The sequence below is a fragment of the Oncorhynchus tshawytscha genome, linkage group LG30 (genome assembly GCF_018296145.1).
Source record: "Oncorhynchus tshawytscha isolate Ot180627B linkage group LG30, Otsh_v2.0, whole genome shotgun sequence".
Classification (NCBI taxonomy): domain Eukaryota; kingdom Metazoa; phylum Chordata; class Actinopteri; order Salmoniformes; family Salmonidae; genus Oncorhynchus; species Oncorhynchus tshawytscha.
In genome coordinates, this window is record NC_056458.1 from 14,860,600 (window position 1) to 14,932,688 (window position 72,089).

General features: G+C 41.1%; 1 protein-coding gene across 2 annotated transcripts; it reads right to left on the minus strand.

Moving 5' to 3' along the window:
* Positions 1-316: 316 nt before the first annotated feature.
* On the minus strand, positions 317-46,700 carry LOC112250247 (androgen receptor-like). Of its 2 annotated transcripts, XM_024420225.2 has the most exons (9): positions 46,611-46,700; positions 44,285-46,480; positions 33,829-33,980; positions 29,153-29,269; positions 11,625-11,903; positions 11,296-11,440; positions 6,253-6,383; positions 5,839-5,990; positions 317-4,578 (listed from the first exon to the last, which is right to left on the minus strand). In XM_024420225.2, the coding sequence occupies exons 2-9, from the start codon at positions 45,712-45,714 to the stop codon at positions 4,420-4,422; spliced, it is 2,565 nt and encodes an 854-aa protein (XP_024275993.1). In that variant the 5' UTR covers positions 45,715-46,480; positions 46,611-46,700; the 3' UTR covers positions 317-4,419. The 2 variants fall into 2 exon arrangements, with proteins under 2 accessions (XP_024275993.1, XP_024275994.1); XM_024420226.2 differs by lacking the exon at positions 46,611-46,700 and having other exon boundaries at positions 46,091-46,480.
* Between the last annotated feature and the right edge of the window lie 25,389 nt (positions 46,701-72,089).

The following is a 72,089-nucleotide window of genomic DNA, read 5'->3' on the forward strand; positions in this document are numbered from 1 at the left end:
TCGATATTTGCTTAATCTGAGATAGGGGAACAAAAATCTTCTGGTGAAGAGCAGCATCACTAATTATTTTGACGAATCAAGTTAGTGCTTGAAGTGGAGGCGGGATTTTAACCAGAATTTTAATAGTGGTTCTGTAGTGGGGACGGTCTGAATCAGCTGTTTCCATTAGCTCATATTTTCATCCCCCAAAATAAACTGAGTAGATCACTAGCTGGTGCACACAAGATTTGCTTCTGGCTTCAGAGATTTTAGAAAAATATTAGGAAAGTTAACATAAAATAACTTCAGTATGTAAATAAAGTTCACACACACAATACATTTTTGATTGTTTTTAATAATATGCAAAGGAACACAAACAAACTAAACCCGATTTACACTAAGACTTATCTGACACAATTCATATCAATAGCTGAAAGTGAACAATCAATTTACAGATTATGGGTGGGGGGGGGCATTCTTAAATAATGACACATTCACTAGTAGTCACTTCACATGATAAATTGTAGAAATACTACAAACTTTCAAATATTAGGTAACACCATTTTGATGGTCAGGATTGCCTCAAATATCTTTAAAAAGTTATGCAAGTTTGCAGTTTTAAAAAAAATCTCACAAAACACATAGAGTACATCGTCAATACTACAGAAGGTAGTTAAAAAGCATTAACAATTGATTTCCCAATCTTTTTTTTAATCAGTTACATGTACACAAAGTCATTGTACCATTTACACAAATCCAGGCTAATATGGTTTATAAATACATACAGCTGTGTCCATTTTGACATTTTAATATACTTGTGATGTAATTTACTCATATATAACATTTACATACCAGCATTACCACTAATAACAACAGTATGAAAACATCAATTCTAGGAACTGGATTTTTTTTAAATAGATTTTGTCATTATGATTCAATGTTGGTCTACCATGGTACATTTAAAGTAAAGTTTATTATGGCAAATTGTTTATTGCTTGGCAGTGCAATCCTGTTCTCCAAGTCAATCTAAAAAGCATGTGAAAAATGTTTTATATGATAAACAAAGCAGTCATAGCATGACTACTGGGTGTATAAAGAGATAAATAGCTTAATCTTTGTGATAATTTCCTTAAATCAGAAACGATTTTACCAACTAATTTACCTCGTCATTTACCTCAGAATTCAAGCTAAGTAATGTGGCCTCATTATGGTAGACACAACTGCTGATCATTTTACTTTACAGACAATTGAATAATTTACGCTGAATCTAAAATAATATATGGTACAAAATCTCTATGCTTGTTAAGGCAAATCTATGGCTTTAATATTGAATTACTACTCATAGAAATATTTTTTTCTGATTTAAGGTGTCTGATTTGGTGTTCTTTTGAGGAAAACCCTGTAACGAGTATATTTTATTATCAAGATGATTAACAAAGGAATACGACAATACCAATGTCAAGTATGTGCCCATGGCTTTTACAAATTGTCATCTGATGCATTAAAACATTTTCTTATCAATATTCAAATTAATTGTTTTATTGCTTTTATGTAGGCATAGCCAATGTCTCTACGACGAGAAAAGATCAGATGTTTTCAGATGGGCAATTGTAACCTAGGCCCGTATTCAATTAAATCTGCCATAGCAATATTGATGCAGTATCCTTGTTTACACAACTGCTGTCATGCACACGTGTCTGAAAACTGAAAGCACTACCTGCTGTTTCTACCAAAACCATTTTGCCATTTTGTTTATAACGGAAAAGGTATGTTTAGATTTGTGCTGCTGCTTGAATATTGCAATGTGGTTTCATTGAATTGAGATCCATATTATTGCAGTACATTTATGAGAATTATGGTGGTCAACAAGTAAAGTTCCTCACAACACAAGAACAACAACAACTTGAACTTACATTTGTACAAATGCATTTGATTATGGTCTCAATTGACTAATGGTAATATGCGTTAAAGGATTTAAGTCACAATGTATACAGTTGATTTTGATTTTTATGCACAAGCTATTGAAGAAATATATAACAGCACTATAATTGACTGGTTTTCTGCATGCCCAAGGTAGACTGAAGTTCTAATGCTTCCATTTTTGCATGCGTCACATGCATGTGTCTGAGAATGAGTGCAATTGTTGTGAAGGATGCATGTTATTGCCATTTATGGTGATAAAACAACAACAAAAACTACTGCTGTCAAATTATCTTTTGATTCATCCCTGGACATTTTTATGGTGTCAGGCAAAGATAGGTGCAATCAATCACTGCTTAAAATCTGAGAAGCATGTGTATTGTAACACTAATTGATTACAGTAAGTGCTACCTGTTGTAGGTTTGATGTGGTCTATTTAGGGACAAATATTAACAGTCACTTTTCTTCTATAAAGCACTTTCAACTTGGCCTAGGTTTCAGTCTGGAGTCATATATTCTAATTAAGCAGCTATGGTGTTGTTATAAATGGGTAAACACCTGCAAGTAATTGCATAGTGCTTGTGGCTGTCAAACGTAAAGTGTATTCTGACAACCCATTCTTTCCAGAGCCTACAGTATTTAGAGCGTCAAGATGCTTCCCAGCAAACTCCATTTAACATTACTGGTTCAGCCAATGTTGAACCACCATTTGTTCAATCAGATGTCGAGGCCATGAACATGTGATCTTTCTGGAGTTTGCTGTTTTCCAGATATTTGCATGAAGATTTCAGCATTTTAAAAGGCATTTAAATGACATTCTAAATATGATAATGCATTTCACCTAGTCTAAAATATGAAACGGTTTGATTTGATGTAGTAATTTAAGATACATTTGGCATATAAAAGCAAAGTCAGGGACTATCCCGTGCTATCATTGAATCCCATAGTTTAGCACCTGTTGCCATTTTTGTTGAGGTATCTGAACAAAAAGACCACACTCGCCTAGTTTAAACATTGTTTGCATGTTATGGATCTTATAACAGAGCTTTTCTTGATTGTTTTTTGTTGTTTTTCACTACTTTCTGAAACAAGCAAAAGTACAGATTATTGTATAAAAAGACTTGTTTTGGTATAATAATGGTGTTATGTCAGAATGTTTTGCTAGTGCAGAGAAGAAAATGTCCCTGTTTGGCACTTAACTGCAAAACCAGAATGAATCATCAAGAAAAGCCGATGTCTTAATAAGAAATCATGTGAAAAAAGCGGTAATATTTGACTTGACTCAATCTAAACTAATGAAATGTCAACCTGCTTTTACAGGTAGAATGGCAGATTGGAGATTACTCTGAACACAATAACTATCATAGCTGCACTGAACTTGCAAAATGTACACCTGGCATGCATTGTTTTCAATAAAGATTGAAGCATTCTAACATCTACAAACACATGGAGCATGAACCTCCATACATCCTGATGTTGAACTAAATAATGCAAATATTCAGGCCATGTTAAACCTTATAAGAGCATTTTCAGCATTGAGAGATTATGGGTATGCTCCGTTTGACAAAATAATTAGGCCACCTGAAACTACATGAAGAGACTAAATGTGCAGCCAAGTTGTAGCAGGTTTCATACTATATCTTTATAGTAAACTTTTAAAGATCCACTGCCACTAAATATATCTGAAAAGTTATTATTTGCAATTGTCTCACTCTGTGTGTCTATAATTAGTAAGTCACTTTTGGGTGAATTATTACAACATTTCCCATAATCAGATGAAATTATGACGGTACCATTGGAATATATTGTTTGTTCACTGACTAAATAACAAGCAAGAAAGTTGTAAGTACTGTACAGTAGTGATGTATGCATTGTATATATATATATATATATATATATATATATATATATATATATATATATATATATATGCAATTTAGCTAGTAAATACAGATAGACTATTGTGTATGTATGTGAGTATGCTGTAAACGACTAATTCCACATTCCCTTTGGTAGTTGTTTTTTAAATGAACATAGCACAATCTCATGAAAGTTCCAAAAGTAAAGATATGCATAGATATGTTTAACAACTTCTGCATTTGTTAGTTTTATTATTTAGTTTTATTAGTTTTATTTTCATTCAGTCAATGAATGGTATTCTTCTGTTTCTTACATTTGATGTAACCCCACTGGTCTTGTGTGATATTTGTTCTTGAAATACAGGACAGATAGGGCCGTCAACAAGGTGACACCTTGCAACTCTTGAGATAAATGCTAAAACCTTGCTGCCTATTTGAGAAAATGATCTCAATTATGTCTGATAAGCAGCAAAACTACCGTAATGATGTAATGATTTAAAAATGGTACGTTGAGCTATTCGATAAAAAAGAAAAGGATCTGAGAGAGAGAAAACAATGGCAGGGAAAACCTACAGAGCCAAGAGCCTTGGCTCTGTAGGGTTATAGAGTCAACTTGGATCGGATCAGATATTCTCAGGATGATGGCAAATCCTGCTACTTGCTACTTGTGGAAAAGGATTGGTTTGGCCAAGCCTGCCAGGATCTTTGGCACATGCACTGAGATTATCTCGGCAATCATCTCTGGAAAGCTGACCTTGGTGGGCAGAGACTGGGCCTGGATAAACAGATCAAATGTAAACTGCTGGAGTTTCCTCACGATCTGGTTGTTGGAGAGATGGACAGAGACAATACACAGTTACAATTCTGTCACTTCAAATTAACATTTGGAAACGGCGCCAATCCAAAATGTTTAAGACGTCACCTCATTTCACCTTTATAATTTTGTCCGGGCAGGCTAATGTATTTCGGCAGTTGCGCCTTCATCAGAGCATCAAGAGATGTGCCAAAGCCATCGTTTTTATGCAAATGCATAAGTGATAATTACAATTGCCTGTTTGAGGGTGGTACATAGTGGTATTCAAGCAATTGTTACTATATATACAAATACATATACAAATACACAGATCAGCACAATAAACTCGACAAATAGCATTTAGGTATTCATGATGACGTAGGAAATTTGAGATATGTTGGCGCAATTAGTTACTTCCTAATGCACAATAAAGCTTACAAAAATAGATGCATTGGGGTATGGAAAATAAACATCTGGATAGAAAGATTGTGATTGAACAAGTTTGGGAAACCCTAGTCTAAACAATGAGTTCTCATTCAGATTATTCTTGTAGACTATGGCCAAGCTGTCATTTGTATGCTCATGTATATTCTCCTACATTCAGTCGCAATATTTCTATCCAGACGTTCATTTTTTATACCCCAAAGCATCTATTATTGTGCACTAGGAAGTAATTAATTGCAAGAAAATATCTCAAATTTCCTACATCATCATGAATACCTAAATGCTATTTGTTGAGTTTATTGTGCTGATCTGTGTATTTGTGCTGTATATTTGTATATGTATTTCTATATATGTTGTAACAATTGTTTGTTGACTAATGTTTTGAATACCACTATGCACTGCCCTCACACAGGTACGGGCATTTGCAATTATCACTTAGGCACTTGCGTAAAGAACGATGGCTTCGGCACATCTTTTGATGCTCTGATGAAGGCATAACTGCCCAAAACGTGAAATGAGGTGACGTCTCAAAAAAGAGGAATGCCGTCGTTTCCCAATGTTCTTGAACTTGGGATTTCATTTGAAGTCATTGTCGTATATGGCAGAGCACTCAGCGAATAAGGTGAGATAGCACACCTGTTACCCACTCCATTACAATTCTGTCACATTCTCAGTTTTTGTTTAGTTAAACATGACAAAGTTAGACTTTTATCACTTAGATAAAATATGTAATTAAATCTTGGTACTGTAATTTAAGATTGTCATTAAGGCTCTTAGCTTGATACATTCTAAGATAACAGAATATGTCAAATAAAGTTATTGAGGATGCACATTGTCTCTCACCGGTTGGAGGGAATCCATGAGGCGGGTGAGCTGATAGAACCTCTGAGAGCAGTTGGACTTCCTTCCATAGTTAATGACACGATCAAGTTCATTGATGTAGGTCAGCCGCAATTCATCAAAGTACTTCTGACTCTTAAGACCATCAACTGGAACTGCGAAGGAGACAAGCAATGTTATTGTTGTTTTGTCCACAATATTGCATTTCTGTTGCTCAACTATTGATAATACACTGTTTGGTTTTATAAATCAAAGCTTTCTCTGATTGTACTGGATCATTTCGACAGTATTATGAAAATGGCTTAGACTAGGACATCGCTTGCAAATCAATTTCATGAAAAAAGGAAATACACCATGTGAGGCTCTCTACATTATTTTCATGGACCTGTCAACATTGGGCTGGGCAGCAACACTCACTGATGCTGAAGAGGAGCAGGGCCTTCATGCAGAGGAACTCTTCCTGAGTAACTTGCAGCAGGACAAACTGCTGGGAGAGGTGTCTCATCCGTATACAGTGCTCGAACATGCTGGAGATGTGCATCCGATGGCTGGGGACGAGAGAGAATCATATCAAATCAAATTGTATTTGTCACATGTGCCGAAAACAACAGGTGTACCGTGAAATGCTTACTTACAAGCCCTTAACCAACAATGCAGTTCAAGAAATAGTTATGAAAAGATTTACTAAATAAACTAAAGTTAAAAAAAAAAAATTAAAATCTAAAAGTAACACAAGAAAATTACATAACGAGGCTATATACAGAGGGTACCGGTATGTGCGGGTGTACAGGTTAGTCGCGGTAATTTGTAAAGTGACTATGCAAAGACAATAAACGGGGGGGTGTCAATGTAAATAGTCCGGCTGGCCATTTGATTAATTGTTCAGCAGTCTAATGGCTTGGGGGTAGAAGCTGTTAAGGAGCCTTTTCGTCCTAGACTTGGCACTCTGGTACTGCTTACCATGCGGAAGCAGAGAGAACAGTCTATGACTTGGGTGACTGGAGTCTTTGACAATTTGTTGGGCCTTCCTCTGACACCGCCTAGTATATAGGTCCTGGATGTCAGGAAGCTTGGCCCAAGTGATGTACTGGACCATATGCACTACCCTCTGTAGCGCCTTACGGTCAGATGCCGAGCAGTTGCCATACCAGGCGTTGTTGCAACCGGTCAGGATGCTCTCGATGGTGCAGCTGTAGAACCTTTTGTGGATCTGGGGAGCCATACCAAATCTTTTCAGTCTCCTGAGGGGGGAAAGGTGTTGTCGTTCCCTGTTCACAACTGTCTTGGTGTGTTTGGACAATGATAGTTTGTTGGTGATGTAGACACTAAGGAACTTGAAACTCTCGATCCGCACCACTTCAGTCCCTTTGATGTTAATGGGGGTGTGTGTGGCCCTCCTTTTCCTATAGTCCATGATCAGATCCTTTGTCTTGCCCTTTGTCTTGAGGGAGAGGTTGTTGTCCTGGCACCACACTGCCAGGTTTCTGACCTCCTCCCTATAGGCTGTCTCATCGTTGTCAGTGATCAGGCCTAACACTGTTGTGTCGTCAGAAAACTTAATGATGGTGTTGGAGTCATGCTTGGCCACGCAGTCATGGGTGAACAGGGAGTACAGGAGGAGACTAAGCATGCACCCCTGAGGGGCCCCAGTGTTGAGGATCAGCGTGGCAAATGTGTTGTTGCCTACCCTTACCACCTGGGGGTGGCCCGTCAGGAAATCCAGGATCCAGTTGCAGTGGGAGGTGTTTAGTCCCAGGGTCCTTAGCTTAGTGATGAGCTTTGTGGGCACTATGGTGTTGAACGCTGAGCTGTAGTCGATGAACAGCATTCTCACATAGGTGTTCCTTTTGTCCAGGTGGGAAAGGGCATGATGGTGTTGATGTGAGCCATGACCAGCCTTTCAAAGCACTTTGTGGCTACCAACGTGAGTGCTACGGGGCGGTAATCATTTAAGCAGGTTACCTTCGCTTTCTTGGTCACAGGGACTATGTTGTTCTGTTTGAAACATGTAGGTATTATAGACTCGGTCAGGGAGAGGTTGAAAATGTCAGTGAAGACACTTGCCAGTTGGTCCGCGCCTGCTTTGAGTACACATCCTGGTAATCCGTCTAGCCTCGCTGCTTTGTGAATGTTGACCTGTTTAAAGGTCTTTCTCACATCGGCTACGGAGAGCATGATCACACAGTCGTCCGGAACAGCTGGTGCTCTCATGCATGCTTCAGTGTTGCTTGCCTCGAAGCTAGCATAAAAGGCATTTAGCTCGTCTGGTAGGCTTGCGTCACTGGGCAGCTCGCAGCTGGGTTTCCCTTTGTAGTCTGTAATTGTTTTTTAAGCCCTGCCACATCCGATGAGCATCAGAGCCAGTGTAGTAGGATTAAATATTAGTCCTGTGTTGACGCTTTGCCTGTTTGATGGTTTGTCTGAGGGCATAGCGGGATGCCATATAAGCATCTGGATTAGTGTCCCGCTCCTTGAAACGGCAGCTATAGTCCTGTAGCGTAGCATCCGTGTCATCTAACCACTTCCGGGTCATCTAACCACTTCTAAATTGAGCGAGTCACTGATACTTCCTGCTTTAGTTTTAGCTTGTAAGCAGGAATCAGTAGAATAGACTTATGGTCAGATTTGCCAAATGGAGGGCGGGGAGAGCTTTGTATGCATCTCCATGTGTGGAGTAAAGGTGGTCTAGAGTTTTTTTTTCTTCTTATGGTTGCACATGTGACATGCTGGCAGAAATTATGTAAAACAGATTTAAGTTTGCCTGCATTAAAGTCCCCGGCCACTAGGAGCGTTGTTTCTGGATGAGCATTTTCTGGTTTGCTTATGATCTTAATACAGCTCATTGAATGCGGTCTTAGTGCCAGCATCGGTTTGTGGTGGTAAATAGACGGCTACGAATAACATAGATAAGAACTCTCTCGGTAGATAGTGTGGTCTACAGCTTATCATGAGGTATTCTACCTCAGGCGAGCAATACCTCGAGACTTCTTTAATACTAGACATCACGCACCAGTAGTTATTGACAAATAGACACACACCCTCACCACTTGTCTTACCAGACATAGCTGCTCTGTACTGACGATGCAAGGAGCAGCCAGCCAGCTCTATATTTTCCGTGTCATCGTTCAGCCGCGTCTCGGTGAAACATAAGATATTACAGTTTTTAATGTCCCGTTGGTAGGATAGTCTTAATCGTAGATAATCCAGTTTGTTTTCCAATGATTGCACGTTGGCAAATAATACGTAGGGTAGAGGTGGTTTAACTACTCGTCTGCAAATTCTTACAAGGCACGACAAAGCAGTATATCCTTTGCGTTCGGACTGAATAAAGAAAAATCTTCGTCCAGATCGAGGTGAGTAATCACTGTTCTGATGTCCAGAAACTCTTTTCGGTCATAAGAGACGGTAGCAGCAACATCATGTACAAAATGAATTATTAACAATGTGAGAAAAAAAAAGAAAAAAATAGCACAGTTAGTTAGGAGCCCGTAAAACCATCCCATCCGGCACCATTATTGGAAGAGAGGAGGGAGTGGGGCAGTGAGGGTCAGGGTGAGATACAGTATAAAGAGAATGAGCCAATGAAAAATCAGAGTGGGGTTGGGGAGTTTATCGGGAATATATTAAGAGAGGGATAATCTGTGAGCGTGTTGTTGTGAGAGATATAGAGGGGGCAAATAGATGAGAGGGTAAGAGAGTGAGACCTTTATGTGAAACTGTTGCAATGATTACAATTGTAATCCTCCCTCTTTATGTCCATAGTTATATGCTCATATGTCACCTTTGACCTACTGCCCAGCGGGCAAAGCTGGATGAAATCTGTTTGTAATGATGTCATTTCAACTAGTTTTGCCTGCTGGGTTGAGTGTGGTCTGATAATACAGGATCACAGTGATTGGTACTGAATGCTGCCCAGGATTATTTTCAAACAAACTGAAAATGTGACCTGATTACATGATTTTCTATGATGACATTGTACATCTAATGTACAAATAATTTACAGACATAGTTCACAGGAATAGACTCTAATATAATTAATATATAATATATGCTACATGGATCACTAACCAGGTTTCTATCCAACCTTTTATTGTGAGTAAAGTACATATTGGATAAAAAATATCATGACAGGCCTGATGGAAACAGAACATTCTTTGGTAAACTTTCCAAATGTCAACAAAACTCAATACGCTAGACAAGGTGGGATCTTTTTGTGTCGGTAAAATTAATTATGCGATAAATGTCGGTGGAAATGCTTTAATGCGCAAATATTGATATAATAACATCATATCAAAGTAAACTTGGGAGTCATGACCATCAACGCTTGGCTGCCATTTGACAAATATTTTGTCCATAATAATCTCATGTAAGATATTGATTAGAGTGCACGTGCCAATAACATAATGGGCACACGCTATATAATACAAACATTTTTGTGAGAAAACCATGAATAGAGTTGAAAATGTGTTGGTATTTTTTATTTGGTACATGGGATTTAACCGCAAAACGCATTTTTATGTGCACTACGTCATCACGCACAGACTTTTATCTGCAACAAGTCAATCTGATGGAAACACATCTCTGCTGGGAAAATGCGCATATTGATTTTATGTGGATTTTAGAATATTTGAATGAAAATCTGTCACCAATAGGATGGAAACCTAGCTAATGATAATAAGGGTGCTTTAGTTGTAATATTTACAGTATATTAGCAATAATAAAATATTTAATTTACCTCATGGCAGGGTAATAATATCTCCACAATGTTCTGTACTGCACCTCAGCTATTGTGGCAAAATCCCGGGAACTTTCAATAAATGCCCTGGTTTTCCAGAAATCCTGGTTGGAGGAGGGTTCCCGATTTCCTGCTTATTCCCTCCTAATTCTGGGAATCCTACAACCTTGATTTTGGGAAAACTAGAGAATTTATTGAAAGTTCCCAGAATTATGCAACCCTAGTAATGACACTTTATACCATTGAACTACCTTAGTCACTTATGATACTTACGTACTCCCTAATATTCAGATTTGAACTAAATATCACTACTTCTCTTAAAACCTGCACCATAGGTGATGTAATGCTGAAAAAATGGAATCTTCCTCAGGACTTATCATGTGACTAAAGAACACCAAATAAGGAAATTAAATATAAATGTTACTGAAAGCCAGGCTTGTAAGCCCGTGTGCACATGGAATTCTAGACATATCGGTGAGAGAGAGACAGAGAGAGCGAGAGGCAAGTAGAGAGAGAGAAAGAGCGAGAGAAAATGAGAGCGACAGGGACAAGGAGCAAGACAGACATAGAGGGAACAAAATTGGCATCTGCCGTACTTATGACAGACAGAAGCCACTAGAGGAAATCTCCACGAACATAATGGGACAACACTGAGTTGTGGCCCTGGGGGTAATAAGATAATATCACAGAAATAATTGAATTCAGTATCACATAGCTGCACATACTCATTGAAAACAAGGTCTGGGGCGAAGTAGAGCATTCTGGCATTGACATTTTTGTAGGACCTCCATCCCAAGCCGAACACCATCACCCCCATCCATGAATGCTGGATTACTGTCATCTGGTCATCCACATGCAGATTCCGAAAACCTGAGAAGAAAATGAAAAACCACATGGAAATGGATTATTATTAAAACATGTCTCTGATGAATTCTTAATGCCTTCACTACCTGCAAATTGCTGCAATGCCATTGCAAACTTGTTATAAATTAAATTATGACATCTTCAAGGACCACATGGAAATATGTTTTGTATGATTCTTCTATTCCAGTACCTGGCATGCCTTTGGCCCACTTGACCACTTTGACCAGTTGGCGCTCCCCAAGTTCGTTGAGGCTGGTGAGCAGCACTGCAGCCGAGTCCGGCTGGCAATGGTCATGTCCCGCATTAACCACCTCTGGCTCGATGGACTCCAAGATGTTGAGGAACACCAGCTGGGAATGGAAGGTCAGGCCGGACTGGGGAGAGACACACTGGATGGCATCAGTGGGGCCTTGGGTAGGCAGATCCTCCTCCGGGCTCTTTAGCTGTCCAATCTTCTTCAGTTTACGTGCTACATATGGTCAAGAAATGGAACATGGATGAGTAATGGTAGAAGAATAGTGTAATATCTGATGTAGATGTTAACAATTGCCAAATGCATGATACAACTGTACATAAATGACAGTTCAGATTGTGAGGGAAATTAGCAATATACAGTTGAATTCGGAAGTTTACATACACCTTAGCCAAATACATTTAAACTCAGTTTTTCACAATTCCTGACATTTAATCAGAGTAAAAATTCTCTGTCTTCGGTCAGTTAGGATAGCCACTTTATTTTAAGAATGTGAAATGTCAGAAGAATAGTTGAGAGTATTATTTATTTCAGCTTTTATTTCTTTCATCACATTCCCAGTGGGTCAGAAGTTGACATACACTCAATTAGTATTTGGTAGCATTGCCTTTAAATTGTTTAACTTGGGTCAAACGTTTAGGGTAGCCTTCCACAAGCGTCCCACAATAAGTTGTGTGGATATTGGCCCATTCCTCCTGACAGAGCTGGTGCAACTGAGTCAGGTTCTGCCCACATATTTTCTATGGGAAAATTTCTAAGGCTTTGCGATGGACACTCCAATACTTTGACTTTGTTTTGTGTCCTTAAGCAATTTTGCCACAACTTTGGAAGTATGCTTGGGGTCATTGTCCATTTGGAAGACCCATTTGCGACCAAGCTTTAACTTCCTGACTGATGTCTGGAGATGTTGCTTCAATATATCCACGTAATTTTCCTTCCTCATGATGCCATATATTTTGTGAAGTGCACCAGGCCCTCCTGCAGCAAAACACCCCCACAACATGATGCTGTCACCCCCGTGCTTCACGGTTGGGATGGTGTTCTTTGGCTTACAAGCCTCCCCCTTTTTTCTCAAAACATAACGATGGTCATTATGGCCATCAGACCATAGGACATTTCTCCAGAAAGTACGATCTTTGTCCCCATGTGCAGTTGAAAACCTTAGTCTGGCTTTTTTTTTTATGGCGGTTTTTGAGCAGTGCCTTCTTCCTTGCTGAGAGGCCTTTCAGGGTATGTCAATATAGGACTCGTTTTACTGTGGATATAGATCATTTTGTACCTGTTTCCTCCAGCATCTTCACAAGGTCCTTTGCTGCTGTTCTGGGATTGATTTGCACTTTTCGCACCAAAGTACCTTCATCTCTAGGAGACAGAATGCGTCTCCTTTCTGAGCGGTATGACGGCTGCGTGGTCCCACGGTGTTTATACTTGCGTACTATTGTTTGTACAGATGAACGTGGTACCTTCAGGCGTTTGGAAATTGCTCCCATGGATGAACCAGACTTGTGGAGGTCTACAATTTTTTTTCTTAGGTCTTGGCTGATTTCTTTTGATTTTCCCATGATGTCAAGCAAAGAGGCACTGAGTTTGAAGGTAGGCCTTGAAATACATAAACAGGTACACCTCCAATTGACTCAAATGATCAATTAGCCTATCAGAAGCTTCTAAAGCCATGACATCATTTTCTGGAATTTTCCAAGCTGTTTAAAAGGCACAGTCAACTTAGTGTATGTAAACTTCTGACCCACTGGAATTGTGATACAGTGAATTATAAGTGAAATAATCTGTCTGTAAACAATTGTTTGAAAAATGACTTGTGTCAAGCACAAAGTAGATGTCATAACCGACTTGCCAAAACTATAGTTTGTTAACAAGATATTTGTGGAGTGGTTGAAAAATGAGTTTTAATGACTCCAACCTAAGTGTATGTAAACTTCCAACTCAAATGTATAACATCTGTAAGGTCCCTCAGTCAAGTATTGCATTTCAAGCACAAATTAAACTACAAAGACCAGCGAGCTTTTTGAAAGCCTCATAAAGAAGGGCAGTGATCAGACATTAAATATCTCTATAAAGTATGCTTTGGATTATGTTATAAACCACCCAGATGCATCAAAGATACAGTTGTCCTTCTGAACTCAGCTGCAGTACAGGAATGAAACTGCTCAGGGATATTACCTGTAAAATAGTTACAGAGTTCAAATGCAGTGATAGGAGAAAACTGAGGTTGGATCAACAACATTGTATTGACTCCACAAAAATGACTAAAATGGCATGGAAAAGAAAAATACAAATATACAAAATAAAAACCATGCATCTTGTATGCAACAAGGCACTAAAGTAATACTGCAAAAAAAACATGGCAAAGGAACAAAATATTTGGCCTAATGTTTGGGGCAAATCCAACACATCACATCAGCCTCCTTATTTTCAAGCATGGTGGTGGCTGCATCATGGTATGGGTATGCTTGACATCGGCAAATACTGGGGAGTTTTTTCAGGATAAAAAGAAACCAGATGGAGCTAAGCACACAAAATCCTAGAGAAAAACCTGCTTCAGTCTGCTTTATAATAGACACTGGGAGAGGAATTCACCTTTCAGCAGGCCAATAACCTACAACACAAGGCCAAATCTACATTGGAGTTGCTTACCAAGAAGCCAGTAAATGTTCTTGAATGGCTGCATGCAAACACAGCAACTCCACTTTCTGGATCTGGGCCAACCTATTACAATCTTAGAATTGTGGTACACCACCATAGGTTAATATCGCTAAATAACAACATGGGTTGGTTTAATAATTTAAAGGTATCCATGACCATTTCAAACATATTTCCTAAATGTAAGCAAATTAATTGGATATAACTCATTGATCCTGCTTTGTAACTAGACCTACCCCATCTCATTTACATGCTAGCTAGCCTGTAAATAAAATAACATAGCTAGCAAGGGAAGTTTTTATATCTAAATATATAATTTTCCTAAGATATTGTCGCTACACATGCCATAAAATCTGCTAAATATGTTTATGTGACCAATAACATTTGATTTGATTTGTAATTGCTTGACATGACATGCATTTTGGCCAATAGACATGCTCATTGTACACTGAACAAAAATATAAACACAACATGTAACAATGTCAACGATTTTACTGAGTTACAGTTCATAAAAATTTAAATTAAGGCGTTTGGGTTAAATGCGGAAGACACACTTCAGTTGAATGCATTTAGTTGTACAACTGACTAGATACCCCCTTTCCTTTATAAGGGAGTCAGTCAATTGAAAATAAATTCAGTAGGCCCTTATATATAGATTTCACATGACTGGGCAGTCATGGGTGGGCCTGGGAGTGCATAGGCCCACCCACTTGGGAGCCAGCCCCAGCCAATCAGAAAAAAAATGTTTCCCACAAAGGGGCTTTATTGCAGACAGAAGTACTCCTTAGTTTCATCAGCTGTCTGGGTGGCTGGTCTCAGACGATCCCGTAGTTGAAGAAGCTGGACGTGGAGGTTCTGGGCTGGCGTGGTTACACGTGGTCTGAGGTTGTAAGGCCGGTTGGACGTACTGCCAAATTCTCTAAAACGACGTTGTAGGAGGGTTATGGTAGAGAAATGAACATTCAATTATCTGGCAACAGCTCTGGTGGACATTCCTGCAGTGAGCATGCCAATTGCACGCTCTTTCAAAACTTGAGACATCTGTGGCATTGCGATGTATGACAAAACTACACATTTTAGAGTGGCCTTGTATTTTCCCCTGCACACGGTGCACCTGTGTAATGATCATGCTGTTTAATCATCTTCTTTATATGCCACACCTGTCAGGTGGATGAATTATCTTGGCAAAGGAGAAATGCTCACTAACAGGGATGTAAACAATGTTATGCACAACATTTTAGAGAAATAAGCTTTTTGTCCATATGGAACATCTCTGGATCTTTTTTTCAGCTCATGAAACATGGGACCAACACATTACATGTTGCATTTATATTTTTGTTCAGTACAACTTAAAAATAAAGAAAGAATGTGGTGTAATGCAAGGGTGAGAACAGACTGATGCACAGATGAGAGAGATGACACAGAGGGGTGATACCTGACAAATGCAGGGGTGAGGGTTGAGGAGGAGGGTGCAGAATTGATACTTGACTAGGGGAGGTAGGGCCAGCTCCAGGCATAAACGACATAAGCGGCCACTAGCTTTAAAACTTCCACAATTTCTCTCCACCCCATGGCAAAATGTGTAGAATTGCAGGAAATTAACTTTAAAACAATACGTTTTGGGTTCCAACCAAATCTCACTTAGGGACCCGAAAAGGCTAGAGCTGGCCCTGAAGGGAGAGGTGAGGGTTGAGTTCGAGGGGTGACACTTGACTAGTGCAGGGTTGATATTTGACTAGGGGAGGGTGAGGGTTGAAGAGGAGCAGGGGTGACACTTGACTATTGCAGGGTTAAAACTTGACTAGGTGAGGGGTCAGGTCTGAGGAGGAGGAATGATTCAATTCCTAATATGTATCTGTTCAATTCTGTTGATTTCACTTTGGCCAATACCTCATCCAAATCCGTGTGGTTCCTCCTTCTGAACAGACCAAATATGCAGCACAACATCTTCAAGATCCTAATACTTATAATAATAATAATATGGTAATTTTATGTTAAAAGAGCAAGGATTTCCTTGTTACTAAAGCCAATTCTAAAATATAGTTTCACCAGGTCATCTAACTGAATGGTGGCACACAGCAACAGGGAGCCAGGGAAGCATGCAATAAAACAAATCTTGAAATATTACTGCAATTTTATTCTCACAATTTCGACTTGATTCTTGAAATGTTGATATTTTTAAGTATTATCCATACAAAAAAATATATAATCTAAGTGCATCAGCATTTATTTTCTGCTTAGCCCTAATACTCTTCAGTATAGAACATATTTTACCACACTGCTGGAGGCTCCTCTCCGTTTCATTAAAAAAAATATGCTGGAGGTGAACAGAGGTCCTGTTTCCCCTAATGCGGATTTGAACTTTAAAGAAATTCAGGTTCAAGAATCACCTGTGGTAGAGGAAGGGAAAACATGAGAATAATTCAAGTTTAAACATAACAAAGTACGACGTACCAAGGGAGAGCATACTCTTGACAGGGGAGACTGTAATAAGATATGTCACACTGTAAACTATAGTGAAAAGCCTACTTTTTAATTTAATTATGATATAAGAGAGCTTAGAATTCCTTAAATGTGAGTGACGTTATCGTATGGTACTGTGGAACTGCAGCTGCGATGGGGTTATGGTCCATTTCAATTCAGGGCCTTGATCCAACAAAGCTAGTATCCGGAAGGTTCTGTGGCAAAACAGCATTCTTATCTGAAATGTGAAAATTAAGGTCTGGATTATTAGTTGTTTACGTTCCACATTCTGATTTTAAACATCTGCCATTATCTAATCTCATTTCAGGTTACTATGGAAGTGGAGAATGTTTCCATGTAAACAACAATTCCAGTTTTGCAATCATTTTGTGCAATACAACAGGAATAGAGTAAGAGACTAACAGGCTAGAACAGCGTGGTCTTCTAATAGGTACTGCCAAAATACAATCCCATTAAAAATACATTTGACCAGATGGGCCTCATCTGTTAGAGAAGCATGGGATAAATGAAAGGCCATTGTATCTCTTACTCATCAAAATCTAATAATGTTATGTTCTTGTCCTAAATCATGTTGAATAAAATGAAGACCTCTCTCTGATGTACAGAACTCTAGTTTAATTGCCACAATAATTTGTGTATGCATATGGTACAGTAGTGTACCCACAATCAATAACAAGCACCTAAACTGTGAGTCATTTGGATACAATCCGAAGTGAACTGCTAAAGATACAGACGGGTTAGGCAACGTATCTAAATATTATTTCTTAACTAACAATAAAACTACAACTTTATATACCAGGGAAGATGGAGATGGGAGGCTTTCCTTTCAGCTTCTGGCAGATGTTTGACTGTTGACGCCCTCCACTGAGAAACTGAACAGGTCTTATCCACGCCTTTGAATTGTAGCCTACTGACATGAATCATCTCCTGCCCTAACTAAGTCAATCCGAATGAAATAATTATCACAAACAATCTGTGCCCTAACCAACAATCCTATGACTACAGTCACAGACTAGACAAGTATATAACCCACCATTCACTCAATCTAATTATTTCTGCCAGATAACACCACCACTCTGAAGTTGCTGAGCTCTAGGTTCACACTGTTATTTCAGCTGCCTCTATATGCTTGGCACCTGTGTAGGAGGGTGAGTGACAGAGAAATGCAAATAGTTGCTTCCTAACTATCTGATCAATAACCTATAGGCATTTCAAATACTCTAACTGAGTGGTAGGATACATTCTTGCTGCTTTTACAAAGTTTTGTTGAAGTCTAAGGTGAGAATAGTTTTCCTGTGCATAGTTACTTCTCGGGTCAGAAGTTTAGTTCAGGATAAGGGATTTGCTTATAAATGGGATCTTCACTCTGCTTCGCCACAGATCCCAGGCTTAAGAAGCCCCTGAAGGAAGGACTATTGATGTCCCTCAACATGTGGCGCATGCATAGTAGCTCTAACCTGGATACAATCATGAGAACTTGAGGCTTCATCTTCTCAGGCTTTGTGTTTGTGGCATTAACGAGGGGCGTTATGCTTAAAACGTGCACAGTAATAATAATAATAATAATAAAGCATGTAGACACATTTGTCATGAATTAGAATAAATTAGCAACAATTATAATATTGCTCAGTGTGTGCCTCAATGGGCTTGGCCATCATTATCACCACTGGGTCGAGGCTCTGAGAACAATTTCAGTTCTAGCTTGGCATACCGCTTTTATGAGCCCAGGCCCAGAATAGATCCATCCAGTAATGACATACATGTGAACACCTGTTTAAAACCTTCTCAGAGCCTATTCACATTAAATACATTATTGGAAGCATGGTGGAGAAATCATGGCATATTGATCCCCAAAACATATCATGTACTGCCAATACTTGAGCAATGTTTAACCATAATCTAGCCACAGGACAGGAAGAAATGTATCTTGAATATTACCATAATTGTTCGAAATGCTTAAAAGACTACACATGGATGCAATTAGAGCCAAATGTTCCACCAATAAAAAAAAAAACATACCAGTTGTGGAAGATACAGTTGAAGTCGGAAGTTTACATACACTTAGGTTGGAGTCATTAAAACTCGTTTTTCAACTACTCCACAAATGTCTTGTTAACAAACTATAGTTTTGGCAAGTCGGTTAGGACATCTACTTTGTGCATGACACAAGTCATTTTTCCAACAATTGTTTACAGACAGATTATTTCACTTATAATTCACTGTATCACAATTCCAGTGGGTCAGTTTACATACACTAAGTTGACTGTGCCTTTAAACAGCTTGGAAAATTCCAGAAAATGATGTCATGGTTTTAGAAGCTTCTGAAAGGCTAATTGGCATCATTTGAGTCAATTGGACGTGTAAATGTGGATGTATTTCAAGGCCTACCTTCAAACTCAGTGCCTCTTTACTTGACATCATGGGAAAATCAAAAGAAATCAGCCAAGACCTCAGAAAAACAATTGTAGACCTCCACAAGTCTGGTTCATCCTTGGGAGCAATTTCCAAATGCCTGAAGGTACCACGGTCATCTGTACAAACAATAGTACGCAAGTATAAACACCATGGGAACACGCAGCCGTCATACCGCTCAAGGAGACGCGTTCTGTCTCCTAGAGCTGAACGTACTTTGGTGCGAAAAGTGCAAATCAATCCCAGAACAACAGCAAAGAACCTTGAGAAGATGCTGGAGGAAACAGGTACAAAAGTATCTATATCCACAGTAAAACAAGTCCTATATCGACATTACCTGAAAGGCCACTCAGCAAGGAAGAAGCCACTGCTCCAAAAAGGTTTGTAACTGCACATGGAGAAATGTCCTCTGGTCTGATGAAACAAAAATAGAACTGTTTGGCCATAATGACCATCGTTATGTTTGGAGGAAAAAAGGAGATGCTTGCAAGCTGAAGAACACCATTCCAACCATGAAGCACGGGGGTGGCAGCATCCTATTGTGGGGGTGCTTTGCAGCAGGAGGGACTAGTGGACTTCACAAAATAGATGGCATCATGAGGTAGGACAATGATATGGATATATTGAAGCAAAATCTCAAGACATCAGTCAGGAAGTTAAAGCTTGGTCGCCAATGAGTCTTCCAAATGGACAATGACCCCAAGCATACTTCCAAAGTTGTGGCAAAATTTCTTAAGGACAACAAAGTCAAGGTATTGGAGTGGCCATCACAAAGCCCTGACCTCAATCCTATAGAACATTTGTGGGCAGAAGTGAAAAAGCGTGTACGAGCAAGGAGGCCTACAAACCTAACTCAGTTACACCAGCTCTGTCGGGAGGAATGGGCCAAAATTCACCCAACTTATTGTGGGAAGCTTGTGAGAAAGGTTACCCGAAACATTTGACCCAAGTTAAACTATTTAAAAGGCAATGAGTTTAAATGTATTTGGCTAAGGTGTATGTAAACTTCAACTGTAACTAGGTGAGCAATGTGAGAGGGAGGCTGGAACCTTGGCTAGCGGATCAATGACCATGGCAACAGTGGGCAGAGCAGGCCATTTGGTAAGGTCAGACAAAGACAGTGGGCACACCATGTCACAGGGATACACCTTGATGACAATATTAGCAGCTTACAAATGTAGCAATCATTTACTGTATTGTTACAGTATTAGTATGGATGTACTTCAACACAGCAAACAAATTATTTCAATGTTTTAGCGTGAGGATTGCTATAGTTTACTTTGTAATGTGTTATGCTGTTTTTGGAAAAGTCGTTTACCGGGGGTATAATGCAAAGAGGAAAAACAACATTTAAAAATCTAAATGGTGAGTGAAAGCATTTCCTGCACACTGGAACTCCTGTATGTGACAATAAAACATATACACTACCGGTCAAAGGTTTTAGAACACCTACTCATTCAAGGGTATTTCTTTATTTTACTATTTTCTTTATTTTACTATCAACTGTTCAGAGGAGACTGTGTGAATCAGGCCTTCATGGTCAAATTGCTGCAAAGAAACCATTACTAAAGGACACCAATTAAGAAGAAAATACTTGTTTGGGCCAAGAAACACGAGCAATGGACAATAGACCAGTCGGAATTTGTCATTTGGTCTGGAGTCCAAATTGTAGATTTATGGTTCCAACCGCCGTGTCTTTCTGAGATATGAAGGTCAGTCAATCCAGAACATCACACCTCCTCCTCCATGCTTTCATGGTGGGAAATACACATGAGGAGGTCATCCGTTTACCAACACCGCGTTGTTGTTGGTAAACGGATGACCTCCTCATGTGTATTTCCCACCATGAAAGCATGGAGGAGGAGGTGTGATGGTGTGGGGGTGCTTTGCTCGTGACACTGTCTTTGATTAACCAACAAAGCTACCACAGCATTCTGCAGCGATACACCATCCCATCTGGTTTGGGTTTAGTGGGACTATCATTTGTTTTTCAACAGGACAATGACCCAACACACCTCCAGGCTGTGTAAGGGCTATTTTATCAAGAAGGACAATGATGGAGTGCTGCATCAGATGACTTGGCCTCCACAATCCCCCGACCTCAACCAAATTGAGATGGTTTGGGATGAGTCGGACCACAGAGTGAAGGAAAAGCAGCCAATAAGTGCTCAGCACATGTGGGAACTCCTTCAAGACTGCTGGAAAGCATTCCAGGTGAAGCTGGTTGAGAGAATGCCAAGACGGTACAAAGCTGTCATCAAGGCAAAGGTTTGAAGAATCTCGTATATAAAATATACTGTATGCTGATTTGTTTAACACTTTTTTGGTTACCACACGATTCCATATGTGTTATTTCATCGTTTTGGTGTCTTCACTATTATTCTGCAATGTAGAAAATAGTCCAAAAAAAGAAATACCCTTGAATCAGTGAGTGTTCTAAAAAGTTTTACCGGAAGTGTATATGTATTTTTAAATTTTTTAAATTTTCCTTTTGGTAAGATCATTATGTTGAAAAGTTCCATCTGGCTTTACAGAGATACAGTCATTATTATCTAAAAGGAAACCATACAGGTGTATGCAATTAACATCCAGGTAACCTGGAAGTTAAATCCTGATGGTGCAGAATGAATCACCTGCATTATGGGGTCACCAATGATCTCTTCTAGAACAGGTGCACACATGTACCTTATTATGGACGGGACTGTAGAACTTTGACCAAAATAAAAAATATATACCTTTAATATCTGTCAGTGCAGAGTGGCCCAGTGACTCCATCTTTATAGCTAGCTTATCATGACCACAAATGAATTATGGTCCCATGCACTATGCATGCTTTCATAGTGCTTTTCATAGTGCTACGTGACAACAATGCATCGTGCAGAGGGGACTACAAATTAAAGTGGCAATACATTTGGTGGTGGACATTCAATAATACCATTTCCTAAATAGAATTAGCTCAAGGAAATGTAGAGTGAACAATCAGTTCACACTTGGATCCCAGTATTATTGTTAATTTATTTCTCAATCTGAGTAATGAACAGTGCCTCAGTAGCTGAATCTTAATATGATGGTAAATCATGACATTCTATTTCAGATGTAATAAGTAAACCTTCCTTTAATTTAGATAAAGAAAAATAATTAAAACATTCCCAAATATATTAAAAATTGTGGTATCTTGGCACTGATCTCTTGGATAACACATACAATAGTAAGTAGGTCAGGTTGAGCTGCCCTTAAGATCCACGCCCCCTTCAAACTGATGCCAATACAAACAGAGGCATCCATACAAGACATGACATTAGTTAATTTTCTCTGCAAATAACTTTGTCCTAATTTAGAGGAAAGATAAAAATATACAGTATACTGATTTCCGAAATCTTTACGTAATGACTCAGACGAGCAGAGGATATCTATTAATTAAGATATGTACACATGGTATTTGGAATTATTTCTGATTTGTAGGTATAGCAAAAAATAGTAAAATTGAGCTTTCCCTGGTTTGAATGAGGTTTGAATCATTTATTGTATGGTGGTTGCGGAATATTAATCTGTTTCCACAGAGTACAACTTGTGCTTGGCCAACAAGTGTACGTGAATTAAATATAACAATGTTACATAACACAAAATATAACTACATTAATCATAAAATAAGATAATTTGGATGGAATTGATCCCGATAAAACTAAATATATCATAAACAAACTTGAGTAACTAACAACTGGAATGGCTTAGGTTTAGGCATGCTAGCAAGTAGTTATTGTTCGGGTTTCATGTCTTAACATTACTATGATCTGAATTGTCTACAGTACAGTTTATATCTTTACACATTTTCATGAAGATAATCGGGAACTATTATATGCTGGCAGATAGTTAAAATCTTTTGCAATTGCTTGTTACTTTCCTGCAAAGTTTTGTCAGAGAGTGGGTATACGGTGCATTCAGAAAGTATTCAAACCCCTTGACTTTTCCCACATTTTGTTACGTTACAGGCTTTTCTAAAATGTATTAAATAGATGTTTTCCTTAATCAATCTACACATAATACCCCATTTTTATTTTTTATTTTACCTTTATTTAACCAGGCAAGTCAGTTAAGAACAAATTCTTATTTTCAATGACAGCCTGGGAACAGTGGGTTAACTGCCTGTTCAGGGGCAGAACGACAGATTTGTACCTTGTCAGCTCGGGGGTTTGAACTCGCAACCTTCCTGTTACTAGTCCAACGCTCTAACCACTAGGCTACCCTGCCATAATGACAAAGCTAAAACAGTTTTTTAGAAATGTGTGGAAATGCATTCAAAATAAAAACTCAAATATCACATTTACATAAGTATTCAGACCCTTTATCATTACTTGGTTGAAGAACCTTTGGAAGCAATTACAGCCTCGAGTCTTCTTGGGTATGTCGCTACAAGCTTGGCACACCTGTATTTGGGGACTTTCTCCCATTTTCTCTGCAGATCCTTTCAAGCTGTCAGGTTGGATGGGGAGCATCGCTGCACAGCTATTTTCAGATCTCTCCAGACGTGACGCTTGGCATTCAGGCCAAATGATTAAATCTTGGTTTCATCAGACCAGAGAATCTAGTTTCTTATGGTCTAAGAGTCCTTTAGGTGCCTTTTAGCAAACTCCAAGCGGGCTGTCATGTGCCTTTTACAGAGGAGTGGCTTCTGCCTGGCCACTCTACCATAAACGTCTGATTAGTGGAATGCTGCAGAGATGGTTGTCCTTCTGGAAGGTTCTCCCATCTCCACAGAGGAACTCTAGAGTTCTGTCAGAGTGACCGGCCAACTCTAGGAAGAGTCTTGGTGGTTCCAAACTTCTTCCATTTAAGAATGATGGAGGCCACTGTGTTCTTGGGGACCTTCAATGCTGCAGACATTTTTTTGGTACTGTTTCCCAGATCTGTGCCACAACACAATCCTGTCTCTGAGCTCTATGGACAATTCCTACGAGCTCATGGCTCTTCTGACATGCACCGTCAACGGTGGAACCTTATATAGACAGGTGTGTGCCTTTCCAAATAAGGTCAAATCAATTGAATTTACCACAGGTATCCAATCAAGTTGTAGAAACATCTCATGGAGGGTCAATGGAAACAGGATGCACCTGAACTCAATTTCGAGCAAAGGGTCTGAATACTTATGTAAATAAATATTTTCTTTGTCAAAAATGTCTAAAGACCTTTTTCCGCTTTGTCATTATGGGGTATTGTGTGTAGATTGATGATACTTTTACATTTTTTATCCATTTTAGAATAACATAACAAAATGTTGAAAAAGTTAAAGGGTCTGAATACTTACCGGATGCACTGTATGAACTCCTCAAAAACATGTTATTAAACATGGGATTTGCCATGCACAAAGGCAAATGCACAGAGGACTTTTAAAGCTCAAATGGAATTTGGGAAAAGGTTCAAGTTTCAAATCATCATTCTTTTTTTTAGCAAGAGAATGGAGGGTGGGAATCGGGAAACAGGAAGCACCTCTAATATTCCAGGAGTTGGTGTAATTGCCTTCAACTGTTACTGTACCCTACAAAACACAACACATTTAATCCCAGGGTTGATTACTAGGCCTCAGCTGACATAGGTAAGTTTATCCTGTAACCATATACATATTTTTTTAGCTGCAAATGGGAAGGTTAGGAGCAGGAAAATGTCACCCAGATTATATTTTCAATGCTTTTTCTATTTCAATATACCTCTGCTAAATTAAATAGCTTCAGTGGATCTGTAAAATTAACTGCCATATCAATGTTCTATTTGGAGAAGTAATTACAATTTTGAGAGTAATTACGTAATATGGAATTCTGCATTCCAAAAGAAAACCTCCTTGCAATGATACTTAACTAGTCTCTTCCATTTTGCTGTAAAACAAATTCAACCAATGCATTAGTCCGTAATCAGAGAAGAATCTTTCACATTTGAAGCCCTCGTCTGAGCTTTCAAATTACTGTCACAAACTTACCTGTGCACATAAAAAAATCTATGAGAGGAGCGCTTGAGGGGAAGGAAGGCACTTTCTAACTGCAACTGGAATAGAGGTGCCTTTCCCTGACAATCACAGCATCACATCGCATTTTCCCCCATGGGCTTGTCAGCGTCTGGTGGCTAAATTACCAGCATTTCTGCTCCTTTAATTCACATGTCTCATGTCAGCTTTGTGCTTCTCTGTGCAATTTTCACCGTTAACAGAATGAGAAAATGGAAGGGAGTGAAAATTGAACACAAGAACGGAAATTTGTCCAGCACATGTCCATCTTTGAGACCTAATACGACAAACAGCTCTGGGTGACTGTAAGGGAAAGTGAATGAAATAGGTCTAAATTGCCTGGTGGCACAGTCAGAGGCTTGATTAGCAGTAGTATTTCCCTTTGTGATGCAGCGATTCAAGAGAGCTGGCTAAGATGTGTAGTACTGGTTGCAACATTCACAAGAAATCAGGTACTTAGACTGAAAGGGAGCATTGCAGAAAACTCCTCCATGCTGAGTTTAACCCTGTAGTTCAGTTGTATGCCCTAAAATGAGAAATGTGCTCATGCTGTATATACACCGAGTGTACAACACATTAGGAACACCTGCTCTTTCCATGACATAGACTGAACAGGTGAATCCAGGTGAAAGCTATGATCCCTTATTAATGTCACTTGGTAAATCCACTTCAATCAGTGTAGATGAAGGGGAGGAGACAGGTTAAATAAGGTTTTTTAAGCCTTGAGACAATTGAGATATGGATTGTGAATGTGTGCCATTCAGAGGGTGAATGGGCAAGACAAAATATTTAAGTACATTTTAACGGGGTATGGTAGAAGGTGCCAGGTACACCAGTTTGAGTGTCAAGAATTGCACCGCTGCTGTGTTTTTTCACGCTCAACAGTTTCCTGTGTGTATTAAGAATGGTCCACCACCCAAAGGACATCCAGCCAAATTGACACAACTGTGGGAAGCATTGGAGTCAACATGGCCAGCATCCCTGTGGAACGCTATTGACACCTTGTAGAGTCTATGCCCCAACAAATTGAGGCAGTTCTGAGGGCACTAGGGCTGTGGCGGTCATGAAATATTGTCAGCCCATGATTGTCAAGCAAATAACTGCCAGTCTCATGGTAATTGGCCATTAATTAACATAAACACATTTAGCATCTCCTGGCTTCCACGCATAGCCTACAAGCCACTGATGCAGACCTTTGGAACATCTACATTTTAATAAGTCTAATAAATCAATTTAATATAGCCTACACCATCACAATAAATTCATTATTTATTTTAGACAAGTCTAAAGAAACAAGACATGAAGAAAATGTAATATATTTCAGAAGAACAGAATAGCTTACTGTGAGCTGTCCTTATGTTAGGCCCTGATCGGGCTATGCCATATGGCTATGGCCTATACTAGTTCATTTAGCAGACAAGATTTGCTTAGAAATCCGTGACATTATTTTATATTATTTTATAGTATGAACTATTCATTTTAACATAGCTGAATGAAATAGAAAGGATGTTTTCTCCAAACGATTTCTGAGGGAGTGTCCACATGCGGCTATTCTGTATTGAGTGGTTAACAAAGAAACAGGTCCTGCTATATGCTTCATTTAGTGTTATTTATGCAACTTTAGTTGTGATACAAACATGATGCTGCATGATGCGACTAATGATGATTTGAAAAAAGTTGCACGAAAGGCATGAGCTCTGCTTTGTTTCTTGCACAGGCTGCACACACTTCATCAGTCACTCATTCACAAATTGACCACCACTTGATAAAAGCCTCTAATTTCCCGGCGGCATCCCCCTAAAATCCATGCCTTTTGCAGCCAGTGGCTATTATGCCCTTTGGCTGATTACAATAATTGTAATTCCCTTCTCCCAGCTGCGTGTTCCGAAGCACCTCTCACTCACATGCCTCTCTCAGATATCGTAATTCTTATTAGCCAATGTCCGTCATGTGATTGGGCTCTTCTCAGAGGCATCTATCTCAACACATCGGGGACTCCACTGCGTACTTCCTTTTTATCGAAATCCGAGGCGCATATTTAAGATGTTATGAGAACTGTCCACATTTATTTTTTGTCATCCAACAAGATGAGTAGGCTAAATGAACAGAAAAAGCACTAGCCTACGTCAATCTACTATCCTCCATAGTACAAAAGTTGACTTATTCTATTGGTCACCTTGTCCTTCTGTGCGATAAATAAATAGTGGGATGCGATAGATCCTAAATTAATACAACCACTTGCATCAAATAACCTTTAAAAAGTAATGAGGCAGGGCCTCCCGAGTGGCGCAGCAGTCTAAAACACTGCAATGGGGTTTGATTCCAATCTGTGTCACAACCAGCTGTGATCGGGAGTCCAATATGGCGGCACACAATTAGCCCAGCGTTGTCCGGGTTTGGCCGGGGGGTTTTTACTTAGCTCATCGCGCTCTAGCGACTCCTTGTGGCGAGCCGGGCATCTGCAGGCTGACTTCGGTCATCAGTGGAATGGTGTTTCCTCCATTACATTGGTACAGCTGGCTTCCGGGTTAAGTGAGCGGGCGTTAAGAAGTGCGGCTTGGCAAGTCATGTTTTGGAGGACGCATGACTCGACCTTCGCCTCTCTCGAGCTCGTTGGGGAGTTGCAGCGATGAGACAAGATCGTAATCAGAGAAAAAGTGGAATGAGGCTGATGCAACAAATCAGAACGTTTATCTTAAAATGTTGATAAACTATTAGGCTATTTCTTCACATTGTGAGCACAGCAATATGCACACGACCATAGGCTATAAGCATGAATGTTCCAAAATGCAATCAATTAGCGGGAAAACACCATTCTCAAAAGTGACCACAAATGCGATTATGCATGTAATGCTTATTATAAAAGTGAATTTTTATGGTGAAAATGATCTTCCCCATACTTGAAACTCACATGCCGCCTATGTATGCCAGTTAGACTCTACACCGGTTTTAAAGCAGATTAATGTGCTTAATTTTAAGAAGTTATTTGGACACGTTAGTTGTGATTACAAACCTTATCAAATATTAGGTATAGGTATATAGGCCTATGGGCTAGGCTACATGAGGTGTGGGACTATGATTTGAAAAAAGTTTCAGAAATTAAGCATGCACTGTTTCTTGCTCTATTGCACACAAGCTGGGCATCATTCAAGTGAAATATCATTCACGGGTGATAGGCTAATATTGTTACCCATCAGACTATTATTGATTTAATCTTGTCTTTACATATACTAAATAATATATGTGTGAAATTAGTTTTGATTTAGAATGGACCATTATCATGCAACTATCTCAGAACGGGGGCAGGGATTTTTAAAAATGTCATCTATGTACTTAAATAGCGAATGGAGGACGCTTTTCTCATGGTTCATTTTCATGCCAGCCAGGTAGGCTTTACTCCTGTTGTAAAGCGAAGCTATGTGCTTAATATTAGGAAAGTTGAGAAATAAATATAGTAGACCTAGCCTATAGAAAGCTGATTGGATCCTCCTATTTTCAATAGAGGTCTTCAAAACTCTGTTTTCTCACACAATTGCATAGCCTATCATGAGGTGTTTGATTTGATTTTTGATTACATTTGCATTGATGTCATAATGATTAGAGGGACAATAAAGACCTGAGCACCAGGCAATTAGCAAGTTTGGTAGGCTACTAATGACCATCAGCAGCATCAGAGCTTGGAGAAGCCTAGTTACTGTTACTAAACGGTCAGATGGAATTTAACTGCGGTCATTAATCGTGACTGTGGTAATACAGTCACCGTAACAGCCCTAGTTGCAACTCAATATAAGGAAGGTATTCTTAATGTTTTGCACATACACACACTTTTGTCCATGACGATCAGTGGGTGGGCGGATGGATCACTAGGTACTTTATATTTCTCATTGACTTAATAAATTGACTTGATAGTTGTATTTACCTCCGAGGGTCATCCCAGCTTCAAAACACTTCCTCAGTCGACATGATGGGCAGTTCTTCCGTCTAAGCTTATCGATGGTGCAGTCGTTTCTGCTGGCACACAGGTATTTCTGTTTACCTAACAAAGACAAACAAAGATAAGAATAAGAGAATACGAAATTCTATTTTGAATGAGGAGGAAAGTTACATCATGGTTGTAACATGGTTGTAAGTCATAAATGATTACCACAGAAACCAATGGTTGGAACTGGTTCAGGAAACAGAACCGAAAACCGGAAAATAACAAAATTTTTTGAGGAACAGAACCCGAACCAAAAGCGAAAGTGATCTATACTGTTCTGGAACTGTTATTTTAAAAGCATGGGAACCGGTTAATAACGTTATTTTACATTCCGGGCATTTCTTTCCAGTCCCACAACAAAGCGCCTATGCAAAGCCCTCACTCTGTCGCTCAGGAAGTTTTTCCTGCATCTGCCTGCCAGCTGGAAATATTTTACAGTGAGTGTGTGTGTGTGTGCTACCTGCCCCTCCCCCTATGAAGCATAGGTTACTGTAGCCTACTGACGTTATTCCGAAATTAGATGTTTAATTAGAGAAGAATGGATTGACTTTTTCAATGCTAGTTAATGATACTAACAAAAAGGTTAGACGTATTTCTAATTCTAGCGCAGCTCTGCATACAGAAGCTTGTTAACTAGCTAGGTAACGTTTTCTCTGGTCCAATGTTAAACCAACTCGGAAGTTCAAAGACATTCAAAGTTCCTCCAATTCTGTGGGCCTAATTCAGATAATGCATGTCATCATAAGATGCCCAGCCCTTCAAGGCAAGCTTGAAGCTACGGGATATACACTACTGTGATTATGATCGAAGAGAATTCTCTTGGTAGATAATGCGGTCGGCATTTGATTGTAAGGAATTCTAGGTCAGGTGAACAAAAGGACTTGAGTTCCAGTATGTTGTTATGATCACACCACGTCTCGTTAATCATAAGGAATACACCCCCGCCCTTCTTCTTACCAGAGAGATGTTTGTTTCTGTCTGCGCGATGCTGAAGAAGCCAGGTGGCTGTACCGACTCGGTGACGTATCCCGAGTGAGCCATGTATCCGTGAAACAAAGAACGTTACAATCTCTGATGTCTCTCTGGAAGGCAACCCTTGCTCGGATTTCGTCTACCTTGTTGTCAAGAGACTGGACATTGGCGAGTAGTATGCTCGGGAGCGGAGCCCGATGTGCATATTTTGGTTAAACTATCCCCAATTCAATGGAATTGCAACCCTCTGCATGCACAGTGCATTCTTCCATCACATGTGAAGTGCACTCTTCCATCACATGTACAGCTGATTCTCAAGATCTTGCACACTAATGAGATGCTATTGAGCCCACACTGTCTGAGCCAAGGACTACATGCTTTCTGGTAGGGGAGGGGTGAATATATTTTATCTGACATACATTATTTTTTTGTTAACTAGTAAATAGTAGCCTACAGAAAAGTGTGTTTAAATCATTTCTAACTTGTTAACATTTTCTGCTAGTTAGTTTTTGCTACCATGTGGGTTTTAGCTTGCTTGCTTGAGCCTGCTAACTGAAGAGTGTTAATTCACCTGTTTCCATACATGTTTCATTTTATAACATTTACCTTACAAAGGAGTTGTTTAATCTAACTGCTTAACTATTTATCTGTACATGGAATTGTATATATTTTTACTCATTTTTCCTAATCTTTACAGGAAAATGCCACGTGCACTATCTGATGTGTGTAGACATTTCACTGCAGCTAATGTAGAAGGAAAAGCTGTGTACATTTGGAAATACTGTGCCAAATCATGTGTGAAGAATGCAACAAAGATGCAGAATCATCTGGCCAAGTGCACAAAGTTCCCTCAGAGCTCACAACAAGCATCCTCTGACAAAAGTCGCTCTACATCTATTCGAGGTGAAAATTATGAATCAGACACCTTATCAATAGCAACTGCTCATGGTCCTCCTGGAATCAGAAGTGTTTTTGACTCAGTGGAGGTACGTAGAAATGCTGATGAATGTCTTGCTTGAGCTCTGTATGCAACTGGTTCACCTCTGATGCTCACAGGCAATATGTATTGGAAGATATTTCTGAATGTTCTTCTCCCAGCATACACCCCTCCAACCAGACATGCTTTATCTACTCATTTGCTGGATGCAGAGTTCAACAGAGTTCAAGTGAAGGTCAAGCAAATCATAGAGAAAGCAGACTGTATTGCAATCATCTCTGTTGTATGGTCGAATGTTCGTGGGCAAGGAAAAATTAACTACATCATCTCAACCCCTCAACCAGTATTCTACAAGAGAACAGACACAAGGGACAACAGACACACCTGGCTCTACATTGCAGATGAGCTGAAGGCAGTCATCAATGACCTTGGACCACAGATGGTATTTGCACTGATGACAGACAATGCTGCGAACATGAAGGCTGCTTGGTCTAAAGTGGAGGAGTCCTACCCTCACATCACCCCCATTGGCTGTGCTGCTTGTGCATTGAATCTGCTCCTCAAGGACATCATGGCACTGAAAACAATGGATACACTTTACAAGAGAGCCAATGAAATGGTTAGGTATGTGAACAGTCATCAAGTTATAGCAGAACTCTACCTCACCAAGCAAAGTGAGAAGAATAAGAGCACCACATTGAAGCTGCCCAGCAACACCCGTTGGGGTGGTGTTGTCATCATGTTTGACAGTCTCCTGGAGGGGAAGGAGTCTCTTCAAGAAATGGCCATATCACAGTCTGCTGAAATAGACAGCCCCATCAAGAGGATCCTCCTGGATGATGTATTTTGGGAGAGAGTGGTAAGCAGCCTGAAACTCCTGAAACCTATAGCATTAGCTATTGCACGGATTGAGGGAGACAATGCCATCCTGTCTGGTGTTCAGACTCTGCTTGCAGATGTAAGAGAAGAAATCCGTACTGCCCTGTCCACCTCACTCTTGCTCCAAGCAGAGGAAACTGCAGTTCTGAAATACATCAAAAAGCATTAAGACTTCTGCCTGAAGCCCATACACGCCACAGCGTACATGTCGGACCCCAAGTATGCTGGCAAGAGCATCCTGTCTGGTGCTGAGATCAACAAGGCCTGTGGTGTCATCACTACGGTGTCTCGTCACCTTGGCCTGGATGAGAGCAAGGTTCTTGGCAGTCTGGCGAAGTACACTTCCAAAGCAAGGGCTTTGGGATGGAGATGCAATATGGCAGTCGTGCCAACATATCTCATCAGCCACCTGGTGGAAGGGACTTTGTGGATCGCTTTTTGAGCCTGACAACGAGCCATCCTCAACAAGGTTGGAAATTGACAGTGCAGATGAGGCCTCAGAGTTTGATGTTCAAGAAGTGGACATTAAGGAGGTCCAGGGAGAAGACATGGAAGCCTGAGAGAAAGACCACCAAAGCTTCAGTTTCTAGATGTATCATTTTACAGATGTATGTTGAAAACGTTTTTGGGAGATGCGATAGATCATTGGGGATCATTCAATATTCCCTTTGTTTTGTTGTTCAGTGAAATCATCCCATGTGAAGAATCAACTCATTTAATTAAAGTTAAATTCGTAACTAAATTGTTTTTTAAATTTCTATTGGAAGGATTTAATCATTTGCAAATATGTCTACTTATGATAAGGTAAAAGGTTTATGTTTCTGTCTCCATATGATATGGTAAATATATCCAATGCATAAAACATCTACAATTAAATGGTATTCATATTCATTTGCATATTTTTCCATTAATTCCCATATATTCCCACTGAAAGTTTCCACCTCTGAATATTCCCCAAAATGTGCAACCCTAGTAATGATCATGCTATTTAATCAGCTTCTTGATATGCCACACCTGTCAGGTGGATGGATTATTTTGGCAATGGAGAAATGCTCACGAAAAGGGATGTAAACAAATTTGTGCACAAAATTTGAGAGAAATAAGCTTTTTATGCATATGGAACATTTTCTGGGATATTTTATTTCAGCTCATGTAACATGTTGGGTTCATATTTTTGTTCAGTGAAGTTTACATGTTGTCAACAATCTAAGCCAATCCTGTCTGTTTTGCCCCATAGTTGCGCAAACGTCGGTTTTGTTGCTAAACAACTAACCTTTTTATGCGCTGGGAGTTTCTGGCGATTGTCTTTTATTGATCTGTGTCAGATCTTGTAGAAACTCTGTTAGGTGCGTGACTGTAATTGCTATTTGAAGTGGGAAACGTAGTATACCTATGTCAGGGCAGATATCTGGATATTCGATTAGCTGTGCCCATCCCTGCTCATAATCATGAGCTTTTACTCAGAAACAGGATTTCATATGTCATATGACTCACAGGTTGATTCACTGAAAAAATGTAATGACTTTCCATATGAGGATTTCCCAGATGGATAGACGAGGGTGAATGTAACTTCTGGCAATTTTGTAAAAAATGTACATAGATTGGTTTTGACATATTCCAAATAAAATATGTCAATACTATGGGTATTTTCCTTTGAAATACATAGAGATTAAGAACTATTTTTCTTACGGCATCATTATATCTAATACATTATTTCCAAAAAGCATGAGAGGTGGATCTGGTTTATGGATCCCATTTCCACCATTGAGGCTCTGCTCTTTCTCCTGTGTGGAGAGGTGCAATGGCATATTACTTTATCAAGTCTTACCTTCTGCAGCTCTCTTGAAGAACACTTTGCAGCTGCCACAGGTTAGCGCTCCATAGTGGCAGCCAGATGCTTCATCTGCACAGATCAGACAGGTCCTCTGGGGTGGGAAGAAGAACTCCATGGGGAACATATGGTCTCTGCCACCCTCAAACCTTTAGGAACATATTAAAGGCTTTTAGAAACATCACAAACAAACAGTACATAATTACTCAACAGCATCCTTCAATAAGCACATGTGTTCCTATTACCCTCTGCCTCTCTCTTTTGCCACTACATACACTCTGATAAGTTGTTTCCTGACATTTTAACAGAAGTGACCATAACCTAATGCTTGAGGCCTGTAATTTTTCCTTCAGGGGTGAAACCATGGAGAATGGACTAATGGAATATTCAAATTAATCAAAACTACAATAGTGTAACAGCAGAGCTTGATTGTCATGATAAGACAAATTGACAAGCACAGAACAATTGCTAACATTATGAAAGGCACATCGCTTAAGCAAGTTGTTATTTTGCTAAAAAAATAAACATTGTGATATACACCGACTATACAAAACACATACATTCCATGACATAGATTGACTAGGTGAATACAGGTGAAAGCTATGATCCCTTATTTATGCCACTTGTTAAATCCACTTCAATCAGTGTAGATGAAGGGGAGGAGACATGTTAAAGAAGGATTGTAAGCCTTGAGACATGGATTGTATATGAGTGCCATTCAGAGGGTGAATGGACAAAACAAAATATTTAAGCGCCTTTGAACTGGGTATGGTAGTAGGTGCCAAGTGCACCGGTTTGATTGATTCACACGCAACAGTTTCTCATGTGTATCAAGAATGGTCCACCACCCAAAGGACGTCCAGCCAACTTGACACAACTGTGGGAAGCATTGGAGTCAACATGGGCCAGCATCCCTATGGAACGCTTTGGCACCTTGTAAAGTCCATGCCAACAAATTGAGGCTGTTCTGAGGGCAACAGGGGGGAGGGGTGCAACTCAATATTAGGAAGGTGTTCCTAATGTTTGGTATCTCAGTGTATACGCCACTGACACTTAACACCCCACACAAAAGCTGAAATCCAATCTGACCATGGTCCCTGATCAAAATTAAACGTGATTGCCTCTGGCTGGCATTCTATACGACTCCTCACATTGAGGCCTTATGTGCAATACTACTGCCATCAAGTGTATACCCTATTTGTGTGGTTCTTTATAATTAGTGAAAAGTTCATTTGATTCAAGATCCAGATTATTTAAGCATTTTCACTTTTCTCCCTCAGATTCACAGTTTCTGAGTGAGATCCTCATCGGGTGAACCAGACTGGGTAAGAATGTATCTGATTTCTAATCAGAGCTGGGCAGAGGGTGTGATGACTTGAGAGTGTGGGAAAGGTGTGAACAGCAGTGCCAGGACCAAGGGGGGCAAGAGGGGTGCTCTAATGCAGCTGTCAGCACAGGAAGAGATTGGACAGTGTGTACAGACATAACTATACCTCAATGACGTATAGTGTTAGGTGTCAAGGCTCTATGTAAAAAACACAAGGACAAAGCTTATAACCAAGCAGCAAAACAGTCCTCTCTACAGTATCAGCAGTAGGCTAAATGCCCACTGGCTCTTGGTCAGAATCTAGAGCCAGAAAAGCCAGCTGTTAGAGAATAAAGCACAAAGCTCAGTTTCAGTGCGTTAATATGATGAGTATAATTCTGTTCTGATGACCTGGTCTGATGTTACTGGGAGATTGAAGTAATTCAGTGTTTCCCATATATTCACTAAGCAGCAGCGCACCACTAAATTGTTCCTAAAGCCAGACAGGAAGTATGTAGAAAAGATAATTAAACTATATATTTTAAAATAATATAATCTTTGAGAACTAGAAATCACACAAATAAAGCTAGACACTAAGGGATAATTGAACATCCTAAAAATAATGTATTTAAGAGTATTTTTTGTCATGGCTGGATTACTGACGGGGCACACAGGGCACATGCCCAGGGGGTCCCGATTGGTTTTGTTATACTATTTGAGCATAAGAACACAGAATTAGCCACAGCAAAACGCATGGGATTGCATGAAATTTGTTTTCCTGGAAATTAGCCACACACACACCCCTTCCATGATCATTGACAAAACTAGGGGAAATACTGGTTAATTAATCCATAGATATTGAGAGTGACTGATCTGGTTAATCATAAATCAGTAATAAATGTAGGTACTTCAAATGTGTGATGAAATTATTAATGTAATCAATGCAAGGATATAAATGTTACTCTATGCTGCTCTTATCCACTTTAGCTATAAACCTTTAAGGAAATAATTGGAATTGTTGGAAATCCAAAATGAGGATATGTGATGATGATAATACTTCTGAACATTATTTAATTGATGGCATATCCTGTGGATGTCAACATGGCGTAAGAATATGAATGTAAACTGGGGCATGGCATGGCAAAGCAGGGGGGAAACGGAAAAGGTTAGAAAAGTGGAATTCCTTTCACCCAGACTGGTTCAGACTATTTTGACAACACAGAAAAATCTCCACCTATAAATTATATTGTTAAAATCATTGAGGATAACAAACAAGAAACCAAACAAAAAGTCCAACTTTTATATTGTATTCCTTCAGAAATTACTGTTCACTCTGTCACAGACCTGCCATATACCCACAGAATTTTGCAAATGTTCTTTGTACCCACCCCATCTAACCCAGACATCTAACATTTCCCCTGATGAAATGTAGCCTAAGTGAATGACTACTCAACATGAGCAAAATAAGCTATTCTGTATTTTATGTAAGCTTATTGGCTGGAGTAGAGGAGGGCTGATATGAAGAATGTAGCCCATAAGCCAATTGGAGCTACTGTAATAGCAATATGGTTTGTAAGTTCCAGATCTGATATAAATCTTGCATCATAACACTTAGACATTTCAGACTGCGGAATCCAGATAATACACTGTGAGTGGTGTGTGGCTGACATATGAATCGTCATTAGCACAGCACTTGCACGCTTAAGGTGCAATTTGGAGAGTAATTTAGAATCTCAGGTAAATTCACCATGAGTGGATCGGATGGTTAGGTCATCAACATCAGCAGTGGCCTACTGAGCATTAGTGCATCCAGCCCTTTGTTCTCAAAAAGAGCACACGTGCGCACATGCCTTCTAAGTCAGTGGCATATACACTGAGTATACCAAACATTAGGAACACCTTCCTAATATTTAGTTGCACCCCCCATTTTGCCCTCAGAACAGCCTCAATTCGTCTGGGCATGGACTCTACAAGGTGTCAAAAGCGTTGTTGCCTCCAATGCCTCCCACAGTTGTGTCAAGTTAGCTGGATGTCCTTTGGGTGGTGGACCATTCTTGATACACATGGCAAACTGTTGAGCATGAAAAACCCATGAGCGTTGCAGTTCTTGACACAAACCGGTGTGCCTGACACCTACTACCATACCCCGTTCAAAGGCGCTTAAATCTTTTGTCTTGACTGGCACACTTACTCAATCCATGTCTCAATTGTCTCAAGGCTTAAAAATCCTTCTTTAACCTATCTCCTCCCCTTCATCTATACTGATTGAAGTGGATTTAACAAGTGACATAAATAAGGGATCATAGCTTAACCTGGACTCACCTGGTCAGTCTATGTCATGGAAAGAACAGGTGTTGTAGTTATTTTTCAATGTAACTACAAACTCAAACCCTCACCCTGAAATGTTAAGTAAATATGGTCAATGTAATGTGGTGGTAACTATTTGTACTGTTATTTTAAACCTGAAACTTACAGTGTAAAGAACTATACCGCCTGTGTGATATTGGGTGGAAACATGGTTGGCTGCTATAATGTGGAAAATGTAGAACAACTTCATCTTCATTAATAGTGAAAAATATGCAAATAGGCATGGTGATGACAGCTAAAGGTAAGTAGCAGCCCAAAAATACAAGTGTTAGGTGCCAGTGACTGCTGAGTAAGGCAAAAATCTATTTTCACACCAAACAGTGCATAATTGCTGCAACTGAAATGGACAACTTAATTGACCCTTTGCCTAACAAGCCTTTTTGAGGTCTATTTCATTTTTCAACACTTCCATGTTCCTATTTACTCACTGTACTGACCTTTTTGGAACTACAGTATCTATTCTCATTTGAGAATATACATTATATATATTATTACTGGCCAATTTTAACATTTACAGTGCATATAGAAAGTCTATATTTTTTAAAACTTTTTTCCACATTTTGTTGTGTTACAAAGTGAGATTGAAATAGATTTAATTGTAATTTTTGTGTCATTGATCCACACAAAATACTCCATAATGTCAAAGTGAAAAAATAATTATACAAATGAAATAACTACCATATAGTCCCTGCATAAGTATTCATCCCCTTTGTTGAGGCAAGCCTAAAAGAGTTCAGAACTCAAATTTGGCTTAACAAATTATATTTTGTTATATATCAAGTTAAAATGAATGACTGCCCCTTCCTCTGTTCCACATACTGTACCTAAAATATCTGTAAGGTCCCTCAGTCAAGTATTGAATTTCAAGCACAGATTCAACTAAAACACCAGGGAGCTTTTTAAAGCCTCATAACGAAGGACAGTGATTGATAGATGGGTAAAAATAACAAATCAGACATTGAATATCTCTTTAAGCATGGTCAAGTAAAAAATTGTATATGGATGGACGATGTATCAAACCACCCAGACACATCAGAGATGCAGTCTTCCTTCTGAACTGAGCTAAAGGACAGGAAGGAAACTGCTTAGGGATGTCACCATGAGGCCATTGGTGATTTTAAAACAGCGACAGAGTTCAATGGCTGTGATGGGTGGATCAACAACATTGTCGTGACTCCACAATAATGGCCTAAATGACAGAGTGAAAAGACAAACACAAATATACAGAATAAAAATTCAAAGACATGCATATAGTATGCAACAAGGCACTAAACTAATATTCCAACAAAGGCAAAGAAATACACTTTTTGGCTTAAATGCAATGCCTTATGTTTGGGGCAAATCCAACAACACATCACAGCATGGTGGTGGCTCCATCATGGGAATGGTATGCTTGACATCTGCAAAGACTGGGGAGTTTTTCAGGATGAAAAGAAACGGGCTGGAGCTAAGTACAGGCAAAATCCTAGAGGAATCCTAACCTGATTCAGCACGACAACACCTTTTTCCCCTCAGGAGACTGAAAAGACTTGGCATGAGTCCCCAGAGTCTCAAAAAGTTCTACAGCTGCACTGTCGAGAGCATCCTGACCGGTTGCATCACTGCCTTGTATGGCAACTGCTCAGCATCTGACCGTAAGGCGCTATAGAGGATAATGCGTATGGCCCAGTACATCACTGGGGCCAAGCTTCCTGACATCCAGGACCTATATACTAGGCGGTGTCAGAGGAAGGCCCAAAAATTGTCAAAGACTCCAGTCACCAAAGTCATAGACTGACCCCCAAGCCATAAGACTGTTGAACAACTAATCAAAATGGCCAACCGGATGGCCAACCAGGCCGAAAGTTTGATTTGATAATAACCTACAACACAAAGCCAAATCGACACTGGAGTTGCTTATCAAAAAGGAAGTGAATGTTCCCGAGTGGCCAAGTTACAGTTTAGACTTAAATCTGCTTGAAAATATATTGCAAGACTTGTAAATTGCAGTCTAGTCATTATCCCCAAAACCCTGACAGAGCTTGAAAAATTGGGAAAAGAATAATGGGCAAATATTGCACAACACGGGTATGCAAAGCTCTAATGAGACTTACTGATGAAGACTCAAAGCTGTAATCAAGGTATATTAGTGTTTATTTTTTAATTAAACATTTCTGTACGTTTCTTCCACTGACATTAGTATATTTTGTGTAGAACGTTGACAAAAAAATAACAATTAAATCAATTTTAATCCTACTTGTACTTGTAACAAAATGTGAAGAAATCCAAGAGGGGTGTAGACTTTCTATAGGCACTGTACCCTTTACCCTCTGTAACATCTATGTAACGTGGTTGGTGAAACACTGCTTGACCAAAAGTATGTGGACACCTGCTCGTGGAACATCTCATTTCAAAATGATGGGCATTAATATGGAGTTGGTCGCAGCTATAACAGCCTCCACACTTCTGGGAAGGCTTTCTACTAGATGTTGGAACATTACTGCGGAGACTTGATTCCATTTAGCCACAAGAGCATTAGTGAGGTCGGGACACTGATGTTTGGCGATTAGGCTTGGCTCACAGTCGACATTCCAATTCATCCCAAAGGTTTTCAATGGGGTTGAGGTCAGGGCTTTTTGCAAGCCAGTCAAGTTCTTCCACACCGATCTCGACAAATCATTTCTGTATGGACCTCGCTTTGTGCACGGGGGCATTGTCATGCTGAAACAGGAAAGGGCCTTCCCCAAACTGTTGCCACAAAATTGGAAGCATAGAATCATCTAGAATGTCATTGTATGCTGTAGCATTAAGAATTCCCTTCACTGGAACTGAGGGGTCTAGCCCGAACCATGAAAAACAGCCTCAGACCATTATTCCTCCTCCACCAAACTTTACAGTTGGCACTACGCATTGGGGCAGGTAGCATTCTTCTGGCATCCGCCAAACACAGATTCGGACTGCCAGATGGTGAAGTGTGATTCATCACTCCAGAGAACATGTTTCCACTGCTCCGGGGAGCTTTACGCCACACTAGCCGATGCTTGGCATTGCGCATGGTGATCTTGGGCTTGTGTGCGGCTGCTCGGCAATGGAAACCCATTAAATGAAGCTCCCGACGAACAGTTCTTGTGCTGACCGTGCTTCCAGAGGCAGTTTGTAGCTCGTTAATGAGTGTTGCAACTGAGGACAGAGGTTTTTTTACGCGCTACACGCTTCAGCACTAGGCGGTCCCATTCTGTGAGTTTGTGTGGACTACCACTTTGCGGTTGAGCCGTTGTTGCTCCTAGACGTTTCCACTTCACAATAACAACTTTTACATTTGACTGGGGCAGATCTAGCAGGGCAGAAACTTGACAAACTGACTTGTTGGAAAGGTGGCATCCTATGACGATGACAAGTTGAAAGTCACTGAGCTTTTCAGTAAGGCCATGCTACTGCCAATGTTTGTCTATGGAGATTGCATGGCTATGTGCTCGATTTTATACACCTGTCAGCAATGGGTGTGACTGAAATAGCTGAATCCACTCATTTGAAGGGGTGTCCATATACTTTTGTAAATATAGTGTGGTTCCAGTCTATTAAAAGAATATATACCCTTGGATCACACAGTACATTGCTTATAAAACCATCCAACCGAGGAAGCTATTACAATGGGGAAAGGGGGATACCAAGTCAGTTGCGCAACTGAATGCATTCAACCGAAATGTGTATTCTGCATTTAACCCAACCCCTCTGAATCAGAAAGATGCGGGAGCTGCCATAATTGACATCATTGGCGCCCGGGCAGCACTTGTTGTTGGGGGTTAACTGCCTCGCTCATGGACAGAATGGCAGATTTTTACATCTTCCCGGCCTGGTGATTCAAACCAGCGCGCATTCGGTTACTGGCCCAACGCTCTTAACCGCTAGGCTACCTGCCGCCCGCACACAAGAACATCATGTGTAATTGAAAATACATGGTCTGGTTGTACCTTCACAGTAACAAGCTGGCTATATTTCTAGGAACGTATACACACAATGTACACCAGAAGGGTGGGGGTTACTGTTTATATGGACAAAAATACCACTCTTAAAAGCACTCAATGTGATGTATTAGGTCTATGTTTGGTTGAATTGTAGTTACTGCTGTTATACTGCAGCTCAGAACAATGTAAGTGTCAATGCCACACTGTGAAGCATTTTCTGACAGAGACAATACTATTTTGTCTATGGGGGGTAATTCAATAAACAATGAAATTCACATGGGAACTCAAGCTAGGGATGAGTTATAATGGGCCTATTAGACCATGTTAAAACGTATAGAGATGAGCTCTCCAAGAGAGACAAAGGGATTCTAAAATAAGGCCATGTGTATGAATAATGTTGGGCTGCTGTCAAACGGACAGTAAAGTACGTCACCATAGTTACCTTATATAGAACTTTCTCTATCTCATGACATTAATCAAAGTAATCCTAAATGTATATATTTGTGACAATGTGGAAATGAGAAATACACGCAAACCTGCAAATCTGATGCCATTGCTACCCATTACAATCATGCAATTGTTTGATTATAATTTCAATACCTTAAAAACATCTTGCAAATGCAAGTAGCAAATTAGAAAACTACCAGGAAAAATTAATCAACAAGTAAGGGCACCAAAGATGCACTATTATCCTGAAATTAGAGAAATAATTCTCCCTTTAACAGATATTATAGAGATGCTTCTTTGTCTTCTGGTTGAAGTTGCAGACAGAGTCATGTCTCTCAACCCACATCTAAAAAATGTCTTAATATCTTCATGATCATTTCTCATGCTTAAAAATGGCACATAAAGTAAAATACTAATTGTAACAAGCTTTAGAGAAGGAATGGATGTGTCCAACTGTATTATTATGTGATTACTGTATATTGTGTAATCACATTTGAACCCCAAATCAGTCGGATTTAGAGAAAGATTTCTCACAGGGCAGGAAGGAAGAAATTTGTTTTGAGATATTTCCTGAATTTAAATTATTAGAGGTCCGCGTTTCATATGATCATGTTAGTAAACAGTTTATACTGTAAACATGATTTTATAGCATTTCTTGTTCTGAATATATGGGAGTTGAGAACATAGGTAGCTATTTTTGGAGTGAAATGAAAAACATTGTGACTGGACCGATAACAGATTCTTCCTCCATTCAGTGTTAGGGTATGTGATGTCTTGTGTGTAAGATAAGAAAGTCTGTTCATTGAATTGTTACTGACACTTAGAAGTAAATCTTCACAGAGCATCTAGTCTGTATATAAGGTCTTCCTCTTACTCTGTAGGCTACATGATAAGTTCTTGAAACATTACAGTTCCCCTTTAAAGTTGAGATTGATTTTACTACCTCTCTGGGCAAATTTCTGAGCACATACAGTACTGTTGAATGAAAATTATGTACACCATATACATTACACTATACAGTTACAGCTCTCATTTAGCAACCTTTCCTCAGAAATAAAGAGCAGGAAGTTAAATGAGTGTGTCAACCTCCAGGTAAGAGCAACAAGAATATTTAGCAACATTTGCTCAGATATTTGCTAAAAGATTAGCTCAGAAAGGAAGTAAAATGTCTGTTTTCTGGTAATTTGAGATTCCTGCTTCTCAAACTTAAACAATATGCAAAACCAGATATTGAATAGTAAAAACTGGGATTCTAGTATTGCGCAATGATCCTGATCACGGAACTTCAGACCATGCTTGGTCCAATAAGGGCTCTCTTTCGGGTCATTTTATCCATCCTACTACAACTACACCAAGCATCAAACCACTGTGAGTAAAACATTAAGACACTTAGCATTTGCTCAAGGACCGTACTCAGTGTAATATAGACACTACAAATGCAATGCTTACTTTGCAGAGATTTTGCATGATATTAGTTGCACATTCTACATGCAGGTTGACCAAATTTATGTTGGAAACAGTTCATTTTCAAAGTAGCCTAACAAATGTATTATTTCACTGTTGAGAACTGTTCCATGGATCTGTACACAACAAATACTTAAATCATGTGGCTTGTGGCTTTGTGTCCAATTAAATCAGAGGACAAAGATACACACAACATAATTTACATAAGTTCTAATGAAGCCTAGAACGTCCTGTTTAAAAAAGCAAAACAGACAAGCACTCTGGGCATACACTATTCAGAGGTTATAACTATAGATGCTCAAAGTAGGCTACAAAGTAGGCTGATAACATCTTTATTTGCTGTAATGACAATGAGCAAGTGCCTAACAAATGACCTTGTTTGCCTTGTCTGCAAAGTCCCTGAGAGAAAGACATGTGCATCAATGGGAAACCCCAAAGCTGACTGGAGTGTGATCATGAAGATATGGAGGTGAAACTTTGCAATTCCTCTATGTTTAAAAAATCTGAACTGATAAAATGTGGTCTTTTTTCTGTTCCTTCAACACTATTCACAGCTTTCCTTTTCAGAATCAATAGTGGTCTAACTCATGCAGAAGTCATTGTTACTACTGATGTTGTACATTCATGAAGATAATACAATACAGCACTATATAATTTGCAATATAACCATTTGACAATGGGGTCGTTGATTTAGTTTTTGATCAAATACATCATAAATATAACAGTAGTCTACTATAGAGTAAGTACATTGTGATAGTCTGTTCGAAGAGGGAATGAAGAATTATGCAGCCCATAACATTGAAACTTGACAGGTGAAAGATTGCTTTGTTACACTGCATTTAAACATGTAGGTTAATTACCCCTTAATAAGGGCACTGTAATGTAAAGTGTTTGTGAATTTGTGAGTTTTAATAACCCTTCTTACCTGGCATCTGTGTAAGAGACATCCAGCCAGTCACCGACCTCATTCTTTAAGTACGGGGAGTTGGGATAGGGCATCCTCCCTAGCATCCCGCCCGGGTACCACTGCTCAGAAGTTGGCCGCTCTCTGCGCACCAGACCACCACCCCGCTCATATTCATAAGGGTTACAAATGAACCCGGAGTCTGGTCCCGCACTGTATGGATTCATACCCTGCCTCGGTCCATATTGTGTGTTGTCATTGTCATTATACCCGTTGTACTGAGAGCCCCATGACGTTCCGGCAGGTTCATTACTAATGGCCTCATATTTTATCTTGACACTGTACTGTTGTTGTAAGTAGTCAGCATATTTGTCCTCCATTGTTTCTCCAGTTTCACAGACATGAGCTGGGATGACATGAGACGAGATTCTGTCTGGGTCAGTTTGACTGAAGTGTGCCAAGTGTGCTGGCAACAGTGGGTCAAAATGACAAGATGCAGAGTGTGCTCTTGTACTCAGAGAATTCTCTGTTTCTTTTGAAGAAGTCGGGTCATCACTCTTTTCATTCAGTCTAAATTCCTGTTCACCTGTGGATGGATGTCTGGAGCTAAGGTGCTCCATGGTCGCCACTTCTTCTGTAAGGTCATTTGCTGGGGAACTTTTAAACATCTTAACTCGTGTATCACTTTGTAGTGGCCTGGCATTGCGCTCACTAGGGCATTTGTATTCTGTAATGGAGACGTTTTCTTCAGCTCCAGAACAATTCAATAGAGGCACCTGAAACAAATAGTTGCCTTGACTTTGGTCATTTGCACTGGATGGTGCGTAATTAGGTCCCAGGTCATTCATCTCATTCAAGTCCATGGTCAATCCCAGCGACACAGAGACTGCGTTGCAGAGCTCCCTCGCCGTTTCTGATATGGTTGTGCAGGCAGAATTGGAACAACTGTTCGCCACACGGGCGTAACTGTTAGGACTTAACTCCACTCCGTGATGGGGCACAGCTGGTTGACAGCACTGTTGTTTAGTGTTGCAGGCTAACGGTCCAGGGCGACCGGATCCGTATCCATTCGCGTTTGGATAGTCTAATTCGTTCACAGAGGAAAACCCGGTTTTGTTTCCTGTTGAGCTTTTGGCAAAATGGATACGTCTTGCATCCGATTCGAGTGTTCTGGAAAAACTAATGCTGTCATCTTCCTTCACTTCAATGTCAGAATTGCGAGCCGTCCCTGACGATATTTCTTTTCGGGGTGATTGCCGGTTAGTTTGGCGCATCTCCCAGGGGTGTTTATTCTGCATGAAACTGTACGAACTAGAAAAGTCCAAGGTTTCGGTGACAGTAGTGTTACTAGGCAGTGTAGCTTTCACGTTGTGGAAAACGTTTTGGAAAGGTCCGCGAAAAACTATGTTTGGGGAGTCACAAACTCCTCCTAATCCAACTGGAATCTCCATAGTCCAAAAAAAGGCGTTTACGCTGATAGGCCGTCAGAGTTGAAAAAATGTTTAAGAAAACGGAATTGATCAAGTAGGCCACATTAATAAGAGTTTAAAGTCATAGCCCTATTCCAGTTAACAAAACAATGAGGCAATAATTAGACTGAGCCTAAAAAAAATAGGAGGATTGCCCTATTGCGTAATTGAGCAGTTTTTTGTCAGAAGTTTGTAGCCTAAACCACACACTATTTACCCAGTTTAAATAAAAAACGTTTATGAAAACGAATATGTCGTTATTTCATAAATAAAACATTTGATTAACATTTTGCTCACGGATCCATACATTTTGACATAAAGCCAGCAGAAATATCCTTCATGACAGATTTGCGCTCACCATTCATGAAGGCGAAAATGAAACTGCCTGAAGTGATGAGTTCTGTCGATGGACTATAATCGTGTTTTTTCTTCCTCTTGAGAGACTGTGCAATGGTAAAAATTGTCTGTGTCCAATATGGCAAATGCGTTGTCGGAGAGAAGCGCTGCCTGTTTCACCTATGAAACTCCTCCAGTTGGCCTATCCTAACGTTTAATATTCATTTAAAGGTTATAGCCTACAAACGAGTGAAGCACCTACAAAAGTCAAACAACTGAACACCCCGATAGAACAGTTGAATGCTTGGTTTTAAGAATGTTTGGTTTGCTGCAAGTTTGTGTATGGACGAAGTTCGCTTCCAAAGTCCTTGAGTTCCTTTTTGCCGTCAGCCTTTGAGTTTGGCAACATTCCCTAGTGACGAAATAATACATTCCTTGGATTAAGGCCAGTAGGCATACATAGAGTCATTCAAAATATATCGATAGGAGTAGGCTAGACAGTCAATGTGAATATTAAATATGAAAATCATGCAATTACTTACTTAGATAGGGTTGAAATCGGGACCAACCCACAGTAGCCTATAATAAAAAGGTTAGAGTTGGCTGAGTCGGTGTCGTGGACATGCAGTGGCAGAGCACAGGTCTAATTTTTCCATTATGCATGATGATACATCACTGCTCATCATGCAATGCTTGTAGCTACTAAAAATACATGGCGTTTACAACTGCCACCACCACAGGCTTACATCGCTGACACAGTTATCCAAAACAACTTTCAACCACTCTCTTTAGGCAGTAGCAGGTTGCTCACAAGAGCAACAATAGGGATAAGACTCCATCCAACTGTAACATAACTGGTCCAACATGCTCACGCAAAAGGTTTTTCCTAAATGCAGAGTGCATGGGCCAATATATGTCTTTACTAAAACATAGATTGTTGTATAACAAAACATTTAATAATTCCTTATCAAACATCATAATGATTTACCTATATGAACACCCTTTGATTATGTAATGTAATAACTATGTAAATGTCATCTAATGTGTCAAAAAACACAAGAGAAATGAGCACACACAACAAATATTAAAAGAACATTCTTGCAAAGGTTAATTTCATTGATAGTGTAGGCCTAATAGATACAAAATTCGGCACCTCCAGGCAAGAGAGGATGGTTTGGGAGTAAATACTTCTGTTACGCCCATAGAACACAAAAAATGATATACCACATTAGTCCATGGGCCAGCAGAAATATTTGGACAAAATCAATTGAATCAAGTTGTAGAAAAATCTCAAGGATGATCAATGGAAACAGGATGCACCTGAGCTCAATTTCGAGTCTCATAGCAAAGGGTCTGAATACTTTTATTTATACATTTGCAGACATTTCTAAAAACCTGTTTTCGTCATTATGGGGTAATGTCATACTTTGTGCAATTTTTCCAACAATTGTTTACAGACAGATTATTTCCCTTAATCACAATTCCAGTGGGTCAGAAGTTTACATACACTAAGTTGACTGTGCCTTTAAACAGTTTAGAAAATACCAGAAATGATGTTATGGCTTAGGAAGCCATGACTAATTAACAGAATTTGAGTCAGTTGGAGGTGTACCTGTGGATGTATTTCAATGCCTACCTTCAAACTCAGTGCCTCTTTGCTTGACATCATGGAAAAATCAAATGAAATCAGCCAAAACCTCTGAAAAAAATTGGAGACCTCCACAAGTCTGGTTCATCCTTGGGAGCAATTTCCAAACGCCTGAATATACCACGTTCATCTGTACAAACAATAGTACAGAAGTATAAACACCATTGACCCAGGCAGCTGTCATACCACTCAGGAAGGGGATGCATTCTGTCTCCTAGAGATGAACGTACTTTGGTGCGAAAAGTGCTAATCAATCCCAGAACAACAAAGGACCTTGTGAAGATGCTGGAGGAAATGGGTACAAAAGCATCTATTTCCAAAGCAAAACGAGTCCTATATCAACATAACCTGAAAGGCCACTCAGCAAGGAAGAAGCCACTGCTCCAAAACCGTCATAAATTAGACAGATTACGGTTTGCAACTGCACATGGGGACAAAGATGGTACTTTTTGGAGAAATGTTCCCTGGTCTGATGAAACAAAAACAGAACTGTTTGGCCATAATGACCATTGTTATGTATGGAGGAAAAAGGGGGATGCTTGCAAGCCAAAGAACACCATCCCAACCGTGAAGCACGGGGGTGGCAGCATCATGTTGTGGGGTGCTTTGCTGCAGGAGGGACTGGTGCACTTCACAAAATAGATGGCATCATGAGGTAGGACAATGATGTGGATATATTGAAGCACCATCTCAAGACATCAGTCAGGAAGTTAAAGCTTGGTCGCAAATGGGTCTTCCAAATGGACAATGACCCCAAGTATACTTCCAAAGTTGTGGCAAAATGGCTTAAGGACAACAAAGTCAAGGTATTGGAGTGGCCATCACAAAGACCTCAATCATATAGAACATTTTTGGGCAGAACTGAAAAGGCGTGTGCGAGCAAGGAGGCCTACAAACCTGACTCAGTTACACCAGCTCTGTCAGGAGGAATGGGCCAAAATTCCCCCAACTTATTGTGGGACGTTTGACCCAAGTTAAAGAATTTAAAGGCAATGCTACCAAATACTAATTGAGTGTATGCAAACGTCTTACCTACTGGGAATGTGATGAAAGAAATAAAAGCTGAAATAAATCATTCTCTCTACTATTAGTCTGACATTTCACATTCTTAAAATAAAGTGGTGATCCTAACTGACCTAAGACATGGAATTTTTACTAGGGTTAGATGTCATTAATTGTGAAAAACTGAGTTTAAATGCATTTGGCTAGGTTGTATGTTAACCTCCAACTTTAATTGTATAACTGACATACTTAGGTCATGATTTTGGGTTGGATTTCCTTGTTGCAACACACATTTTAAGCCATTATCGGTCATATTACACCCTTATTACACACTTATTATTTATTCAGTTATGGACATGCAAAATTAATGCAGTTCCTTCCCATTGAAATTAATGGTGGCTTGAAAATAGGCTGTTGGGACTGATTATTGACAAAATCTATGACGACTCTATATAGCTAAAAGTTCTAGGGTCTCCCAAATGGGTCTCCTTGTTCTGTACAATTTGGTGTATTTAACAGGGTACCATGTGATAATAGAGCACATCCCAATACTGCCCACAATGGCGCAATATATCCCAAAAATGCATGCATGTATGACCTTTGGTGGACCCATAGATGTCATTACCATTCCAGTTGTTTCATACCTTAATGTCTTGCATTGTGAAGTTCTTAACTTATCAAATAGCCTTAGCTTGAGAAAAGCGGACAAGTATGTGAAATTTAGCCCTCTGGTCAGTGCACTACATTTACCAGCAAACGGAGCACACTGAGTTCATTGTCTAAATTCTGAATATTTACACAAGTACTAAAATATGTAACATCATATTTATCAACTCCATTAACTTTCTATACAACATCACAACCCCACCCATCCATAGACGCGGGAAGCAATTTTGTGGTAGGGGGAGGGGAGGGCTGGACAAATATTTTTTCCCATGCTTCGCTGCAGATGGCTATATCGGTTCGCTAATACAGGACTATTAAAAGGCCCAGTATTATCTTTTTTTATTTTTTATTAATATTTGTTATTTATTTTCTGATTTTTCAGGGGGTGTTGCAGAACCCTCAGCACCCCTACTTCCCGCAGCTATGCACCCATCTATTCTAGGCTAGGTCAAAATCTCTAATGATCTTTCTGATTATTTGTCCTATATATGTACTGTATAAGGATAATGAAACCTTAAACTAACATATTTCTCAACATGTTCACAACCTGCCATTGGATTCAAATTATATATTTTTTTAAATGGCATGTCAAGTTATAGACAAATACTCTATGGACAATTATATTTATTATCTACAATTCTTTCTATTCAGCAATTCAAAAAGAACAATTTTGAAATGTGTATCTTGTAGTTTTTGCTATTGGATTAAATGAAAGTTAAAATGCCTAAATGATGAGCCTATCATGAATATTGGGAGCTAAACTAAATGTTCTTATGGTGTTTCAAAGAAAATGTTGACTTTGCCTGAATGACTCTGGGGTGAAAGATGTTTGAATGCACAATCAAAAGATTCTGAACATGGACATTGCATGTGTTATCAGTTTAGAGTTTTGGACTTAGAGTTTAGAAAATATATAATTTACATCTGAACATTTTGCAAAAGTGATTGAAAGAATAACTGTCATTAGATAATATTGCTCCAGTTTATACCTAAACTGACTGTTCAAATATGTATAGTCCTCCACCATTTCTTGCCTGAGAGGTAAGAACAGGGAGTTCTATTATGTGCAAAATATAAAACATTCAGGCAATAACCCAACAGGGAGTACTGATTAAATCAGTGAATAAAGAAGAGCTTTCATCTATGAATTACAATTATATGATTGAAAAACTATTAAAATAATCATGTTTGTTTCTCCAGCTGAGTCCATGGACAATCCAGACCACCCTGAAACATACACAATAACCAGCTACAATGCATGCACTATAATTTGTCATTAATAATGTGATTGACTTCAAATAACTATATTTCATCATTTCTGCTGTATGATGTCCACAGCTTTGTCCCGACACCATATGTAGAATTTGTTTAATGAGATGTTCTGAATTTTGTGCCGGTACATATACATTATTTTCTATTTAAAAGTCCTCTTTTCACAAAAGTCCCCTTTTCATATACTGTGAATAATTCAAATCAACTGTGGTATTCTCACACAAGTCATTGAAAAATTCCATCCCACGCATAGTATACTAGCTCCTGTATCATTCCGTGTATTATGTTCTAAAAGGCTATATACACGGTTGATGTTCTTTGTCAATTTAACCCAGTAAGTACACATGGATTATGGTATTGATTCTGGTAAGTATTGGTAAATATGGATAATAAAATAAAAAATAAATGGTATTTGATAGTGGGAGGTATCTCAAAATATAGCGCATCATGGTAATTGGTGAATAGAGTATAGCTAGCTATAATTCAAACGGTTCGGCTGATAATATGAAAAGAAGAGCAAAGGCTAAAGGAGAAATATTACCATATTTATTGTCTATAGGAAAGTCATTCATTTTGTTAGGACGAAGTGGCCAGGGAAAAAGAGTGAGATGGAAATAAATTTAAAATGTTAAGAAATTAAAATGGTGTCATCCTCCTAATCAAAATCAATTTAGATCTTGAGGTGCAATCAATTAAAATATATCCTCAAGGAAGATTGTGGTATCCAAGATGGCGTAGCAGTCAGACGTCTTTGTCTTTGTCTCGTCCCATGTGTATATATATTTTTTTGCGCGTTCTTTTTAATATTTTCCCTAAACCTCAACTTCAAAATACTCTCCTGCAACCCGCCTCACCCAATGTGGTGTGGATCTGTTCTTTTTCCCGTAAATTATTTCTATTTACCGCCGAACTGGAATACCTCAACTGAAGCTAGCTAGCTAACTAGCTACCAGCTATCAATCAGCTAACCACTGCTAGCGGTCATTGGCTAACCTTTAGCTCGGAAAGCTCTCGTCAGTTCATACAACGCACTTCAAAACAGAGCACACCGGACGTATTTTTCTCTCCATATCCCTGAATTCCTACCACAAAATCTGAACCTTTTCATCTGGATCATCACAGCTAGCTAACCGCAACCCGGGTTGACTACTCCTGGCTAACATTTCCATCCCGGAGCTAGCACCAACTAGCCTGGGGCTAGCCCATGCTAGACCCATCTCCCGGTTCACTCCTGGGCTACAATATCCGGACCCCTTCTACTGCCGGTACGGGGCACGGAACCCCACCGATCCTCTATGACTGGAATACCGACATAATCTGCCCGAGGATTCCAATCGGCCCCTCAGGCGCGACGCCCGCTGAAGGTACATTCTACTAACCTGCTAGGCCTGCTAGCTACCTAGAGTTACTTGGAACCCTACTAACTCCATGACTGGTCTATCAACGTCACCACACGAAGAGGCAAAAACAGACTTAGTCCCATCGCGACATCCCCCAAAGGCTAACTTGCTAGCCCCGGTCTACTAACTGCTACCTTGCCTGCCCCGGTCTGCTAACTGCTTGCTTGCTTACCCGGTCTGCTAACTGCTAGCTTGTTTAGCCCAGGCCTACTAACTGTTAAAGTGTTAGCATCAGCCTGCTAACTGTCTGAATCGCCGTGTCCCCCAGTCATCCCAACCACTCGCTGGACCCATATGTTGACTTGGCTACGCATGCCTCTCTCTAATATCAATATGCCTCATCCATATGTCCTGGTTAGTGATTCCTGTCTTATTTCACTGTAGAGCCTCTAGCCCTGCTCAATATGCCTTAACCAACCATGTTGTCCCACCTCCTACATATGCAATGACATCACCTGGTTTAAACGTCTCTAGAGACTATATCTCTCTCATCATTACTCAATTTCTAGGTTTACCTCCAATGTACTCACATCCTACCTGTACACTATGCCTTGAATCTATGCTATCGTGCCCAGAAACCTGCTCCTTTTACTCTCTGTTCCGGAAATGCTAGATGGCCAGTTCTTATAGCATTTAGCCGTACCTTTATCCAACTTCTCCTCTGTCCCTCTGGTGAAGTAGAGGTTAATCCAGGGCCTGCAGTGCCTAGCTCCACTCCCACTCTCCAGGTGATCTCATTTGTTGACTTCTGTAACCGCAAAAGCCTTGGTTTCATGAATGTTAACATTAGAAGCCTACTCCCTAAGTTTGTTTTACTCACTGCTTTAGCACACCCTGCTGACCCGGATGTCTTAGCCGTGTCTGAATCCTGGCTTTGGAAAACCACCGAAAACCCTGAAATCTCCATCGCTAACTATAACATTTTCCGCCAATATAGAACTGCCAAAGGGGGCATTGTGTTGCAATCTACTGCAAAGATAGTAATACAGATCTCTGCAGGCTATCTAAGTCTGTACCCAAACAATTCGAGCTTCTACTTTCCAGAAACAAGTCTCTCACTGTTGCCGCTTGCTATAGACCTCCCTCTGCCCCCAGCTGTGCCCTCAATACCATATGTGAATTGATTGCCCCCCATCTATCTTCTGAGCTCGTGCTACTAGGTAACCTAAACTGGGACATGCTTAACACCCCGGCCATCCTACAATCCAAGCTTGATGCCCTCAATCTCACACAAATTATCAATGAACCTACCAGATACAACTCCAAATCCGTAAACACAGGCACCCTAACAGATGTCATCCTAACTAACTCGCCCTCCAAATAGACCTCTGCTGTTTTCAATCAAGATCTCAGCGTTCACTGCCTCATTGCCTGCATCCGTAATGGGTCTGCGACCAAACGACCAGCCCTCATCACTGTCAAACGCTCCCTAAAAAACTTCTGCAAGCAGGCCTTTCTAATCGACCTGGCTGGGGTATCCTGGAATGACATTGACCTCATCCCATCAGTAGATGATGCCTGGCTATTCTTTAAAAGTGCCTTCCTTACTATCTTAAATAAGCATGCCCCATTCAAAAAAAATTGAACTAGGAATAGATATAGTCCTTGGTTCACTCCAGACCTGTCTGCCCTTGACCAGCACAAAAACATCCTGTGGCGTTCTGCATTAGCATCGAACAGCCCCCGTGATATGCAACTTTTCAGGGAAGTTAGGAATCAATATACACAGACAGTTAGGAATGCTAAGGCTAGCTTTTTCAAACAGAAATTTGCATCCTGTAGTACTAACTCAAAAAAGTTCTGGGACACTGTAAAGTCCATGGAGAATAAGCTCTGGGACACAAGTTCTGGGACACTGCAAAGTCCTCCCAGCTGCTCACTGCTCTGAGGCTAGGAAACACTGTCACCACTGATGAATCCACTATAATTGAGAATTTCAAGAAGCATTTCTCTACGGTTGGCAATGCTTTCCAACTGGCTACCCCATACCCCGGTCAACTGCCCGACACCCTCCACAGCAACCCGCCAAAGCCCCCACCATTTCTAATTTACCCAAATATGTTCCGAAAGAGCTGCAAAATCTGGACCCCTACAAAAATCAGCCGGGATAGGCAATCTGGACCCTCTCTTTCTAAAATTATCTGCCAAAATTGTTGCTACCACTATTACTAGCCTGTTCAACCTCTCTTTCGTATCGTCTGAGATTCCCAAAGACTGGAAAGCTGCCGCGATCATCCCCCTCTTCAAAGGGGGAGACACTCTAGACCCAAACTGCTACAGACCTATGTCTATCCTACCCTGTCTTTCTAAGGTCTTTGAAAGCCATGTTATCAAACAGATTACCAACCATTTCGAATCCCACCGTACCTTCTCCGCTATGCAATCTGGTTTCAGAGCTGGTCATGGGTGCACCTCAGCCACGCTCAAGGTCATAAACGATATCATAACCGCCATCAATAAGAGACATTACTGTGCAGCCATATTCATCAACTCGACAGCCTTGGTTTCTCAAATGATTGCCTCGCCTGGTTTACCAACTACTTCTCTGATAGAGTTCAGTGTGTCAAATCGGAGGGCCTGTTGTCCGGACCTCTGGCAATCGCTATGGGGGTGCCACAGGGTTCAATCATCAGGCCAACTCTCTTCTCTGTATACATCAATGATGTTGCTCTTGCTGCTGGTTATTCTCTGATACAGAATGGTGTCGTCTGCGTCGAGGTGTACACTTCTGGCCCCTCTTTGGACACTGTCTTAACTAACCTCCAGACGAGCTTCAATGCCATGCTACTCTCCTTCCGTGGCCTCCAACTGCTCTTAAATGCAAGTAAAACAAAATGCATGATATTCAACCAATCGCTGCCCGCACACCTGTTCGCCCGTCCAGCATCACTACTCTGGACAAATACAAATACCTAGGTGTCTGGTTAGACTGTAAACTCTCCTTCCAGACTCACATTAAGCATCTCCAAACCAAAATTAAATCTAGAATTGTCTTCCTATATCGCAACAAAGCATCCTTCACTCATGCTGCCAAACATACCCTCGTAAAACTGACCATCCTACCGATCCTCGACTTCGGTGATGTCATCTATAAAATTGCCTCCAAAACTCTCCTCAACAAACTGGATGCAGTCTATCACAGTGCCATTCGTTTTGTCACCAAAGCCCCATACTCTACCCACCATTGCGACCTGTACGCTCTCGTTGGTTGGCCCTTGAAAAACTCGTTTTTCAACCACTCCACAAATTTCCTGTTAAGGAACAAGACCTCAGGAAAAAAATTGGAGACCTCAACAAGTCTGGTTCATTCTTGTGAGCAATTTCCAAATGCCTGAAGGTACCACGTTCCTCTGTACAAACAATAGTACACAAGTATAAACACCATGGGACCACTCAGCCATCATACCGCTCAGAAAGGAGACGCGTTCTGTCTCCTAAAGATGAACGTACTTTGGTGCGAAAAGTGCAAATCAATCCCAGAACAACAGCAAAGGACCTTGTGAAGATGTTGGAGGAAACAGGTACAAAAGTATCTATATCCACATTAAAACTAGTCATATATTGACATAACCGACATAACCGCTCAGCAAGGAAGAAGCCACTGCTCCAAAACAGCCATAAAAAAAGCCAGACTACGGTTTTTAACTGCACATGGGGACAAAGATTGTACTTTTTGGAGAACTGTCCTCTGGTCTGATGAAACAAAAACAGAACTGTTTGGCCATAATGACCATCGTTATGTTTGGACGAAAAGGGGGAGGCTTGCAAGCTGAAGAACACCGTCCCAACCGTGAAGCATGGGGGTGGCAGCATCATGTTTTGGGGGTGCTTTGCTGCAGGAGGGACTGGTGCACTTCACAAAATAGATGGCATCATGAGGTAGGGAAATTATGTGGATATATTGAAGCAACATCTCAAGACATCAATCAGGAAGTTAAAGCTTGGTCGCAAATGGGTCTTCCAAATGGACAATGACCCCAAGCATACTTCCAAATTTGTAGCAAAAATTGCTTAAGGACAACAAAGTCAAGGTATTGGAGTGGCCATCACAAAGCCCTGACCTCAGTTTTGTGGGCAGAACTGAAAAAGTGTGTGCGAACAAGGAGGCCTGCAAACCTGACTCAGTTACACCAGCTCTGTCAGAAGGAATGGGCCAAAATTCACCCAACTTATTGTGGAAGGCTACCCAAAACGTTTGACCCAAGTTAAAGAATTAAAGGCAATGCTACCAAATACTAATTGAGTGTATGTAAACTTCTGACCCACTGGGAATGTGATGAAAGAAATAAAAGCTGAAATAAATAATTCTCTCTACTATTATTCTGACATTTCCCATTCTTAAAATAAAGTAGTGATGTATGTACAGTTGAAGTCGGAAGTTTACATACACCATACATTAAAACTCAGTGTTTCACAATTCCTGACATTAATCGGAGTAAAAATTCCGTGTTAGGTCAGTTATTTTAAGAATGTGAAGCAGGAGCCGAGGGACAGTACAAAGCCCAATTTCTTAAAAAGCCTTCAATGTATTGATGCTCAAATATGGGTCAAATGTATTGCTCATAGAAATTAAAAAGTTATTCATTTTTGATTTCAAGGTTGGTTCTCTTTGGGTGGGGCATATTGATTGGAATTACCCTTGTTGATCAGGAGGTGTTGCTCCCGTTGTCCTCGTTAGTCAGAAGCTATTTCACCTGTGCTGGCACAGCTGATTTAAGGGCTGCTGGCCTTGTGCTTCTGTTGGAAAAAGAGATGTTAAAAGAGGTACACCTGTTTAGCTTTTCCATTTTAGGTTGTTGAACAGAGCCTTTGCATTTGTGTTTTCCCTTGTTTGAGATTTCTCCACTTTTGTTTTCACTCCCTATCCTAAATTGGTGTGCTTTTTTTATGTTGTCTGATATCAGGCAAATTCAGTGGGTATCCATGGTGTGGATCTTTTAAGACCCAACTGGAGTTGCTTGGCCAGCACTCAGTAGAACCCCTCCATGGATGCCTTTAATAACCCATTTTAAAACCCCAGCTGTTTTGATTTGGTTGTCAGTCGCTCATTTGCTAGTCGCTCAAGTCACTTTGAAGCAGTGGAAAGTTGCAGAGTAAATAAAGCCATGGACTTTGAAGTGAAAGCATTTAAAGAAAAACCCAATTGGGAAGTACTAGACCGATGTACCAAGGCATCCACATTGCTAAGCATTTTGACCTCAGTATAGCACCTTCCCAGTCAAAAGTAATAGCTGTTTTGTTGGAGAAGGGAATCCTGTCAGAGTGAGGCTGATGAAAAGGTTGCGACGGGCAGTGGGGTCAGTCCTGTAGACCTGCAAATGTGGGAGGGAAAACTACATGCAAAATGATAACAGAAATTACAACTCAAGCATAAGCAAAGAGTGTGGGGACAGATTGGAGCAACAAAAATTAGAGCTTGATCTGGCCATTAGTTTAATTTAAAACAGAAAAAATCAGAGGCACCAAAGCAGCACTAGAACTGGAAGCACTCCGGCCATGATGCACCCTCAACAGAGTTCGACCTTTTTCGAAAAGCCGGCTTGTACTGCCTTTCAATGAAAAGGAGGTGGACATGTATTTTGCTCTGTTTGAGCGGATAGCCACGTCCCTAAAATTGCCGCAAAATATCTGGTCACTTTTCCTCCAAAGTGTTCTTGTGGGAAAATTCTGCTTTGTCTCATGATCAGAATTCAGATTATGACACTGTTAAAGCTGCTATGCTTTGGGTTTGGGCCCAGAGGGATACAGACAACAGTTCCACAAATTGTGAAAGAATCATAAAGCCATCTTGAATTCGCATGGGAGCAGCATGCCTATCGGGCAAACTCTGCGAGTTCATGCTTGAGCATGGCATTACACAACAAGGCAACAGTCCGTGGAGTTTGCCCTGTATATTAGTAACTAAGCCAGATGGGTATTTGCATTTTGTTCTGATTTTCGCACACTTGATGCCGTTACTAAGTCAAACTTGTACCCTTTTCCTACCTTCGTCTTCCGTTCGGTTTACGAAACGCCAGATCCACATTTCAAAAGCTCATGCACATCATACTACATGGCCTACACGCGTACTTGGACGATGTGGTGGCATTTAGCTCCACCTGGCAAGGACATCTTCAGAACATTAGGAATCTGTTTGAACTATTTGCATCTTCCAACATGACAGTTAACCTGTCAATTAGTGAAATCGGCCAAGCAACATTGAAGCATCTCCGGAAAGTGCGGGGGCAAGGAAAAGGAAAAAGTCAGACCGGTCCGGGCAAAAGTGGAGGCCATCAATAACCTTCTTGTGCCAACTTCTTGCCAGGAGCTGCACCGATTCTTTGGGATTCCAAAGGCAATTCACCCTACTAGGCATTTTGCAAAAACTTTGCCCAGGTTGTTGCCCTGCTTACATATTTGACCAGTCCCAAAATTATTTCCTTTGGAGCCCTGACTTTCAAGAGGCAGAAGACAAAGACTCTTAGTCTCCTCACCGGTGCATCAATTTCCATTGTCCGTTCTCTTTGTACAGTACACAGATGATATTGGACAGATGCCCAGGACAGTTGTTGCTCAATATGTGATAATGTGACTAGAATGACGTTGTAAACAGCCAATTTTCCGGGACATAGACATGTCTTATATGGGCAGAAAGCTTAACTTTTGTTGATCTAACTGCAGTGTCTAATTTACAGTAGCTATTACAGCGAAAAAATACCATGCTATTGTTTGAGGATAGTGCACAAAAACAAAACACTTATCACGGCAACTGGTTTGATATATTCATATCTGAAGGTAAATAATGTACTTGCATTCAGTAATCTTGCTCTGATTTGTCATCCTGAGGGTCCCAGACATAAAATGTAGCTTAGATTTGTTTGATAACATCCATTTTTATATTCAAATGTAGGAACTGGGTTCTACAGTTTGACCCCACTGCCGTCTCTGGCTCCACATCCAACCCATCTGGCCATCTGGCTGTGTGTATGGTTAGTGTATGTTCTGTAGGAAAGCTAATGATCTATCATGTATGACATTCCTGGGAGAGTGTAAACTTTAATGTTTTATTACCATAGCATTTTTGTATGTTCTTTATAGTTATGTACTTGAAAATGTATAAATTGACCAATTCGGCACATTTGACCAAACTCCGGACAGATTTGATACAAAATATTGTGTAGTGATGTAATTCTTCACTGGATCAGTCTGAAACTTTGCACACACTGCCGCCATCTTGTGGACAACATGTAAATTACACCTAGAATCCTACATCAATGTCCGGCCTTTCTCTTGCATTTCAAAAATGATGCAAACATCCGTTTTGAGAAAACGCATGTTTTTTTGTTTGTGTCATCTTTTACCAGATCTAATGTGTTCTAGTCGCCTACATTAATTTCACATTTCCACAAACTTAAGTGTTTCCTTTCAAATCAAGAGGAGCAGGTGCTCGAACATCCAGTGGGGTACCTTTCGAAGAAGTTGGCCTCCTATCATAAACACTACTCCACCATCGAGAAAGGCTTTAATCTGGACTCTATAGCACTTTGAGGTGTATGTGTTGGGTCTCTACCCCTCTAGTGGTCTATACTGCTCATAACCCTAATTTTCCTGCAAAATACGAGCTCCACAAATAGGTGAGTCCTTCACTGGAGTCTTATATTGCAGGAGTTTCCCCTTGAAATCAGACACATTCATGGTAACGATAACTTGGTGGTGGACTGTCTTTCAAGAGTGGGCAGTCAATAAGATATCTGTGTTCTGTGTTTCACCAGTGTGTAGACCTGGCGCACATTTTGTTTTGACTGCACGTTTTGCCATATTGGGATGTAATGTCACGCCCTGGTCTTAGTATTTTGTGTTTTCTATATTTATTTGGTCAGGCCAGGGTGTGACATGGGTTTATTTTGTGTTGTGTTTATGTATGGGGGTTTTTCGTAGGTTTTGGGATTGTGGCTTAGTGGGGTTTTCTGGCATAGTCTATGGCTGCCTGAGGCGGTTCTCAATCAGAGTCAGGTGATTATCGTTGTCTCTGATTGGGAACCATATTTAGGTAGCCCGGGTTTCACTGTGTGTTTGTGGGTGATTGTTCATGTCTCTGTGTGTGTTAGTACAAGATAACCTAAACAGTCTTTCACGTTACGTTTGTTGTTTTGTTCGTTTTTTTCTTCTTCATTATATATGTATCTAACTTACCACGCTGCATTTTGATCCGACTCTCTTTCAACGGAAGAAAGCCGTAACAGAATCACCCACCACAACTGGACCAAGCAGCGTGGTGACAGGCAGCGACAGCAACAGCAGCGAAAAGAGGAATGGACATGGGAGGACGTTATGGACAGCAAGAGTATAGAGTATACGACTTGGGAGGAAATAGACAGGTGGGCGGTCGACCCAGAGAGAGTGCCGGAGCCCGCCTGGGATTCGCTGGAGCAGTGCGAAGAGGGCTAGAGGAGAATGTAGTCGAAGAGAAAAGCACGGCGGCGCAGAAGGAAGCCCGAGAGTCAGCCCCAAAAATTTCTTGGGGGGCTCAGGGAGAGTGCGGCAGAGTCAGGGTTCAGACCTGAGCCAACTCCCCCTGTTTATCGTGAGGAGCCAAGGAGGAGACCAGAACCAGAGCCGGTGTTGGAGGTGAAGCAGAGACTGTGAAGGAGTTAATGGGGAAAGTGGAGGAGAGAGTTATGAGGGAGTTGCTAGTTTTGTGCTTTAGGTATGATATTCGTCCGACGGAGCGTGTCGGGGATTTGATGGCACCTGGGTCAGCGCTCCATACTCGTCTTGAGGTGTGTGTTAGTCGGCTGGTGAAGAGAGTGCCAGCCTCACGCACTAGGCCTCCTGTGTACCTACCTAGCCTTGCACGTCCTGTGCCAGTCCTGCTCTCAGGCTCTCCAGTACACCTTCACGGTCCGGTCCATCCTGTGCCACCTTCACACACCAGTTCTCCGGTGGCAGCTCCCCGCACCAGGCTTCCTGTGCGTGTCCTCGGTTCAGTACCACCAGTGCCAGCACCACGCACCAGGCCTTCAGTGCGCCTCGCCTGTTCAGCGCTGTCAGAGCCTTCCTCCTCTCCAGCGCTGCCAGAGCCTTCCTCCTCTACAGCGCTGCTAGAGTCTCCTGCCTGTTCAGCGCAGCCAGAGCTGCCAGCCTGCATGGAGCAGCCTGAGCTGCCAGCCTGCATGGAGCAGCCAGAGCTGCCAGCCTGCATGGAGCAGCCAGAGCTGCCAGCCTGCATGGAGCAGCCAGAGCTGCCAGTCTACATGGAGCAGCCTGAGCTGCCAGCCTGCATGGAGCAGCCAGAGCTGCCAGTCTACATGGAGCAGCCTGAGCTGCCAGCCTGCATGGAGCAGCCAGAGCTGTCAGTCTGCATGGAGCAGCCAGAGCTGTCAGTCTGCATGGAGCAGCCAGAGCTGTCAGCCTGCATGGAGCAGCCAGAGCTGTCAGCCTGCATGGAGCAGCCAGAGCTGTCAGCCTGCATGGAGCAGCCAGAGCTGTCAGCCTGCATGGAGCAGCCAGAGCTGCCAGCCTGCATGGAGCAGCCAGAGCTGCCAGCCTGCATGGAGCTGCCAGCCTACATGGAGCAGCCTGAGCTGCCAGCCTGCATGGAGCAGCCTTAGCTGCCAGCCTGCATGGAGCAGCCTTAGCTGCCAGCCTGCATGGAGCAGCCTGAGCTGCCAGCCTGCATGGAGCAGCCTGAGCTGCCAGCCTGCATGGAGCAGCCTGAGCTGTCAGTCTGCATGGAGCAGCCAGAGCTGTCAGTCTGCATGGAGCAGCCAGAGATGTCAGTCTGCATGGAGCAGCCAGAGATGTCAGTCTGCATGGTGCAGCCAGAGATGTCAGTCTGCATGGAGCAGCCAGAGCTGCCAGCCTGCATGGAGCAGCCAGAGCTGCCAGCCTGCATGGAGCTGCCAGTCTACATGGAGCAGCCTGAGCTGCCAGCCTGCATGGAGCAGCCTTAGCTGCCAGCCTGCATGGAGCAGCCTTAGCTGCCAGCCTGCATGGAGCAGCCTGAGCTGCCAGCCTGCATGGAGCAGCCTGAGCTGCCAGCCTGCATGGAGCAGCCTGAGCTGTCAGTCTGCATGGAGCAGCCAGAGCTGTCAGTCTGCATGGAGCAGCCAGAGATGTCAGTCTGCATGGAGCAGCCAGAGATGTCAGTCTGCATGGTGCAGCCAGAGATGTCAGTCTGCATGGTGCAGCCAGAGATGTCAGTCTGCATGGAGCAGCCAGAGTTGTCAGTCTGCATGGAGCAGCCAGATCTGCCAGTCAGCCAGACTCTTCCAGATCTGCCAGTCTGCCAGACTCTTCCAGATCTGCCAGTCTGCCAGACTCTTCCAGATCTGCCAGTCTGCCAGACTCTTCCAGATCTGCCAGTCTGCCAGACTCTTCCAGATCTGCCAGTCTGCCAGACTCTTCCAGATCTGCCAGTCAGCCAGACTCTTCCAGATCTGCCAGTCAGCCAGACTCTTCCAGATCTGCCAGTCAGCCAGACTCTTCCAGATCTGCCAGTCAGCCAGACTCTTCCAGACCTGCCAGTCAACCAGACTCTTCCAGATCCGCCAGTCAGCCAGGATCTGCCGGATCCAACTACCTGCCTGAGCTTCCTCTCAGTGCTGGGCTTCCTCTCAGTGCTGGGCTTCCTCTCAGTGCTGGGCTTCCTCTCAGTGCTGAGCTTCCCCTCAGTGCTGGGCTTCCCCTCAGTGCTGGGCTTCCCCTCAGTGCTGAGCTTCCCCTCAGTCCCGAGCTTCCCCTCAGTCCCGAGCTACCCCTCAGTCCCGAGCTACCCCTCAGTCCCGAGCTACCCCTCAGTCCCGAGCTACCCCTCAGTCCCGAGCTACCCCTCAGACCCGAGCTTCCACCTCAGACCCGAGCTTCCACCTCAGTCCCGAGCTTCCACCTCAGTCCCGAGCTTCCACCTCAGTCCCGAGCTTCCACCTCAGTCCCGAGCTGCCCCTCAGTCCCGAGCTTCCACCTCAGTCCCGAGCTGCCCCTCAGTCCAGTGGGGTCCTTGGTGAGGGTTATTAGGCCAAGGTCGGCAGCGAGGGTCGCCAATCAAAGGACGCGTTACAGGGGGACTAAGACTTGGTTGGAGTGGGGTCCACGTCCCGAGCCGGAGCCGCCACCGTGGACAGACGCCCACCCGGACCCTCCCCTATGGGTTTTAGTGTGCGGTCGGGAGTCCGCACCTTTGGGGGGGGGGGTTCTGTCACGCCCTGGTCTTAGTATTTTGTGTTTTCTATATTTATTTGGTCAGGCCAGGGTGTGACATGGGTTTATTTTGTGTTGTGTTTATGTATGGGGGTTTTTCGTAGGTTTTGGGATTGTGGCTTAGTGGGGTTTTCTGGCATAGTCTATGGCTGCCTGAGGCGGTTCTCAATCAGAGTCAGGTGATTATCGTTGTCTCTGATTGGGAACCATATTTAGGTAGCCTGGGTTTCACTGTGTGTTTGTGGGTAATCATGTCTCTGTGTGTGTTCGACTGTTTAGGTTTTCACGTTACGTTTGTTGTTTTGTTTTGTTTTGTTTGTTTTTTTCTTCTTCATTAAATATGTATCTAACTTACCACGCTGCATTTTGGTCCGACTCTCTTTCAACGGAAGAAAGCCGTAACATGTAAGAGATTTTCCCTCTGTTTTCGAAAATGCCGATTTTTAGGTGTCTACTTTATTTTCTAAATTATAAAATATATATATTTTTTTAATTCTATGATAAAGAAAAATAGAAAAGAAGTGGCTGTTTGGACTTGTATGGTAGACAGCCAATAAACACCATGTTTTTATTGGGGTAGAGACGCATTTATGTTGATCATGTTGTGATAGGGGAGTTGTTTACTTGTTATCCAACAAGGACATGGAATTTGTCACAATTTCACCTTACAGTGAAATGCTTACTTACAAGTCCTTAACCAACAATGCCGTTTTTAGAAAAAGTGTTAAGTACTTACTAAAATAAACTAAAAAAATGTTTTAATGTCAAATGTAAACAGAAAAATAACAAATCATTAAAGAGCAACAATAAAATAACAGTAGTGAGGCTATATACAGACGGTACCGGTACAGAGTTGATGTGCAGGGGTACAGGTTAGTGGAGGTAATATGTTTTATGTAGGTTGAGGTAAAGTGACAATGCATAGATAATAACAGAGTAGCAGCAGCGTAAAAGTGGGGGGGTGCAAATAGTCCGGGTAGCCATTTGATTAGTTGTTCAGGAGTCTTATGGCTTGGGAGTAGAAGCTGTTAAGAACCCTTTTGGACCTAGACTTGGCACTGTGGTACCGCTTGCAGTCTATGACTAGGGTGGCTCTCCCTCTCTCGCTCGCACGCTCTCTTTCTCTTGCACGCTCTCTCTCTTTCGCTCTCTCTCTCTCTCTGTCTCTAACTCTCTGTGTGTGTCTGCCTAACTGCGGTCTAGTTGGCACTCGCTCTTCTAAATCCTGTCCAGTTGGAACAGGTTAGCGTGAATACTGGTCTTTTGGTTTTGGGAGTAGAAGCTGTTAAGAACCCTTTTGGACCTAGACTTGGAGCTCCGGTACCGCTTGCAGTCTATGACTAGGGTGGCTGGAATCTATGAAAACAAAACCTTCTCTGTTTCCGGTTACTGGCCTTTTTGGAGTGTTTTTGGAAGATTACCTAGTTTGATGGGAGACGCTAGCCAGTTAGTTTATTGGCTCAGTCCCTCTCTCTCTCGCACTCTCTCTCTCTCGCACTCTCTCTCTCGCACTCTCTCTCTCGCACTCTCTCTCTCGCACTCGCTCTCACGCACTCTCGCTCTCACACACTCTCGCTCTCACACACTCTCGCTCTCACACACTCTCTCACACTCTCGCTCTCTCACACTCTCGCTCTCTCACACTCTCTCTTTCGCTCTCTCTCTGTGTGTGTGTCTGCCTAACTGCAGTCTAGTTGGCACCAGCTCTTCTAAATCCTGTCCAGTTGGAACAGGTTAGCGTGAATACTGGTCTTTTGGTTTTGGGAGTAGAAGCTGTTAAGAACCCTTTTGGACCTAGACTTGGAGCTCCGGTACCGCTTGCAGTCTATGACTAGGGTGGCTGGAGACTTTGGCAATTTTTAGGGCCTTCCTTTGACACCGCCTGGTATTGAGTTCCTGAATGGCAGGAAGCTTGGCCCAGTGATGTACAGGGCTGAACATACTACCCTCTGTAGTGTCATGTGGTCAAAAGGATTCTAGTGCGTCAGGATGCTCTCGATGGTGTAGCTGTAGAACTGTAGAACTTGAGGATTTTAGGACCTATGCCAAATATTTTCAGTCTCCTGAGGGGGAATAGGCATTGTCATGCCCTCTTCACAACTGTCTTGGTGTATTTGGACTATGATAGTTTGTTGGTGATGTGGACATCAAGGAACTTGAAGCTCTCAACCTGCTTCACTACCGCCCGTCGATCAGAATGGGGTCGTGCTCGGTCCTCCTTTTCCTGGAGTCCACAATCATCTCCTTTGCCTTTATCATTTTGAGGGAGAGGTTGCTATTCTGGCACCACACGGCCAGGTCTCTGACCTCGTCCCTATAGGCTGTCTCATCGTTGTCGGTGATCAGGCCTACCTCTGTTGTGTCGTCGGAAAATTTAAGGATGGTGTTGGAGTCATGCCTGACCATGCAGTCATGGGTGAACAGGGAGTACAGGAGGGGACTTAACACGCACCCCTGAGGGTCCCCCGTGTTGAGGATCAGCGTGGCAGATGTGTTGTTACCTACCCTTACCACCTGGAGGCGGCCCGTCAGGAAGTCCAGGATCCAGTTGCAGAGGGAGGTATATAGTCCCAGGGTACTTAGCTTAGTGTTGAGCTTTGTGGGCGCTATGGTGCTGAACGCTGAGCTGTAGTCAATGAATAGCATTCTCACATAGGTGTTCCTTTTGTCCAGGTGGGAAAGGGCAGTGTTGAGTGCAATAGAGATTGCATCATCTGTGGATCTGTTGGGGCAGTATGCAAATTGGAGTGGGTCTAGGGTTTCTGGGATAATGGTGTTGATTTGAGCCATGACCAGCCTTTAATGCACTTCATGGCAACAGACGTGAGTGCTTCGGGTCGGTAGTCATTTAGGCAGGTTAACTTAACTGTGGTGGTCTGCTTGAAACATGTTGGCATTACAGACTCGGGTCAGGGACAGGTTGAAAATCTCATTAAAGACACTTGCCAGTTGGTCATCGCATGCTCGGAGTACATGTCCATCCGTCTGGCACTGCGACCTTGTGAATGTTGACCTGTTTAAAGGTCTTGCTCACATCAGCTACGGAGAGCGGGACCTCACAGTCGTCCAGGAACAGATGATGTTCTCATGCATGCTTTAGTGTTGTTTGACTCGAAGGGAGCATAGAAGTAATTTAGCTCGTCTGGTAGGCTTGAGTCACTGGGAAGCTCGTGGCTGTCCTTCATCTGTAGCCCCCATACTGCAGAACGAGCAATGTCGAAGTGTATCACGAGTGGGGTAAATTTCTCAAAACCAAGTGACATTGCAAAAAAAGTGTCTCTAGCATGACATTTAGATTTTTAAAATATAAATTTGTTAGAATCCCGCTCCTTGAAAGCAGTAGCTCTAATCTTTAGCTCAGTGTGGATGTTGCCTGTAATCCATGGCTTCTGATTGGGGTATGTACATACGGTCACTGTGGGGACGACGTCATCGATGCACTTATTGTTGAAGCCTGTGACTGGTGTACTCATCAATGCCATTGGGAGAATTTCAGTCTGTGTATTTCAGTCTGTGCTAGCAAAACAGTTCTGTAGCTTAGCATCTGCGTCATCTGATCATTTCCGTATTGAGCGAGTCACTGGTACTTCCTGCTTTAGTTTTTGTTTGTAAGCAGGAATCAGGAGGATAGAGTTATGGTCAGATTTGCCAAATGGAGGGTGAGGGAGAGCTTTGTACACATCTCGGTTTGTGGAGTAAAGGTGGTCTAGAGTTTTTCTTCTTCTTCTGGTTGCACATATAACATGCTGGTAGAAATGAGGTAAAATGGATTTAAGTTTCCCTGCATTAAAGTCCCCAGCCACTAGGAGCACCGCCTCTGGATGAGCATTTTCTTGTTCGCTTCTGGCAGTATACAACTCATTGAGTGTGTGCGGTCTTAGTGCCAGCAATGGTTTCTGGTGGAATGTAGACAGCTACAAAAATTATAGATAAACTCTCTTGGTAAATCGTGTGGTCTACAGCTTATCATGAGATACTTTACCTCAGGCGAGCAAAACCTTGAGACATCCTTAATATTAGATTTAATGCACCAGCTGTTATTTACAAATAGACCCAGACTGCCACCCCTTGTTTTAGCGGAGGCAGCTGTATGTTATCCATGTTGTCGTTCAGCCACGACTCCGTGAAACATAAGATATTACAGTTTTTAATGTCCCGTTGGTAGGATAGTCTTGATCAGAGCTCCTCCATTTTATTATCCAATGATTGCACGTTTGCTCATATGAATGATGGTAGAGGCAGATTATGCACTCGCTGAAGATGTACAAGCTCACCACAATCCATAGACATCCTTCTCTTTATAGCGTCTTTTGTGAGTACACATTGATTATCATGATATGAACATTTACATGTTGTCATTTAGTCAACATTTTTACTTTTACTAGAATTAGAAGATTGTTATTTATGATTGGATTCGCCATCCATTCAAATGAATGGTGTTTAGCCAGGAAGTTGAGTTTCCAAATAAAATTAATACAGTTGTGCTAGCTTGTATGATTATGAGTATGCATGAATACAAATATGTTTTTACTTACCTCTGGTTGATTTTCATTCAATACACTTCTCTCTGAGTTGTCTGCTTGTCGTAATTGTGAAATGTTTCCACTTTAAGAAAAGTAGATTACTTTGTTATATTGCACTGCAATAAACTTGAAAGTATTTGGTATTTACCTAGTAAAAGAAAGAGCTTCATTTTACAGCCTTCATACCCGTACCTACCCTATAAGTGTAATGGTGGCATCATGTACACTGAACAAAAATATAAAACACAACATGCAATCATTTCTAAGATTTTGCTGAGTTACAGTTTATTTAAGGAAATCAGTCTATCAAAATTAATTAATTTCTATCGATTTCACATGACTTGGTCACCGATACCTTTTTAAAAAAGGTAGGAGTGTGGATCAGAAAACCAGTCCACCATTTGACCACCATTTGCCTCATGCAGAGAGACATCTCCTTCGCATAAAGTTGATCAGGCTGTTGATTGTTGCCTGTGGAAATGTGTCCCACTCCTCTTCAATGGCTGTGGGAAGTTGCTGGATATTGGCAGGAACTGGAACACTTTCATACACGTCAATTCAGAGCATCCCAAACTTGCTCAATGGGTGACATGTCTGGTGAGTATCCAGGCCATGGAAGAACTGGGCCATTTTCAGGAATTGTGAACAGATCCTTGCGACATGGGGCTGTGTATTATCATGCTGAAACACGAGGTGATGGTGGCGGATGAAATGGCATGACAACGGTCCTCAGGATCTCGTCACAGTATCTCTGTCATTCAAATTGCCATCGATAAAATGCAATTGTAATTGTTGACCTTACCTTCTGCCTACCAATACCATAACCCACAGCCACCATGGGGCAATCTGTTAACAATGTTGACATCAGCAAACTGCCATCTGCCCAGGACAGTTGAAACCACGATTAATCTGTGAAATTCACACTTCTCCAGCTTGCCAGTAGCCATCAAAGGTGAACATTTGCCCACTGAAGTCGGTTGCGATGCCGATCTGCCGTCAGGTCAAGACCCTGGTGAGAATGACAAGCACACAGATGCGCTTCCCTGAGGCGGTTTCTGACAGTTTGTGCAGAAATTCTTCAGTTGAGCAAACCCACTGTTTTATCAGATGTTTGAGTGGCTGGTCTCAGACCAGATGAAGAAGCCAGATGTGGAGGTCCTGGGCTAGCGTGGTTACACGTGATCTGCGGTTGTGAGGCTGGTTGGACGTACCGCCAAATTCTCTAAGACGATATTGGTAGAGAAATTAACATTCATCTCTCTGGCAGCTCTGGTGGACATTCCTGCAGTCAGCATGCCAATTGCATGCTCCCTGAAAACTTGAGACACATCTGGCATTGTGTTGTGTGACTTATCTGCACTTTTTAGAGTGGCCTTTTATTGTCCCCAGCACAAGGTGCACCTGTGTAATGATAATGCTGTTTCATCAGCTTCTTGATATGCTACACCTGTCAGGTGAATGGATTATCTTTGGCAAAGGAGGGGATGTAAACACATTTGTGCACAAAATTTGAGCAAAATAAGCTTGCATTTCTGGGATCTTTTATTTTAGCTCATGAAACATGGGACCCACACTTTACATGTTGCATTTATATGCATTTTTTTTTATTTATACAAGCAACAAATGATGCAAGCAATGCTATCTGATATAATGGCAATTCTACATATCTGTACATTCATTTCAAAGCTGATCTATCCCCTACATATTTTTTTTTAAAGGACTGAAGATGTACTTTTTCAGGTGCTTTTCCCCTAGGTGGATAACCCCAACTGTTCCAATGCCAAATGTTTGATGCACTTAAAGTCATAAATGTATCAGATTGTCTGTGATCTCACATCGCAAGTCATTATATATTTTCTGCTCAACTTCAGATCAGTTCTGCTCATAGAGTGAGCATCATTGGGAAACTCTTCTTACATCACTCTGACGATCATAGTTAAAGCATTGTTTCATTTCTGTTACATTCAAAATGTAAGTCAAATTGACCCAGAACTTCAAATGTGTCACTTTAACTGTTTTCGTACAGGTTATATATACAGTGCATTCGGGAAAGTATTCAGACCACTTGACGTTTCCCACATGTTGTTACATTACAGCCTTATTCTAAAATGTATTAAAATGTTTTTTATTCCCCTCATCAATCTACACACAATACCCCAAAATGACAAAGCAAAAACAGGTTTTAAGAAATGTATATAAATAACCCTGGAAATATTACAGACCATTTACTCAGTACTTTGTTGACACACCTTTGGCAAGGATTACAGCCTCGAGTCTTCTTGGGTATGACGCTACAAACTTGGAGATTTTGGTGGTTCCAAACTTATTCCATTTAAGAATAATGGAGGTCACTGTGTTTTTTGGGGACCTTCAATGCTGTAGACATTTTTTGGTACCCTTCCTCAGATCTGTGCCTCGACAAAATTCTGTCTCAGAGCTCTACGGACAGTTCCTTTGACCTCATGGTCTTGGTTTTTGCTTTGAAATGCACTGACAATCAATTTAATTTACCTCAGGTGGATTCTAATCAAGTTGTAGAAACACCTCAAGGATGGTCAATGGAAATGGGATACACCTGAGCTCAATTTCGAGTCTCATAGCAAAGGGTCTGAATATAAATAAGGTATTTCTGTTTTTTATTTTGAATACATTTGCAAACATTTCAAAAAATATGTTTCCGCTTTGTCGTTATGTTTTGACTTGTTTAACACTTTTTGGATACTACATGTGTGTGTTACATATGTGTTATTTCGTAGTTTTGACGTCTTCACTATTATTCGACAAAGTAGAAAATAGTAAAAATAAAGAAAAACCCTTGAATGAGTAGGTATTTCCAAACTTTTGACTGGTATTGTGTATATACATTTACATTTATATACAGTTTACATACGCCTTAGCCAAATACATTTCAACTCAGTTTTTCACAATTCCTGACATTTAATCCTAGTAAAAATTCCTTGTCTTAGGTTAGTTAGGATCACCACTTTATTTTAAGAATGTAAAATGTCAGAATGATAGTAGAGATAATGATGCATTTCAGTTATTTTTTTCTTTCATCACATTCCCAGTGGGTCAGAAGTTTACATACACTCAATTAGTATTTGGTAGCATTGCCTTTAAATTGTTGAACTTGGATCAAACGTTTAGGGTAGCCTTCCACAAGCTTCCCTCAATAAGTTGGGTGCATTTTGGCCCATTCCTTCTGACAGAGCTGGTGTAACAGCCAGGTTTGTAGGCCTCCTTGCTCGCACACAAATTTTCAGTTATGCCCACAAATTTTCCATAGGATTGAGGTCAGGGCTTTGTGATGGCCAATCCAATACCTTGACTTTGTTGTCCTTAAGCCATTTTGCCACAACTTTGGAAGTATGCTTGGGGTCATTGTCCATTTGGAAGACCCATTTGCAACCAAGCTTTAACTTCCTGACTGATGTCTTGAGATGTTGCTTCAATATATCCACATAATTTCCCTACCTTATGATGGCATCTATTTTGTGATGTGCACCATTCCCTCCTGCAGCAAAGCACCCCCACAACATGATGCTGCCACCTCCGTGCTTCACGGTTCGGATGGTGTTCTTCGGCTTGCAAGCCTCCCCCTTTTTTCCTCAAAACATAATGCTCATTATGGTCAAACATTTCTATTTTTGTTTCATCAGACCACAGGACATTTCTCCAAAAAGTACAATCTTTGTCCCCATGTGCAGTTGCAAACTGTCTTTTTTTATGGCGGTTTTTGAGCAGTGGCTTCTTCTTTGCTGAGTGGCCTTTCAGGTTTTGTCGATATAGGACTAGTTATACTTGCGTACTATTGTTTGTACAGATGAACGCATTACATTCAGGCGTTTGGAAATTGTTCCCAAGGATAAACCGGACATGTGGAGGTCTACAAATGTTTTTCCGAGGTCTTGGCTTATTTCTTTTGATTTTCCTGTGATGTCAAGCAAAGAGGCACTGAGTTTGAAGGTAGGCCTTGAAATACATCCACAGGTACACCTCCAACTGACTCAAATTATGTTAATTAGCCTATCAGAAGCTTCTAAAGCCAAGACAATTTCTGGTATTTTTTAAGCTTTTTTAAGGCACAGTCAACTTAGTGTATGTAAACTTCTGACCCACTGGATACAGTGTGACACAGTGAATTATAAGTGAAATAATGTGTCTGTAAACAATTGTTGGAAAAATTACTTGTGTCATGCACAAAGTAGATGTCCTAACCGACTTGCCAAAACTATAGTTTGTTAATTAACAAGACATTTGTGGAGTGGTTGAACAACAAGTTTTAATGACTCCAACCTAAGTGTATGTACACTTCCGACTTCAACTGTATAA

Bases quoted from the DNA above. Each gene is read 5' to 3' on its own strand.
- LOC112250247 (XM_024420225.2), bottom strand. From the start codon at position 45,714: ATGGAGATTCCAGTTGGATTAGGAGGAGTTTGTGACTCCCCAAACATA. The intron at 11,904-29,152 runs GTAAATACAACT...GACCATATGTAG, and splicing joins AGCTGGGATGACCCTCGGAG to CACGTAAACTGAAGAAGATT. The intron at 11,441-11,624 runs GTACTGGAATAG...TTTTCTTCTCAG, and splicing joins GTGGGCCAAAGGCATGCCAG to GTTTTCGGAATCTGCATGTG.